Below are 53,443 nucleotides of genomic sequence, written 5' to 3' on the forward strand. Positions count from 1 at the left end.
GAGGACGGCAGTGTAGACCGACTACGCCACCCAGTTTATAGAGATGGGCCTCTAGTTTAAAGTTCTAGTGTTTAGGTTCTTTGTTTGGTGGGAGCAGCACTACAGATTCATCCAGACTTCGTTTCTGATACAAAAATATACAATTTATTACAAGCACTAAAATATAAATACAACACAAGTCCATATGAATCAGGCCGTAGGCCACTGCCGAAGGAACCACAGTCTACAATGTCCAAGAGTCCGCCGTATCCAAAGTCCGCAAGCAAAGTCCGTCAGCATCCACCACCGCACCACAGCTGCTCACGTTGGTCTGTCAATCACGCACACTCGCACGCACACAGAGAGAGAGAAATCGCCAGTATCTCCACAAGTAGCAATACACACTCACAGCAAACAGAAAATAAATAGCCAACACACGAAAAGGTAATAATATCAACCAAAAGTAAATCCACCCAAAGAAAATAGCTACTTGTGATAGTCCGTGAAACTCTACTCTGTATGGTGCTAATACGTAATTCTTCAGTTTAATAGCGGACAAGGCACACTCACCATTGAACCGAGAGCAGACGAATCTCGCTCTCAGTCAATATTTAATCAGGCTTCTCTCAGTCAAACGGACGACTCCGGTCAGCTCTTTCCTGGCAACCCACGAACGCAGACGACGGGGATCTCCCCGGCCTCCACTCCAAAGCAGTAGGGAAACAATCAACTTCGGATCTTGTTTAACAGACGTCCGGTAATCCAGCAACGCCAACAACTACAAAAGCTCTGTCCCAGACTTGGTTCCTCCGTCCTCTCTAGTAATCCTGCTTTACGTCCAGCCTTCACAGACTATTCAGTGTTCATGTTAAAAAGGGGCTCAATCAGACATAATTATCTGCACCTGTACCATGCAATCAGATGTTTGCGAGGCGCACCAGTCAAGGGGGCGTTGCCCAGCAGAGTTCTGAAAGTGAGCGGTCCTAATTAAAAGAAACGGCAACTGCAGAACACAATAAGCAACATCATAACAAACATACAGTCACTCAACATCCACATAATACTCACATATGACACCAATGTCTACTAGTGAGTCATAATAAATAGTTCATATACTGTCAAAATGTATTTGATCGCACAAGACAAAATACAGAGATGCCCGTGGACTGCAATACCACTGGGAACCATGGTGGGGCGACATTTGAACACTACATGTTCAAAAGATGACGATGTCATCATCCTTCTTTCAGAGCTGAGAAACAGACATTACAGGGCTCCAATCTCACAGCTCAGGCTTCATACAGAGGGCGTCATGACCCTCTGGACAAATCTCTTACACATTCTGGGGATGTTTGGACTTACATTGACATTACTGTGTAGAAATCTGTTTTCACTTTGACATTAAAGAGGGCTTTTTGTGATGTTTTTGGTAAAAAAAAACGACTTATATTGACCATGATTTATTTATAAAAGCAATAAAAGGGTCAAACATCCAAGGGGGTGAATACTTATGCAAGGCACTTTACTCTTTCATCACTGCAACAGTTTAATTGCAAATAAAACACACTTTCCCTTGACCTCTATGAAGAAATATTCATTTCCCCACCGTGTCTGAAATTTTCTGCACACAATATTCCATTATATTTTTAGAATTTGCAGCGGGCCAATTAAAAATGCAGTTAGCTGCAGTTGGTTAGTTACTTTGGACAATCCTGTTATAGACACGCACACAGTACTGTATTGGACTTTGACAACATGGAAATGCTTGCATTCTGGGATAGAGAACTTCGCGGCAGTGAAGAAGTTACGCTCATGGTGAAAGCCTCTCTATTGTGTTACGCTTTTCCTCACACCCTCGAACGCAATTGCTGTAAGTTTTTTGGTTGTCTCACACTGTGGTTAATATGTTTATGTGACCTACGTTTAGTTTCAATGAGTTGTGTTAGTTCGTTGATATGCAAAATGAAATTATTAGTAATTTATGTTACGTGCTAATATATGACTGTTAGTGGCTTACATTAGCAGTTATTAGCCAGCTGTGCTGTAAAAATATAGTAACTTGCTGTGTTAGTTAAGAGACCTTCTAAGTCTTTTCTGTATCTGGTTTATTACAGATTCACTCATACGTTTTCACCTGTACATTTAGCGTATATGTTTTATTCAATGAAATGACACGATCATACGGCAGTGAAGGGAAATTAAAGTGTAGGATATGTAAGAATGGAATAGTTGTCCCAACGGCTCCTGCTGTGAGCTATCCAAATGGCATCAAATATGAAGTCCACATTTGTAACATGATGGTCAAATATGAGTTTGTTTGTGGCGTTCCTGAGAAGGCTCAATTTTTACTTCCATAGCCCTTGAGTTGATCTGGGGTGTTTAGGCCTGGGTGGAAGTTTACCACAACAGCCAATGGGCATAATAATAATAATTTTGGAAAATACTGGTATGTAAAACTGGCGATTGCTTTTGGTGTCTACTGCTTGGCCTATTTGCTCACTTTTGTAATTCCCTGACTGTTTCACTTACTTTCTTGCTACCTAACAGCTCTGACCTTTGAACATTTCCTGTTTATCTGATCAAAGTTCTTTCAAAGGTCGACCCATGTCCACATTTGGCAGCAGGCGTTGGCATCTCATCTCTCTCTCTCTTCCTTCCATTAAACACTGCTTTGTGCACAGATCTTTTTGTATTTCGGTCTTTCCTGTCCCCTCAAATACTCAGTCGGTTATTCAGTGTTATCGGAGAAATACCTCAGAGATGTTTATGATACTTTATCAACTTTGCCTCAGTGTGGCAGTGTGACATGTAGCTACACATGTTCACAGATTTAAATGGCCTCGACCCAGACCAAAGGACCCTTTTGGCCTCCATAAATGGTACTGACTGAAACAGAAACTTTTGCAAATGGATTTTAAGTTTCGTCTGGTCTGATAATAAGTAAGGGCTTATTATACAGTTACTTGCCAAAACAATAGAAGACATTCCTCCAAAATACCTCTTTTTAATGACTTAGTTGCCGTTTCGTGATTTCAGCTAAGAAATAAATAGTTCTTCAAGCAAATAGAACTTTTAAGTTTCAGGTGTTGCTTAGCAACCCATTACTCGCTGACTTCAAATTACAATGAGTCTGTTACGTTAAATGACCGGACTACTTGCGGAATGATATGAAAGATGTGAATTAGAAGCAAAAAAAACCGTTGCCAATGACAGTGGTCAATATCTTTTCGCAGCGGTGAATATCAGGAAATATTCACCGGCGAACGTTGGGATGGCCCATTCCCATTCATAGACATGTCATCCGTTGCCAGCACCCAAGATGATGCTCAGAGCGAACGTCAGTTTGCCCAAGAAGTAGCCGTTGAGAGTTACAATTAGTTGCTTAGTGATAGTCGATTACCACTAGTACGGCAACCCGTTGGAATGTTTCGTGGACGCCGTAGCCGTCCCCAACGTCACTGCTTAAAGTCCCTAATAACATCCTACTGTAGTCATGTGACAATCTGTATTACCCAGTGTGTGTGGAACGTTCTTGATTAGGCAGTGTGTGTGGAACATTCTTGATTGGGCATTTTGTCAAGACATGTCTTGGGTCTAGTGGCCTGACATGTCTTAGAAGAACATAGAATACCCTACAAACTACTTACTACAGGTGCGTCTCTACGGCGGCTAAAGTAAAGTGTAGGATATGTAAGAAATAAATTGTTATCTGTGAGTGAGACTTCTGTCTGTCAGCAACAGATTGTAAGAATCAAAATATATTATCAATGTACGTTAAATTTGTTGGCATTTATTAATTTGTATTGTAGATGTTCTAACTCCCGAGGGCTTGACTTAATGACGACCTAGTTCAACAGCAGTTACACTCATGGAGTCATCCTTAAAGAGGGGTAGGTACCCAACCTTACCTTGATTTTCATCTTGACAATAGGCTAATACTGTAGTGATGAGCAGAGTCATGGCTAATATCAGCATTTTCCACACCATTTATTTAAACAAAAGGACAACTGACACATAATGGCAAACAAGCAGGGATCTTAGACACACACCACAGACCGCCGTCAAGTCATCCGACCCGTTTTTTATTTCTGTGGTCACCGCACATCTTATGTTTACGGTGTCCATTGACTTCCATTCACTTTATGTCCATTTTGCTCAACTGCTCTTACTCACGCTTTTGGAATAATGTATGCATCGTTTCACTTTTATAATACACTACCATACCTGAAGGACATATACACATCGAATGGATCAGAACTACAGTAACAATTGTCAGAAATATTAATCTAAAACTACGACCCAGTCTAAAGCCCATTGGATCTGACAAGTTTTGTAGTAAGGGATGTGAGTCTCTAGTGCTGCTGTTTGTTAGGTCTGCTTTCTGTTTGAATCCTTGGCAGGAGAGGACCCAGAAGAGGCTGCAAGTGGCTCCTCTCCTGAAGCTCAGGATGGGAAAATTGTAGCTCAGGGTGGAAGCCATGTCTTAGTTCCAACACTGACGGGCAATACCGTTCAAGGAAACATCAGCATCAACTCAAACATTCATCATCATTATCATGGTAAGAAAAAGACATTGGATTCAACAGTAAATGATCTATTGATGTCCTGGTTTGAGTGTTAATACAGAAGACATGTTTCATCTGCAGTGCTGACACACACTCACAGGGAGTGTGAACATCAGATGTGTATTATAGCGTTAGCTCCAGGTACTGCTAGTCCAGTGACATGTAGGGGTGTGAAGAAGAGAGGTCAAAATTAACCCTGGACACAGTATGACTCCATTCAGTGAAGCTCAGTTGTGTAGAATCATGCAAACTGTTCTAGACAGTAAGCAGCATGCAAACCATGAGTAGGAGTAGGAGAGACCATCCTCTCCAACCCAGTAGTGTCTCTGGTCAAGCCCAGAAATGTCCTTTTGGGAAAACCGTTCCAGTGGATGTCCACCTCATCCTTTTCATCCAAATTCATTTCATCCTCTTTATTCCCTGAAGGTCTTGGGGTTTCTGCTCCGGCAACACCACCACAGGACCCTGGTAAATTCAGATTTGATTAAATTACTATATCATTATATTAAATTAAAACTGAAAAAATAATTAAAAATAATAGTCAATGTTGTGTGTAAAAATGTTCTTTTGTAGATCATACCTCTAAAATAAATGAATACAAGACATCCGTCTGCTCCGAATATAAAAAAGTGAAGGAGTATAACTCTGGACCTGGTGAGAATGTGCTGCTGGCTGATCGCTACACTGAGCTGCTGATCGTTGAGAAACCAAGAAAGCAGAGTGAAAGAGAGGAGGAGATCCGTTGTAGAGGAAAACATCACCAGCAGGTCTTAAAAACCAGGGCCAGTGAAGCGCACAGAAGAATCACTGTTGACCAGTTGTTCAAACCTGATGACGGTGGAGAGGTTCCAAAGGCAGTCATTCTGCAGGGCCACTCTGGACATGGCAAATCCTTCACTTCTCAGAAGATCATGTACGACTGGGCCTCAGGAAAAGTATTCCAAGATCTGGTCCACCTTGTTCTTCACCTTGAATGCAAAAATTTTAATGAAATCTCAGAGGCATGCAGTCTGGTGGATCTCCTGGGATACTGTCCAGGCTTCACAAGTGAGACAGAAGAGGTGCTGAGGGATTCAACAATGAAAGTGCTCTTCCTCATTGATGGCTTTGATGAGCTCAAGTTCTCATTTGAGAAAACTTGCGGAGTGCCACCTAAAGACCCTTTTAGAGAAGCTCCTGTTGAGGCCACTCTGAGTGCTCTGCTAAAGGGGCTTCTCCTGCCTAAGTGCCTCCTGCTAGTCACCACCAGGTCCACAGCTTCAGACAAACTGAGCAGGCTGCTCAGTTCTTCTCAGCGTTTCACTGACATCCTAGGCTTCACTGAGGAGGAGGGGGTGAAGAAGTACTTCCAGAGGTTTTTCAAAGAAGAACTGCTAGCCAAGAAAGCCTTTGACTGTGTGAGGACCAACGAGACTTTGTACACTGCCTGCTCCATCCCCGTTATCTGCTGGATCACCTGCACAGTTTTCAGGGAGCAAGAAATGGACATCATTAAGGAACTAAAAACAACCACCTCTATATTTGTACACTTTGTGACCACTCTGCTGGAGCATCACTGCCAGGGTTTGGGTCAGCCTGAAACACTGCTGAGGAGCCTGGGCCAGCTTGCAGAGAGAGGGTTACAGGAACATCAGGTCCTGTTTGATGAGAAAAGTTTGTCTGAGGCTTTCCCTGATCCATCACAAGCAACCAAATACAATCCTTTCCTCTGCAAACACTTGCAAACCATCAATGTCAAACAGGAAAGAAAGTACAGTTTCATGCATCTGAGCTTCCAGGAGTTCTTCACTGCTTGCCAGTACCTGATGTTGGAGAATGAGGAAGAGGCACTTGACAAACTAAAGGAGTTGTTAGGAAACGTTAAACGTTTTAAACCTGTTGTTCAATTCCTTTTTGGGCTTTCAAACAAAGACATTGACCCACACCTGAAAAAGCAGTCCTGGCCATCCATTCAAGATCATCTGCAGGAGTGGCTTCTAAGCATTTTACAAAATAAGAGCATGGGTGCTGGGGATATGCTGCATCTACTTCATTGTCTCTATGAGCTCCATGAGGATGACTTTGTAAGGAAAGCCATTAGATGCTGGAGAGAGATTTGGTTGATCAACACTGCCCTGACAAGCACAGACTGCTTGGTGCTGCTGTACTGCCTGCAGTGTTGCCCGACCATCAGAAGCCTGAAGCTCACAAGGTGCGACATAACAGCAGATAAGCTGAGGATGCTGCAGCCTGCACTGAGCAGGTGCGAGGAGCTGGGGTGAGTGTCTCTGAAGAGAGAAATGCGTCTTCAGATTGCATAATATACATTCATATCAGGTGACCAAGATTAGCACAATATTATACAGATTGCCTTCCATAATATGTTAGAACTAGAATGGATATTTTCACACAGCACTACAACACCTTGCAATCATTTCACCACAAGTATAACTGTGCAACAATTCAATTAAAGTAAATTGTTTCCTCAGAGTCAAGGGCCAAAAAGACCTTTATGCGACTTTGAATATTTTTGTAATATTCCCCAAAAAATGATTATACATAGTATGAATATGAAATGAATATACAAAAGAGATTTGATACCAGGTGAGGGTATGAGTAAATGTGAAAGGAAGTCTTGGAGTCTTGAGATTTTACACTCTGTATCACCAGTCTACTGTTTTTTCAAACATTCAAGAAATTCACAGTCTCAACATATTCCTTTCATGCTCTGTATCAAAACAGCTCTGCTCTTTTTCTGAGCCTTTGACTTGTTAACTTATCTGTTGCTGTAATAATATGAATACAAGTACTGAAGTACAAAATGTCACACCAGCCAGTGGATTTGAATGTGAGTAGTTCTACTCATGGGGTACTCTGGCCATGTGGAAACATCTGGCCATCAGTGTTTTCATACGTTCTGCTTCATCTGTGTGTCGTGCTTTTGTCTGTTTGTGAGAGAGCTGATCTGTTGTGGTTGAATGGTCTGATGGCTGTCTTCATATTGTTGAAAGGTTAACTGTGTGGAGGCTGTCAGATGCTGATGTTGGTGTCCTGATCTCAGCTCTGGGGGAGGGGACGATCCTGGCTGAACTGAGGTAATCAGTTTACATTTGTGATTTGTGATTATATAGAATTTGTACAACTTCTATCTTTTAAACTGTATATTAGGTAGAGCAAATATAGTGTGTTCCTTGTGTTATATGCTTGTTGTCTTCCCTTTTGTTTGTGCCGTCCAGGACTGAATCCAGTTTCTACCCAGTTTAGCTTTGTAGTGTTGGGGAGTACATTTACATTTACATTTAGTCATTTAGCAGACGCTTTAACAAATCTGCCATCCTGTCTTCCTTAGACATAATTGATCTTAATAACAAACGGGTCAGGGTTAATTAAATTAAAGAGAACATGAACACACATCTATAATGCGTGAGTGCATAATAAATAGACCAGAAGAGATAGATTTAGATTGGTCTGTATGTGCTCATTCACAGCGTGGCAGGGAGCAGCCTCTCACCTGAGAGTGTGGAGCAGGTCTTCAGAGCTCTCTACAGACAAAAGTCTGTGGGTAAAGTCCATCTGTCTGTGACGACCATCACTGTCACCACCCCAGCCCTGTGCTTGGAATTCATTCAGAACACAAAGACGTGCCCTCACCTGTGGTGAGAACAGCAAGATTGCTAAAATAATGAATCATAATTGATTGACTTATTATCATTGATTTACAGTCAAGGTTGATTAACTGCAAGGTTCTCTGTGTGTGTGTGTGTGTGTGCTGAATGGTATATTTCTATCATTTGGTGGTGTACTCTGATAGGCGAGAACCAATTACCTCTGTGTTTGTTCTTTAATTGGTCAGTCTCCATTGACTCTGTGCTCTGATTGGCAGGCTTGAGGTTAATTCAAGTCCACCATCCTCTCTCTCTGTGAAGAAAGACTCCAGAGGCCTCAGGTAAAATCTCCCTTCATGAGAAGCTTCACTGTCTGTGTTAACAGTGTTGTATGTAAACGTTACAGGTTGCACCTGAAGAGTGAGTATTGTTATGTGTAAAATACTAAACTAAGCCCTCATGTGCTTGTGATGTAAAATGTAAAATCACTATTGCCTTCCATAATATATGAGAAATAGAATGGATATTTTCACACAGCACTAAAACACATCGCAATCATTTCATTACAAGTATGACTAATTATAAGGTACAACAATACAAGAGGTGATCAAAGAGGAGAAAAACTGAACCATTTCATAAGTCAAGTGCCAGATAGACATTTTATGCAGCCAGGTTATGCAACCTTGAGTATTGTTGTAACATTCCCAAAAAATAATATACATATGACTCCTATATGAACCACATGCAAACACAAAACACCAAAGGTCCTCTGTGGTTTTGTCAGGTTGTGGGCAGGTGTTAGTAGGAACGCCACCCTTGCTCCTGTCAGTTTTTGACAGCATGCAGTGCCATCATTTCAGTGAGACTGATACCTATTTTATACTCCCAGCACAAAGCATCAAAGTCATGCTGGGTCAGAACAGTAATCATTCCATCCCTTATATCTTATAGCTGTTAGAGCACCACATGTGGGTCTGGAGTAGGAGTGGGCGCTACACCGGTATGAAAGTCACTACCGGTATTGTGCTGCGCCATGATATGGATTTTGCTATACCGTGGATACCGGTATATATTCATAAATTCTAATTTGGCATTCATGTTGTTTTGTTCAAAATTTCAATTGAGTGATAGTAGTTAGTAGCTACATCTATTTTTTACTTTAATCTAACCTCTTACGAAAAAAAGAATGTATGTAAATATGTTGAACTATTTTTATGAGCAGGCGTTGCATGTAATTGTTGCGTGCAAGTAGTGCTAGCAACAAACAAGCATGCAGGCAGCAGCAGTTAGTAGGCAAGCTAAGTACTAATATATATATAGCTTATTATAAGTGCAAAAGTGAACAATCGAGGATGAGCGAAAACACGCAGAAAGTGATGTTGCTCAAGAGCAGGATGATGACGAATTGGTTAAAAGAAAGGAGGCACCTCTCTCGTTTGGTAATGGTTTGGGTTCAAAATCTCCAACCTTGACCAAAAAACAATACTATGCAAGTGGTGTCGGCGTGTTGTTTTAGCCAAAGGTGGAAACACCACAACCAGCAACCCCAATGCGTGAAAAAGTTAGCCCAGGAGCTCGCCCGAAGACAAGCCAGACTCCAGTGAAGTGCGGTAAGGTTCGTGGCTGTTGAGGCACTGGCTATGTCTCAAATCGCGTACTTGCGCACTTCAAACACTGACTTTCAGGGCGTAGGGTGTTCACACTCACAAAACCAGCAGAATTCAGGGCACTGAAAGTACCCGGATTGCGCACTGCAAACGGTCCAAAAATGCAGTGTGAAACGATGGACACTTCTCGCCCTAAACGGTAGGGCTACAACTAACGATTATTTTGGTAATCGATTCATCTATCGACTATTTTTTCGATTAATCGACTATTCTAATGATTATTTCCCATAGCAAATTAGACTATTGACTCAAAATGTTGGAATTTGAACTTCAAATGTATTTGAGTAACAAGTTATACAAATGTTATCATCATAATAAATACATTAAATAGTAATACAAATTAAAGTGCAAATATGCTTTTAAAAGTAACTCAAAATAGCAATCAAGCCTCTGTAAGTGCAAGATAACTCAACATATGAAATATTTTTTTCCCACAAGCTTTTGTTTGAAGAATGCTAAGTGGAGGAGGTTGAATGAAAAGACAGGCTATTCTGATAATTCACTGAGTTACTACATTGCACTTAACTGAAATAGCGTTAGCAAACATCCTCCATGAGACGTTCTGTTTTCCAACATGTAAGTGTAAACCTTACCATAAGTTATAGATACAGTATATGTCTATGATAATTGCTGCTAGATGCTCACTGCTTCCACAGCTCATTTTCCTTAAAATACAGAAAATTAATCTAAACTATCAAAATAGTGCTTCTTTAACTACCAATAATTGACCATCATTGAGAAAAATGACAAAACTGTTTCTGTTAGCTATATCTGACATGCCGCAGCTGGTAAAGCTAGCTTGATTTATTGTTTCCATGGTAACATGAGCCGTATCAGAATATTTCGCTTTTCTGTTGGCCATTTCTGGTATGCAGCACATGCACAAGGTATGAGAACGGAGGGCAAAGAAAACGGTGCATGGTCTAGGTCATGCATATTGCAAATTGTGTATATGTACAACAATTTGTATATTTGAATGTGTATATTTCATTGCTATAGAAATATAGAAAGCGGGTGTTTGATGGTCGTTTACATTTGTCGTCTTTATCAGAATCTACCCCATGCACATCGTTTGACCATTTTTGTTCAACTTACATTACAACAAACCCCATAAAACAAGAGAAGAATCACAGTTTCTAAAGCTACTCTATGGACTTGTAAACTCAAGATGTCCAAGTGCAGCTGTTACTAAACTGCCATTGGCTCGTCTGCGTTCGAGGGGCGGGGCTTAGCGATAGGTCAATTATGTACACTATATGGGTGGTAAACCCATACAGGTTTGTTTTAATTTTATAGTGTTCCGTGAATGAACTCTTTTCACGACAATTAAGCAATCCTAATTTCCCTATAAATATCCCTATAATTCCCAAAGCCTAAATAGACCAATCCAACAGTATAGCAATTGACAATGAAAGAAACAATCTCCTCTTGCTTAGTAAAAACAGAAATGTTTACTTATGTAAAATATTAAACTGAACAACCGTAGGTCACCTTGACCGTTATTCAAAAGCTATGTAGCCTTGAGCTCTACCAGCTCAGGCTACTATGCGGCTAAAATTAGCCTAGTGTTCCAGGATACAAACAAATGGCAAATTAAAATATTCAAAAGGCATGAAACACAAAAATACACAAATAGAAATAGAAACAGTCACATATAACAGTCAAAAAGTAAAAGTACACAGATATTTACAGTCCTACGCTATGCCGGCATAACCTCTATTTCCCCCTAACGTTGCAGACCTGTCCGTAGCTTGTGTGCGGTAGGACCACAAATGAACGCCCGCTTCGCTCGTGAGCAAACAAAAAAGGGATGAACCCTTTACCTCAAGGCGTTGGGAAACCGGAAGGGAAAAACAATGGAGAGTCCGGTATATGTAGAGCCCGGTTTGTGGCAACCTGTTAGCTCTCGTGCCAATCCTCCTGTCTCGGCACCTCAGCAGCTCGTCCACGTCCCGTGTACACTCAGGACGTTGTAGGTGACAGCCTCTGTGCTCAAGCACACAAGCTACAATCGCGCTCAGGCCAGGCTAGTAATGTTAACTGCCATAATCTGAAAATGATGCATTTAATCTTCCATCAGTACGGGTCGTGTTTATCGTTGCAGAAGGCCCTTTTTTAAGGATAGGTTAGCCAAAGGGATGTTGGATGGCCCTATTGCATGTAGCTTCGTTTAAGACGTTGATCTACATTTCAATTTGGCTGCTAGAATGTAGCCCAATTCATTGACAAAATTAAACTGTAGAGAGAAAACACTTGTACAACTTCTATGTTTTCAATTCTACATTAGGTAGAGCAAATATAGTGTGTTCCTTGTGTTAAATGTCTGTTTTATACCCTTCTGTTTGTGCCGTCCAGGACTGAATCAAGTTTCTACCCAGTTTAGCCTTGCAGTGTTGGGGCTTAACATTAACAAATCTGCCATCCTGTCTTACTTCGACATAGTTGATGTTAATAACAAACGGGTCAGGGTTAATTCAAGTAAAGAGAACATGAACACACATGTATAATGCGTGAGTGCATAATAAAGAGACCATAAGAGAAAGATTGAGATTGGTCTGTATGTGCTTATTCGCAGCGTGGAAATCAGCAGCCTCTCACCTGAGATTGTGGAGCAGGTCCTCAGTGCCCTCTCCAGACAAAAGGCTGTGGACAAAGTCTATCTGTCTGTGAAGACCATCGCTGACACCACCGCAGCCCTGTGCTTGGACTTCATTCAGAACACAGAGACATGCCTGAAGTGAGAACAGCAAGATTGCTCAAATTAACTGATTATCATAGCAGTCAAGGTTGATTAACTGCAAGGTGCTGAACTGATTGTGTATGTGTGTGTGTGTGTGCTGAATGGTATATTTCTATCTTTTGGTGGTGTACTCTGATAGGCGAGAACCAATTAACTCTGTGTTTGTTCTTTAATTGGTCAGTCTCCATTGACTCTGTGCTCTGATTGGCAGGCTTGAGGTTAATTCAAGGCCACCATTTTCTCTCTCTGTGGACAAAGACTCTAGAGGCATCAGGTAAAACCTTCCTTCAAGAGAAGCTTCACTGTCTGTGTTAATGGTGTATGTAAACGTTACAGGTTGCACCTGAAGAGTGAGTATTGTTATCTGTTAAATACTAAACTAAGCCCTCATGTGCCTTTGTTTCAGACTGGGTGTGAATTCACTGTTGTCTTCCACAATGTCACCTGTTTTACTTACCCTGTCACAAGCCGAAAGCCCAACCAGCGGCAGCTTTACCGACTTCATCGACAAGTTTTGCGATGCCACAGGTTTAAGAGCAAAGTAAGACTAAATTATTCAAAAATAATTAAAAGAAAACACATTTTACACACTTGAGTGTCTGGTATTATTCAGCCATGTTTTTGTTTGTATGTGTTGAAGTCCACATAGGTCTCCAGATGACTGTATAGGTGTTCTTGAGTCCTTCACTGAATGGGGGACTCTGCCTGGTCTGGAGGAGGTGAAGTTGGAGGTGAGCTGCCTGACTGAGAGCTGGGCCCACTGGATCCTCAACCTCATCCACACGTGCCCCACTCTGAAGGAAGTCAAGTAAGAGATACATCATCTTCTGTTTCTGTATGTAGTCTATGCATGGAGGGGTAGTGTGTATGGACACACTCTGTGCAGGACTGTGTGTGTGTGTGTGCTAGAGAGTGAAATATTTAATAAAAAACAGATATTGTATCTAAAGACATGTATTATGGTGTTTGAAATGTATTTGCTTTGGCACTGCTGCTTTGAAACAGTCCTGCCAATAAAGCTCAACTGAATTGAAGAGAGAGAGAGAGAGAGAGAGAGAGTGTGTGTGTGAGAGAGAGTGAGGGAGTGAGTTTGAATAAAAAAAAAACAGATATTGTCTGTGAGAGTGAGAGAGTGTGTATGTTTTTGTTGGAAGATCCATGACAGACTAAAGAAGTTTATTTTTATTTTAGGTTACAGGCTTCATTGGGTTTTAAGGTTTGCTTACTGGAGGAGGGGATCAGTCTTCTGCAGGAGTCCAATAGGCGTCCGGATTGTACTGTGACCCTCACTGGGTGTGTACTTCTACTGACTGACCTGTCTGTCTGTCTGACTCTTGATCTGTCTATCTGTTGGCCACTGTCTGACTGTTGATAAGAAACCCTCCTCTTACCCTTCCTCCACACACACACACACTGCCAGATAAAAGTACGTGATTGAATGGAAAATGTATGTCTTTTAATGCCTTAAAGACATCTTTGATGTTTTATCAGACAGATTTAGTGAATATGGAGAGAGGTGCTCCTGATGGAGAGCTGTAGGCGAGTGGGAGGTTTGTGTAGAGTTGTGATGTTTTTGTGTGTTTTATCCTTAAAGCTATAGGCGAGTGCGAGGTTTGTGTAGAGTTGTGATGTTTCTGTGTGTTCTATCCTTAAAGCTATAGGCTGGTGTGAGTTTTGTCGGGAGAACTAATGTGTTTCGATGTTTCGATGTCTCTGTTTTTCTCCATGAAGGAGGAGATGCACTAAACCTAGTGGTAAGTGTACTGAGGAAGATAACCCCCAACTGGGCTGCAACAAGAAGGTGAAGATCCAAATGAAGGGGCCAAATGTCACTGAGGAGATTGTGGTCTCTGATACCTGTACTGTAGCCGACATTAAGCGGCACTTAAGGGAAGCTTTCCGACCTTTCATGCAACTTTCACAAAAGGTTCAAATTCTTTCAGAATAGATTTCAAGATTTTATTGATTACTTGGAGGGCTCTTCATGGCCTCTCTCCTAGCTACATCTCTGATCTCTTAGTCTCGCACGTGCCGGAGCATTTGCAGTTAGGACCCCGAGGCTCTGGAACGATCTGCCTGAGGAAGTCAGGTTGGCAGAGTCTGTGACTTCCTTAGTCCCTTCTTAAAACACACTTTTATAGGAAAGTTCCTGGTTTTGCATGAGTTTTAATTTCCTTTGAATTGCCTTTTCCTTAAAAATTTCCTTAAAAACTAATTTTTAAGGAAATAAAAGGCAATTCAAAGGAAATTACATGAATATTTTCAAAGCAATTTGGCTTTGGGTGTGAGAAGTCGATCGAGTTATCTTCTGTCCCGTCGTTTGAAGCATACCTTTTAGCTACGGTATTGGTCTCTCATTATTGATCAATTCACGTTTTGATTGAAAGTCCAGTTATGAGAAATGCTTTAGCTTAGCTATAGAATCTTCCATTTTCGTAGTCAAGGTCAAACATAAGAAGAGTAACGGCAGAACAAGCATACACCCGACCGGTGGGCTCTCGCATGCTCCCTTTATTGAAGCAGGGGTACTGTTTGCCTCCTCTCCGTGCTTTTTCACTGCGGCTTTACGCCAGATCAGCAAAACTAAATAGGTTCTACGCATGCGCTCAACCCAGTTTGTGAAGGATTGCACAATCTGAGATGTATTGGTGGACCACTCTACTATTTTTGTATGGCTTATAATTGTTTTCATCTGTTTCCTTTTCAAACCTGATGATTTCATGTCTGTTTTAACTTGTTGTCCCCGTGGAGCACTTTGTAAATGGTGACTATAAATAAAGATTATTATTATATATTATCAATATTATATTGTATTATTATTGTGAATAGTCGATGTCTTTCCCCACTTCTTGCTTAGGCAACACGGGGTGGATTGAGCAAACTCATAAACGGTGTTCTGAACCCCATAACTCGGAGTAAGGTGCGACAGGTTTGCTCAGCGGTTTAGGGTTTATGCCAGGCTAGGGTACCCACGCTTCCTGGAATACCCCTCAGATGTGTCTGAGGGAAATATAAACACATACAGGAAGTGATATACCTATGAGAGAAATTAAATGATGCATTCAGGCAGTTTGTATTGGACCCCCAGATGGTGTTTCTGTCTCTCTCTATATATATATATACAGTGTATGTGTGTATATATATATATATATATATATATATATATATATATCTAGGGTTACATATCTAGCGTTATCTATACAGTATATATATATATAGATCATACCTTCTCCACTGACTTTTGTTGTCAATGGTATGAGCTTACAGTGTGCAGGGAAATGATGACTCTGTTGAACAGCCAACAAAGGACTTGAGCAGTTTAGAGGTAGGAATGGTGACTGTGAGTACACAGTCGCCATAGCCACAGCATCCTGGTACAGGCTGAAATCAATGGTTTCCCTATTTAATGGCTTTTTATGTGAGGTTGCTGAACGCATATTGAAGCTCATATTTGACAGCAGTCGATATATACAGTATAGTGTGTAGTAATTGCTGGGATTACTGTATCCTACAGTAAAATAGAAAAAGCTTCACTCAGCATTTTGATACTACTGAGGAAAGACTGGTTCAGACTATGGAGGGCAGAAGCTGTCAAGGCTGAGAGGGAGGGTCCTAGAAGGCCTAAAACGAGCTAACTTCCCAACACTCCATCACTTTGCCCTCTGAACACTGATAACAGCTGTTGTATTTCCAGAGGCAGAGAGAGAGAGAGAGAGAGAGACCTTTACTTTTGGCCATCAGTTTACCATAAGCTAATTATTGGTGTAAGAGCTATCTTGCTTGGTTCATGTCAGTAAACGTTTTATTGGCATCAACATAATTTGAAAAAATAACTATGGCCCTGGGGAGAATGGCCCCGAGTTCAATGAGAGATTTCACTCCAACCTAAACGTCACCTCCAGCTCAGTTCCTCTGACCATCCAGACTCTACAAGTGTCTGACTCTGCTGTGTACTACTGTGCTCTGAGGCCCACAGTGACAGCTGCACACTCAGCACTCACACAAAAACATAGGCTTCCCAGACACACAGACAGTATCTATTGATAGAGGTCTTCTTACTGATTAAAGAGTGTGATACTGTATTACTATAACAAGTTGATTTTGAAGTCGATTTGAAGTTTGAGGTAAGAAGTTGATAACAATTCACTTGTCATCTGAGAGAAACACACATCCCTATTAACAGATCAAATTGATGATGATAAACTATTCATCTGAAGTGAATTAACCTTTTCATTAAGGAATTATTCTTAGTTTAAAGCAGTGATTGGGACATGGATATAAATCACAGAAAACAATCAAATAGCCAAGAGATCATTTAAGCCATTGAGGAGAAATACTCTGAATGGCTAAGTGAGGCCACTGAGAGAATTGTCCAAACAAGAGTCATCATGAAACAAAAGTCCAAAAGGTTGGACTATGCTGGATACCAAGATGATAATGCAGTTAAACAGAATATGTGGAATTACTCCATTAGTAGAATTACTACAGTATTATGTGTTACGTGCACGGCTCAAATGCATGAATCATAAAGGGGAGGCCACGCAGAATTTATGATATAATAATAATAAGTTATTTATTAATGGTTACAGGTATATATTTATCTATAAATTATAAGCAAACATGTGGTGAATGTCAGTGTTGTGAATAGAAACCAAAGATGTAATGTAAAGTCAGTTAAATGGTAATCCAAAACAAACGACGACGATAATACAAAATCCTACGACAAAGATCCAAAACCAACGATCCAAAACAAACGAGTATCCAAAACCAATTACTATCCAACGACCAACGATAACCAAATGCCGGGAATCCAAAGCTCTCCCGTCTGCCGGCTGGCCAGGGCTTTTGTAGCCCATCCAATCAATGATACACCTGTCCTCAATCACCTGCTGTAGAGATAGAGAGAACAGGCATGCAAATATCACAGGGCGGGGGCCTAGACCCGCCAGGGTCGTAACATGTGTTACTATCCTGACCAGTAAAGGCACAGTGCAGCTCATGACCAATCCTCTCTACCAGTCAGGGGAGGAGCTGAACAGACAGACAGCATCATGGTGAGATCTGATGAAAGTGTCTGAGTGGAAAGAACTGAATCCACACAGATCTGCATACCAGCCTCACACATGAACGACACTATGTGCTCTACCATGATGATTCCTCTAACAGTGCTACTGTTTTCAACCTTCTTGGGTAGGAGAACTTCTATTTTACCTATATATTATACTGCACTATTAAATAGCTGAAATGATTGAAAAATAATGAATGTATTATTATTATTACATACTGATAATTGTGTAAATCCCTCTAATAAAAGGTAAGAGTGCTGGAAACTCTATTGTCCCTGTATTGTCCCTTGACCGCAACGCCAAATATTCAGGCTCGTTGGTATGGCAGTCAGAGTACATACTCATCTGTAGTGATGGCACATTGTCATAGTCCCCAACACTGCAGTGAAGCATGCAACAGAAGGAGAAAATGTTCAGCTCATCTGCAAGTACAATGGATCTGTTGACAGTCTGCACTGGTATCGCCAGTTCACGGACTCAGTGCCACAGTTTCTCATTCTGGATTATAAAGGCTACATAACCAATGCAACTCCTCCTGTTCCTGGGATATCAATCAAGCATGTCACAACAGCAAAGCAAGTTTCACTGGAGATCTCATCTGCTGAAGTCTCAGACTCTGCTGTCTACTACTGTAAGGTGACCATATTTGTTTGTGAAAAAGAGGACACTTCATCGCGGGGGACGGGGGGTGGTAGTGTATAGCATACACATGACCCGCCCCCTCCCCCCATGACGAAGTTTTGACATATTTTTCACATGCAGAAGACCCGGCCCCCTCCCCCGCGACAACATTTTGACATCTTTTCCACATGCAGAAGTCATGTGCTGTTGTAAACAATGCAACTAGTGGAAGCGGCAAGGTGCTCAGTGTTTCCAGATTGGAAATGGCGAAGTATCGTACCAAAGGCTCAAAATTATCGTCTTTGGAGGATAATTATCGTGCATCTGGCAACATTGAGTGGGCGGTCGACCAATGACAGTTCACTCTACAGTCAGAGCTCGCGCAAGAAGGTGGAACGTAAGGGAGATACCCTTTCCAAAACTTGTAAGGGGCGTAAAAGCTAGTTCATGAAGGACCCAGAGAAACACAAATATCCGACGAGGAAAAATCCTGGACAATTTTGGAATCCCTGCCGGACACATTTTCTCTCAAAAAGAGGACATGTCCGGGTAAAAGAGGACATCTGGTCACCCTATCTACTGTGCCCTGAGGCCCACAGTATCGGGAAACCCAGCTGCACTGAACAAAAACCCTCCCAGCTAAGATGGAGGGAAAAGGTATACAGATATTCCTTAAAAGGCACTGTGAACTGGACATGAATTTCTCAGCGTACTAATTCATTAAAACGTTTTGACTCCCACCCCCTTTCATCAAGCACAAATCAACAGTGAAAACTAAAATGTTCTGGACATCAATCAACACATCTAAAATGATGTCACAATAACACAAGATCCATGATACTCACTGTATGCTCCATAAAGCCATGAAGAAAACAATTGTGATCAGATTAGAGAAAAACATAATAACACAATACAAGAATACCGTGTCAGACTATCTATTCAATATATTGTGAATGATTCTCAGTAAAACAAAGTACCTATCTATGAAACAAATGGTCACTGTTTTTCCTCTTCAAACCTTCACACATAGATGAGACATACACAGTATGTATACTGTATGTGGGGGACACTTTATACTACAGCTGTCACACGTAGGATTTAGACCTTGACCTGTGATCGCTGCCTTTTCATACAACATTGTGATCATGCTCTTTCTACTGTTTCTTCTTTTAACAACCTCAGGTGGATTTCAGGAGCCTACTCTAAAGTTTTGTGGGAAATACTTTTCAGGGGGGAAAAAATTATTATGGTCTCAAAGGTAGGGAATGAAAGAATATAATAAAACAAAAGAATAACAATTCCACCCTTACTTTTGCAGGTGACAGTTAACAAGATGGTGTCGCTCCATCCATCCCACGAAGTCATTGCCTCAGCGGGTGAAACAGCTTCTCTCTCCTGCACATCCAGTGCTGCTGTGGACAATCTGCAGTGGAATCGGCACAATCTAGGATCTAATGTCCATTCATCATTCTCTTGTTGGAATCCACTGACTTCAAGGTGGAATCAACTCATCCTCAACTCTTCCTGAAGTGTAGAAAGACTCTGATCTGAATATCTCATCTGCTGAAGTGTCAGACTCTGACATCTACTACTGTGCCCTGCAGCCATAGACATCCGCAGTGCCTGATTTATATGATTGAACATGTCAACGCTGACAAGACAGATTTTAAGTGTATTTTTTTAAGTAAACAAAAAATTATGATTTGTATAGAAATATTTAGCCAAAAATGCAATGTCAGCTTGTTCATTTCTATCCATATGACTTGAGGAATGATGTAATAAACCCTTTTGTCCATGAAGTGTTATGTCTCTGTTGTGTCTGATGATCTTGTGATGACCAACACAACTGCTCTCTATATAAGCCTCTCTTTTGAATTTCCTCTTTTGGGGTACTTCACACACTTAGAATGGATCCTCTCACTTACCTACTTACTGCACTGAAATTTTATTTCAGGACAAATTAATTGTTTTATCTCTGCAATGTAAACAATTCACCACATGGTGGCAACACAGGTCTAGTCTGTGACTGACTACTTTAGTACATAACGTCTGATCTTACTGCATCACTCAGTTTGAATAATCTTTGGAGTATTTCATGGTTCAGGAATTTCATTCAATTCAAATTTGACTGAATTTATTTTCTTATCTTTTGAGTAGAAGATAAATTGCAAGTTTTTACTGTGCCACTTTGCTTTGAAGCTCATACGTAAATACAAGCCTGATACGGCACTCAATCATCTGGATCTGATATGTGTCCATGTAGGATGGGCGGAGTTGAACATGTAACTGACTGTGAGAGAAAAGATTAAGGAAAGCATGGTTGCAGATATCTCCTCAGTTTTGTACTGGCAATCTACTGGATAGCACAAAGGCTTAGAAAAAAACATGATGTTTTGGGTTCAAAAGTTTTTTATACCTGTCTTCTGCATACTTGGTACGGTAGTGCTTATATTGTTTTTCTCTATTTAGATATATTTAAATGTTTTCAGTGCATGATTACAAACTCTTAGTGGTGTTCTGAGCCAGAGGTGTTTCTTTTAGGATGCAGAGGGCAGGACGCTGTGGAACAGCCAGAAGGGGAGATGGTTCACATTGAGGGAGGAATGGTGACTCTCAACTGTGGATACAAAACAACTAGATCAACACAAGACCAAAGGACTTCCCCAAATTTATACTAAGAAGAGATAATTATGGAAATGGGGAAAATGGCACTGAGTTCAATGAGAGATTTCACTGTAAACTAAACGTCACCTCCAGCTCAGTTCCTCTGACCATCCCGAATCTACAAGTGACTGACTCTGCTGTGTACTACTGTGCTCTGAGGCCCACAGTGACAGCTGCACACTCAGTGTTCATACAAAAAGAGTGTCTGACCTCAATCTTTTCTCACAGTGTGCATGTTAAGAAATCAGATGCTATGCACTATAATACTAAGATCATTCACAAAACCAGCCAAAATGGATTTTTGGAATTCAAGCAACTCATTGGCTGATTATTATGCATAGATTCCATTTCTGATATCAGTTCTCATAGATTACACATGTGCCTGTATTTGGAAGCAACAGCCCCAGTTTCCAGTTTCATTAACATGGATCTAAAATGGCCGAACAATTATATTTATTTATCTTAGGTTACTGCTGTCATCACCATACTTTGTCAAAAGTACGTAGTTGTAACTGAGCCTGTATGTGATGATCAGTATGTGATAGACTGAGCTGAGAGTAGCCTTCCTTTATCTGCTTCCCATGTTATACTTAAGTCTTTCGTGTCATACACTCACACGTTATACAGAATAGTTCCTAAGAAGGTGCTCACCAAGAAGGTGACTTGATTAAAACAAAATGTTCATACGACTCCAGCAGCAGTGACATTTGGCCTCAAATGAAGCGACACAATAATTACTGAAGAAAGGGGCTCGATCAAAGACAAATTAACAGAAATCTGACCCACGGTTTGATAGTACTACCTTCCACTCATCAACTGAGCTCATCATTACTGACCTGACTTTGGCAGACACAGCGTTCTACTACTGTGCTCTAAGGGTTCTCAATTGTTAATAATGTCTTTAATGCCAAGACAGATCAAAGCCATTTTCTCCATGTTTTGATATCAGTCACGCTCCATCAGAGTTTTGGAGTTGAACACTGACACATCTTGACATTGCTGTGGTGTATAGTTCAAGTTAATAGTGTTTTCCTAGCGTGGTTCTAGTTAAATAACTTTATGGCAGACTGCTGTTTTGATACAGTGAAAACACACTTTCATATAAAATATAGTGGTAAGGTCTATTATGCATTCGAGCAAGGACACCAGATTTTTATGTTTTTCACTTGTGATAAAGCTGAGATTTCGAAAGGCACAGCACTTACACAGCAGACAAGAATAAGAAATGCTGCAGTGAACCAGTCTGTTGGTTTGATTGATTCTGATTGATTACACGTCAATTGGTCTGATTGATTAACACTGTGAACAGCAAGCAATATCACTTAAAGCAACATTATCTAACAATTTTACCTTAAAATAACAGCTTCAAAATCATTTTGGGGGTACACTGACTTGTAAAACGGAGAATGGCGTCTGTGCCATTGCCACAGCATGCCTGGTATTGCACTACGTAACTTTGGTGGACAGGGCACGATGCCTCTCGTGAGAACTAAAGGTGATGTTGTGGGAATGTTCGACTTCATATGTTTCCAAGTCACCAATGGAAAGCATCAAGCTCAGGACACTCAGCTCTTTGTACGTTTCTGACTGAATCCTCCAGAAATCAGGCCAAAAGGACTCTGTGTTCCATGAGGAGAACCTGCTATTCTGTGTGGCCAACCTGTTTGCAGCTGGCACTGACACCACGGGGACTACACTGCGCTGGGGACTGTTGCTGATGGCCAAGTACCCCGACATACAGGGTAAGAGAGACTACTGACCACTGCAGCAGATTTAGTATGGTCACTGAATGAACAGCTGACAAAGGATTTGATTAGGCTGAGAGGAATTAAGACAGAAGGAAACATTCTTCCATCAGGAAAATACGGTATACTCTGTGGCCAACCTGTTTGCAGCCAGCACAAACACCACAGGGACTACACTATCAATCAATCAATTCAATCTTATATAGCGCTTCTCTATATACCCGAAGTCGCTTTACAGAGTCCAGAGTCCAGTAGTCATACCAGTGGTGGTAAGCTATGGGGCGCCGTTTGTAAAATGTTGCACGTTCGAAAATCCTGCTCAGTTTTGCTACATTTAGCATTTTCATATGGAACAAAAAGCACGACAATATTCGAATGTCACTTTTTCAAGCATTTAGAGAGAAATTCATGTAAATTCATGCGATAACTTTTCCAAGGATATTTTTTGGCAGTAACACAAAGTTGTTAAATAATATAAATATTTCATCTAAATGTTAATGTTAAATGTTAAATGTAAATGTTAAATATAAATGTAAATGTTAAATGTAAATGTAAATGTTAAATATAAACGTAAATGTTCGATGTTATATATAAATGTTAAATACAAGTGTTAAATGTAAATGTTAAATGTAAATACAAATATCAAATGCTAAATGTAAATGTTAAATGTAAATGTAAATGTTAAATGTAAATGTAAATGTAAATGTTAAATGTAAATGTAAATGTTCAGTCTACATGTCAGACTTGACGACAGAACATTAGAATATTTACGGTAATTCATAGCTTTCAGTAACACTACCAGGGATACCTTGTGGGCAAAATGTGTCGACCAACAGTGGACATCGTCGAGCAGTGCAACCTACTCAATTACGATCGCCATCAAACACAGATCATACCACAATAGCCAGACAGAGATATCTAGAAAAAAATTACATTTTGGGAACCTGTGATCCCTTTACTGCACCCGCTGATATTTGTATTTCTGTAACGTCGTAGAAGTCCCTGCCTGAGCTCCAGTTTGGAGATATCAGAATCAGAATCAGAATCAGGTTTTATTGGCCAAGTAAGTTTGCACAAACAAGGAATTTGACTTGGTAAAGTGACTCTCAGTGTGCTTACACAAAATATACAACACAATACAATACAATACAATACAATACAAACAAACAAACAGTGCAACAGTGCAATGGACTAAGGAGTTTAAGAAAGTATGTACAAGGCGGAATGGCTATATACAGTAGCTGTGAAATGTTGCGCAACAGTAGTGCAAAGAAGAAGTGGAGAGTGCGAGAAGTGCAGGGATAAATATATAAATATAAATATATATGCTACAGTGGGTTAGTTGTTCAGTATTGAGACGGCGAGGGGGAAGAAACTGTTTTTGTGTCTGGAGGTTTTGGCGAACAGTGATCTGTAGCGTCTACCAGAGGGGAGGAGTTTGAATAATTTGTGTCCGGGGTGTGAGGGGTCTGCAGTGATTTTTCCTGCCCGTTTCCTGACTCTGGAGGTGTACAGGTCCTGGATGGTGGGCAGGTTGGCACCAATGATCTTTTCTGCAGACCTGACTGACCGTTGGAGTCTGTTCTTGTCCAGTTTGGTGGCCGATCCAAACCAGACAGTGATTGAAGTGCACAGAACAGACTCTATGACTGCGGTGTAGAACATGCTCAGCAGATCCTGAGGCAGGTTGTACTTCCTAAGCTGGCGCAGGAAGTACATCCTCTGCTGGGCCTTCTTGATGATGGTGTTGATGTTGGGTTCCCACTTCAGATTCCGGGAGATTGTGGATCCCAGAAACCTGAAGGATTCCACAGCCAACACAGTACTGTTGTGTATGATGAGGGGGGGCAGTGCTGGGGGGCTCCTCCTGAAGTCCACTGTCATCTCCACGGTTTTAAGCGTGTTCAGCTCTAGGTTGTTGCGACCGCACCACAGGACCAGCTGTTCAACTTCCCGCCTATATGCAGACTCATCATCATCACGGATGAGGCCGATGACTGATGTGTCGTCTGCAAATTTTAGGAGTTTAACAGATGGGTCTCCTGAGGTGCAGTCGTTTGTGTAGAGGGAGAAGAGCAGTGGGGAGAGCACGCATCCCTGAGGTGCACCAGTGCTGACTGACCGGGTGCTGGATGTTGTTTCACCCAGCCTCACCTGCTGCTTCCTGTCAATCAGGAAGTTTGTGATCCACTGACAGGTGGAGGCAGGCACAGTGAGCTGGGTGAGTTTGGTGAGGAGGACTTCTGGAATGATGGTGTTGAACGCCGAGCTGAAGTCCACGAACAGCATCCTTGCATAGGTCCCTGGGGAGTCGAGGTGTTGCAGGATGTAGTGCAGCCCCATGTTGACTGCATCATCCACTGACCTGTTTGCTCTGTAGGCAAACTGCAGAGGGTCCAGCAGGGGGCCTGTGATGCCCTTCAGATGGGTCAATACCAGTCTCTCAAAGGATTTCATGACCACAGACGTCAGGGCGACGGGCCTGTAGTCATTCAGCCAAGTGATTGAGGATTTCTTGGGAACCTAATAGAATATATCTAATAGAAAATCCGTCCCCCTACACACCTCAAAAACTGAAAGCCTACCAAAAGCACAGATAGTAATTTAATTTTCAGAAGGGGATGGGTTAATAACGATGTCGTCTGGAAGGTGAAAACTAATAAACATCTTCATTATCAGAGCAAAGATGATTGCCATTTAATAGCTAGCTACCAGCTAGCGAGCTACATGCTGTTAGCTAGCAACCTTTAGCCTACCCAACACTGTTCTTTATCATTTTACACAATTTCCTGGTTAACACAAGTACAACCACCTGGTCTGGCGAATGACAACTGAAATTATCTTCCCAAGTATTTTCTACTGGCATTGTAGTATTACCAGTTGGATGACAAAATACAGTAGCCTAGCCTAGTTGCTTAGGTACTTGTCGCAATCTCAGAGCAGAAACCGGGTAATCCAATTTTAATCGTGTTGATGCTTTGTTTCTTGACTTTATTTCTTGATCTATTCCCGTTTTAGGTAGTTATTCTGATGAATGAGGCGACCAAAACAGGGTTAATGCTTTTATTGCAAGCTCCAAAAAGAAGGCTAGTTTACTGCCCGCCTGAGAAAAGTTGACCCAGAAGACGTCTACAATCAGCTGGAAACAGCCGGGCTTGTCTCCTCGCCGATTTGAACAGCCAACCGAGCAACAACTGTCTGGCATTTTACTACCTATGTCAGACAATTTTAAAGCGGATATATTAAATAATCTTGAATGAAAGATGGTCAGTTCCAGTATAAATTCCAGTGGTAGACAGCTGTGGAGTGTATTTTCTTGCCCGCAAGCTGGTAATTCTGACGTGACGTGAAAACTATGAAAGCCAATTACCGTAAATATTGTAAGGTTCAGTCTTCAAATCTGACATGTAGACTGAACATTTAACATTTATGTTTATATTTAACATTTACATTTACATTTAACATTTACATTTATATTTAACATTTACATTTAGATGAAACATTTATATTATTCAACAACTTTGTGTTACTGCCAAAAAATATCCTTGGAAAAGTTATCGCATGAATTTACATGAATTTCTCTCTAAATGCTTGAAAAAGTGACATTCGAATATTGTCGTGCTTTTTGTTCCATATGAAAATGCTAAATGTAGCAAAACTGAGCAGGATTTTCGAACGTGCAACATTTTACAAACGGCGCCCCATAGTAAGCTACCTCAGTAGCCACAGCTGCCCTGGGGCAGACTGTCAGAAGCGTGGCTGCCAATCAGCGCCAACGACCACCACCAACATTCATTCATATTCATACGATGCAATGCATGTCTTTATGATGGTGGGGGAAACCGGAGTACATGGAGTAAATCCACGCAGGCACGGGGAGAACATGCAAACTCCACACAGAAAGGACCTGGAACGACCGGGAATGACCGGGATTCGAACCCAGGGCCTTCTTGCTGTGAGGCGACAGTGCTAACCACTGAGCCACCGTGCTGCCCATACACTACAGGGTATGAGGAGAATTCAGCCCAAAGCTGACTATCCATGCCATTGCATTCTATTGCATTAGATTGTTATAGATGAGAGATATGGGTTTCACCTTAGTTTAGACATTACATTTTTAAATACACCCTTTAGATGTTTGAGAGTTTGATAGGCCCATAAACAGGTAAATAGTTTTGGCTTCAAATGGCTTCTGCAAGGACTTTGAGAAGTGCCTGATAAGGGCTTGTGGCATTCTTTAAGGTGTAGTCCTTGATTTATAATCCATAACACTCCATCAAATTCAGCTAAACTCTGCTCTCGTTTCTCTTGGCGTCTGTCCAGTGTCTGTGCTCAAAAACTCTAGTGCTCAAATATCAAACAACCATTTGCTAGAATCAAGTACTGTACCTTAACATCTCACTCCTTTGATTTGTGCACTCATCAAATGTAGACCGAGTGCAGGAGGAGATTGACAGGGTGATCGGAGACCGACAGCCTGTGGTGGAGGACAGGAAGAGCCTGCCCTACACTGACGCCGTGATCCACGAGATCCAGAGAGTAGCCAACATTGTGCCTTTAAATCTTCCCCACACCACAAGCTGTGATGTGCATTTCCAGGGTTTCTTCATCCAAAAGGTACAGCTGTGGCTTGTTGATGTTACATGTTGATGTTTGTGGGTGAAGATGTATACCATGTTTTCACGACTATTAACCACACTGTATATTAACCGCTTTAAAGTATTTATGTAATTTTATAAAACAAACCTGTGTATTGACAGCACCCGGGTTATTAACCACAGTTTATTCAACGTAACCTCATTGTGTCACGTTAAAGTAAATGCCATGTGGTTGTGAATATGTATAGCGATTGGAATAGAACACCCTATAAGCAATATTAGCTCTTCTAAACTCCCCACCCATCCTCTTCCACAAATTACCATCCAAAAGAGTATCTTTGAAGGACTACAAGGAATCATCATTTGAATGCATTCTTATAAAGCTGGTGTTTTTGTTAACTATATGAATATAGACCAATATGTAACGGTTCAAAGGTTTGAAATCCCTAGTCAAAAATATTCACCAGATAACCCTAAAAGATTCAAAGATGCCAGTGCAACTAAGACTTTGTACAGATTTTTGTCTTGTCATCTACAAGTTGTACTAATTCTCTGATTTGTTCTGTCAGATGAAAGGGAGTAAATATTGAACTGCCACACTTTCTTTGGATGGTCTCCTATAGACTGTCTAAAGAAGATTATAAACAAACTATCTGTTCAAACTTCGGTAACTACAATTTAAGGTTAGGGTTTGGTTATCGTGATGTTCATTGAACAATGACAAAGACTGAACTTGAATTTCCACAAATCATCTGTAAAGTCTCTGTAGGTGGACTATCCAAATAAAGTGTTACCTATTCAGCAATTCTACATCTCTCTATTCATGCCTCATAATTCCCTCGTCTTCCTCTCTCCACCCCCTGTTCCCCCAGGGCACCGCTGTGATTCCTCTGCTCACCTCAGTACTGAGAGATGAATCTGAATGGGAGCAGCCTTACATGTTCCACCCAGAACACTTCCTGGATGACCAGGGCCAGTTTGTCAAGAGAGACGCTTTTCTTGCATTCTCTGCAGGTATCCATTTTCACAGCTGTTCACATTTACTGTTTGTTTGTTATGAGCACAGAGTTAGAGAAGCCAGAGGAGTGGAGTGTTGGAGCACACAGTGTCAGTGTTCCGCCACACTGCACTAGCATCCAGTGTTCTATTTAGAAATAACAGCACAAGATGGATGACTAGAATGTTATGCAACAATACAAATCTCTGATTAACTTGGTTTGGCTAATCCTGCTCACTGTTGATGTTCACTACAGTATACACAGTTGCCAGAAAACCGCATAGAATGTTCTCCCACACCATCACCATTACCGTCATGCGTTGATTTGTGAACTGGCATATCTGACCGTATCTGTGCAGGCAGGGAGTGTGTTTGGGCATGCGAAGAGTGTGCTAGTTCTCACCCTCTTGATAGACTGTCATACAAGTCAGAAGGTTGGATGTACTGTATGTTACCGTTTGAAAACTTCACTTAAGGAACAAATATCGTTCATATTGGGAATCATAACATCTGCGCACGTTTAGCCAGCACCTAGAAATAGGCACTGTGGAGCGGTTTGCTGAGCTTCACAATAATAAGCAGAATTAAAGTAATTAGAGCAATTTCTGATTTAGGCTTTGAATATAATTATGCACAGGTATGTAAGGTGCAGGAGCCACTACGACACAAGTTTGTGTGTGTGTGCAAGTACGACACAAGTTTGTGTAAGTGTGCAAGTACGACACAAGTTTGTGTGTGTTTGTGCAAGTACGACACAAGTTTGTGTGTGTGTGCAAGTACGACACAAGTGTGTGTGTGTGTGTGTGTGCTAAATGGACATGTTCTCCTTGCTCTCAGGACGCAGGGTGTGTCTGGGAGAGAGTCTGGCCAGGATGGAACTCTTCCTCTTCTTCACCGCGCTGCTCCAACGCTTCCGTTTCACTCCTCCTCCTGGTGTCTCTGAGGATGAGCTGGACCTCACATCGATCTTAGGAATTACCCTTAACCCCTCCCCCCATAAGCTGTGTGCTTTGAGCCGCTCCTGACTTCCTTGATGTCAAGTCAAAGTCAAGTCAAAGAGTTTATTGTCGCATACACCAAATTGCTTCAGTGCAGCGAAATTCTTAAGACTTGGCCAGCAACATCTACGCAGTAGACAGTAGACAGTAGATACAGATAACAAAGTAACATAGTAACATAGTAACATATAGCATATAACATATAACACTATAACACTATAACATTAACAAGTAACAACAACACAAGAAGAGCTAGCAGCAGTTTAAAGTGTGAAGAAGTGAGGAATATTAAATTAAGTTAAAAATTAAAAATTGTGCAAATATATGTAGGAAGTGTGGTTAAATGCCATCCGTGTGAACAACATCTGCAGCTCATCCGTGTGAACAACATCTGCAGCTCATCTGTGTGAACAACATCTGCAGCTCATCTGTGTGGACAACATCTGCAGCTCATCTGTGTGGACAACATCTGCAGCTCATCTGTGCGGACAACATCCGTATTTTGAGCAGCCACATGATGGTGCTATAGTATTGGAGTTCTGTTAGGATTTAGGATTAGTAATGCCTAGCTATGTGATTGCTCATGCCTGTTGTTACTTTGATTCACGTTCAGTAAACGTAGCCGCTGGCTTTCATGCCGACCGTCTCACAAGCTTCTTATTGTTAATTATGCACAAACATAACAGCTGTAGTTTGAATTGTGTTATCCATTGTTAAAAAAATGAGAAAGCATACATTTTCAGTTGAGCACAAATTGTAGGTTTTGATGGAAATGTTTGGTTTTGATGGGTGTGTGATTGAGAAGGTGGTGTCATTCTGCAAACATCATATAGTGTTTTGGTCATTTCATCTTCTGTTAAAGCAGCAATAAGTAGTTTTTGGCTTGTAGCTCCCCCTAGCGGCGAAACCTGTTGAAATTTGCTTTCCTCGTTTATGACAAACTAGCGAGTCAACAACTTTGCTAACACAGTCAAGAAAAGATAGCTAGCTCTGAATCGAACTTGTATCCAAATGTGTCTTTCAGCTCTCGCCAACGAGTAAAAGCTGTTCCGATAGTGACTGTCACTACCCGATCCTAGTCGCACATGCTCAGACACAAAGGACCGGGCGGCTCCAGAAATCTTACATACCGCAGTATTTTCCCTACAGACCCCCGATGGCAATGGCGGAGAGGCCATTCTCCATATTAAAAGTAATTGTAGCGGCACACTTTTTTTCAAGCTGTTATTTTAACAGTGAATGGAAAATGTGCCAAAGCAATTGAGAAAAACTGTAATACGATACTATTTAGCAGCTCTGAGATGCTTGAGTGTTAATAAATGCTGTTGCATGAGGCCCATTGTCTATTTTCAACTTCTAGTCAAGTGAAGGTAAAGGTTAACCAGGATTTCCTAACGGAACAGGGCGAGAAACTAAAGAGGTGAATTAATGTCCTAAACGATCTAGCAGACGAGGTTGTTTTCGTTATGTGGTGGCAAAAAAATCATGATGTCATTCTCATGGTCGACTCTTGTATAGGCTGATTTTAAACTTTCACCCCTAACAACTATTTAGTCAGCCATCACCTTATTCTTCACCGCAACCGCTAAGACGCATTGGATATCTTTGGGGTAACTTACATTTCAGTTGGTGAAGTGCACACAGAATGACACATATTTCCAATGTGAAGAAGCAAAGGAAATATTTGCTGTGAGTGGAGCGAACTGTTTATTGGAAACTCAGAACTCGTTATCTTCGTCAAACACTAGGTGATCTGAGGTAAGCAGCGCTCCTGATGTCACAGAAGAGAGATAAACACATTACACTTACACGATTTCCGCTAAAGCTGGCCATGTAAAAACAGTAAACTGTTGGTTTTCTGTGGAAACAATTCAGGAGGCAAACGACTACTAATTTCTGATGCAAACTCCACATCAATTCGGAGACACCAAACATCAAAATAATCAATTATTGCTAATATATACGACTTTGTGTTAGGGCCATCCGACACAAAAGTTCCCAGCTCCATAATTTGTTTCATCTATATAGCGCCCTAATACGCTGTCGGAAATTAAACCATTGCAAACGTGCAGATGAATTAAATAAAAAGTCTTTGTTTCATTCATATATGTTCTACCTCATCAGTAGCTTACCCAGCTCCCACATACAGCTGTTATTTATACACGCACACTGTCGCACTTGAAATTGTATTATTCAAACTTAGAAACTGAATCCCATTGTTAACCCATTGGTGCGCGCATTAATGTAGGCTACTCTCCCCACAGATTTCAATTAGCAATTGTCCAGTTTATTGATGGTGCTCTAATACCGCTGATTGTTCAGTTAACAATCATTCAACAAAATTGTTTGGCTTTCTGTTGATTATTCTGGATCACTGAGAGGCAAGGCAAGTTTATTTATTTAACACATTTCATACACAGAGGCAATTCAATGTGCTTTATACATATAAAAGCAAAATGAAAAAATAAAGACAAAGAAAAGATAATAATATAATTATATTGTTAAAAGAAGTAAATAACATAAAAAAGCAGTGTATTATAACAGTTAAAACAGTTAACTAATTTGTTCTTCATTCTATCAAATATGATGAAGTGTGGTCCGCCAGTGGCCCGTAATGGTCCGCGACGGCCAAAAGTAAATTTACATTTAGTCATTTAGCAGACGCTTTTATCCAAAGCGACTTACAAGGATGTATACACATTTTACATTTACACTGATGGCACACTGCACATCAGGAGCAATTAGGGGTTCAGTGTCTTGCTCAAAGACACTTCGACAGGGAATCGATCTAGCAACCTTCTGATTACTAAACGACTTCTCTACCCCCTCTACCCCCTGTACCACTGTCGCCCCCAAATTATTGCGACATTTCTAACATACAACTCAGAACGAAGAGAACACAGCCAGTAGTAGCCTAATCTAATAAAGAGTTGCCTAATCTATTAACAAGGTCATGGATTGGTGGCTTAAGACAGGAACTATGAAAAGAAAATTAAATGAGAAAGCCTCTGACACAGACAAGGAATGCCACGGCGAGATGGTTCAGCCTCATTGGGCATTATCTCGCCGCGGAGTTGCATTCAAAACAGCGTGTTTTTCTCCCGCTGAGACAGCAAGATGATAACTATATTCTGTGTTGTGTGACGTTGGATAATGACAGCTCTTAATTATGAAAAGTTGACTACTAGGATGGCTGTATTAATGCCAGTGGGCTAGCCTTCTGTTGGTAGTGAAATACTGCGGTCGGTATGCGCATCGTTGTGTTTTGTGATACATTGGCCTGTCTGAGTGTGTGATGGGAGTATGAGGCTGTGAGCGAACTACAGTTTGTAACATAACCAAGTCACGCATGGAGCAGGGTTCCAGATGCTTTGCCTTGCGCATTGTCATATCTATAACTAGCCTACTGGTACGTATCATTTCAACCTACCTTTTCCGATCAAAAAGTCAGATGCGCTGTGTCTAAGAAATTCGTTAACACTGATTGAAACTCCTCACTTCAGCCGAAGGAAATAGAGGGGGGAGGGGTGTGTGTGTGCTCTAACCTGTAAGGCAGCCAATCAGAGCATATATGCAAATAAGACAGCTCAGGCATAACTACAACAGCATGTAAATGTATATGGTTGTAAACCTTGCTCGCAGAGTTTAAGGGCGTAGCTGTTGTCTCCAACCACTGAATCTTCCTGTATGATCATTTTTCTTCTGTATGAGAAAGTTTTCAACATCTTTGCTCTGACACCTTTAAAACCGTGCCTGTTTCAAAGAAGGCCAGATTTCCACGCTGTAGTTGTACTTCAACATCATACGGTAAACGAGGAATAGGAAATTCTCGTGGCCATGGATGTGCTCTTAATGCTTCAGATTAAGGATTCAGTTCTTGGTAGGATTACAGTGTCGTCTGATGCTCCTCCAGGAGAGAATGAGGTGGGTCCAATGCAAGGAGAACATGGGCCTTCCACTGAGGATCCTCCTAACTCTGAAGTTGAAGAATTCAGACAACTTGGCAACTTGACACTAACTTGATAGTGCTTCTGTCTTTAACATCAAGTACACTAACTTGATAGTGCTTCTGTCTTTAACATCATTTATAGATGTCAAATTCACAAAGTCCTTAAAGTCTACGTCTGATGAAGGTCCTCAACATCCTCTGGCATCCTTAAGAGATCCAGTTTCCTGAAGTCATTTTCAGCTATCATGATTCAGAGTTTAACATGAGCCATTCTTCAATCTAAATGGTTAAGAGAATGTATAAATTAGACTACAAACTGTAAAAGGGCAAATACTACTTGACCTACTGACCTACTGATGGAAAAGCATAGCCTGGATACCAGACCGAACTTAGCCCCGCCCACACATTTTTTGGTTGGGAAGTTCGGTCTGGCATTACTCCATTGAGGAGAAATTATCTGCGGTACAGACATTGCCGTACCAATCAAATTGTCAAGGCGGGCTTTATACGATGATGGACAGATGATCAACCGTAACGTAATCAACCACGTCACCAAAGAGCTTTTGGGGTGAATTTGTTTTCAACAAACATGGCTGCCGTTGGAGAGCTGAAATGTGGTGATTCGAGTCTGTTTTAGAAGACATTGACAGCACATTCATTTTGAAAGAGGAACAGAGAAACGCGATCAAGGCATTTGTCGATCGAAAAGATGTTTTTGCCGTCCTTCCTACGGGATCCAGTAAAAGTTTAATGTATCAGCTGGCCCCATGGGCTACGTTATGGTCATACTACGTTGCTCTGATTGGTTCTGGATGTATCCAATTGAGCGAAGAGGCATTTTTTTTCCTGGTTCGGTTGAAACACGCCCCATAATCACAGCCCATTGGAGCGGTATCAGACTCATATTCTGACTAGAATTATGAGTATGACATCATCAGGCTAGGAAAAGCATACTGTTATCAACAAAAATAAGGTCAGCAAGGGGAAACCCATGAATTACAATATTTAATAGGCCTATCAGTTTTAGGGAAGTGGTTGTTATTTGAGAATTTAAGCCTACCCACATTCTAATCTTTCAGACTACCTAAACACACACAGTGCTGTAAATATATCAGAAAACACTATAATCTAACCACTTTTATAAATTAATCTTTACGTGTTTGTAACCCCCCACACACACACACATTTTTCCTTCTGTGAGGCGCATTGTGTCACCATTCTTCTGCCACTTATGTTGTAATCTGCTATGTCTATAAGGGTATCCAGCTGTATGCCTTTGTTGTTGTTTTGATGGTTAAAATATATATATATATATATATATATATAAAATCAACCATTGAAACAACAACACCTTTTCTAAGGAAAACAGGGACCTATATTCTTAAGTGAAAAAAGGACACATAATAGAGTCCAGGTTAACTGTGCTTGACACTAAGCAAGACAGTCAATGCATGACATTATAAGAATTATGAGAATATGACACAAAGAATAATATAGTTCCTTAAGAAATGGCTTTATTCCAAAATTGTTTAAAGCGGAGCAAAATACATGTACCATGGCAAATTTGATTTAAACACTCTAAAACCAAACATTTATATATATATATATATATATATATATATATACACTGTATATGTGTGTGTTTATGTTACGGTTGATCTACAAAAAGTACATGAAACAACAGAGAACTAAAAACTCAGAACTTACACTAGGAGCTACAAATAAGCAAAGTAAAACTCACAGGAACTTAACAGACACATGTTGCTCACAATACCTTTCTGATATGTTATGATGTCTCCTAAATAATACTACACTGTTTGACAGTTATCTGGTATGTACTGTCTGTTTTCTGTCATTGATGAGCATCTATAAGGAGCAAGCCTTATCAGTGACACTTTGGGTACATGTGGCTGATGTGTGTGTGTGTTTGTGGAAGAAAAATAGGCACACATTTCACACCCCCAGTCTAAAAGGGTCAGGAGTGCTAACCAGAGCAAGAGCTGTGAGAGAGCTTTCATACAACTACATGCAACCACAAGCAACTGTAGAATAAGCATACAGTCTCACTGGGTGCTTTTATGACTGCATACATGTGTGTGTGTATGTCTGTGTGTGTTTGTTTGTGTGTGTTTAAGTATGTGTGTTTGCGTGTCTGTGTGTGTTTGTGTACGTGTATGCGTATTCATACGACTGTTAATTCTGTATCTTGTTATTCTTCTGAACAGTAGCATACATAGTATTGGGGTCCGCTGGTCTGCCAGCAGGTCTGCTGCTGTTCTGGTCTTGACCACCAGATAACTGCATGAGGGTGCTGTAGGTCACGGTGTCCTCAGACTGCTTCTGGAAACAAACAAACAAACAAACAAACAAACAAAGGTATCATCCCACACTGAGGAGCATAAACAAGAAGATGACCAAACATGATGACCAGTGACTCACTGCAGAAGGCCCAGCTTGGGTTGGGTTGAGGTGCTGAAAGGCTGCATAGTGCAGGTCAGCTCCTTCCTCCATCTGTATAGAAGAGAGACTTGTTTTTATTAGTTTGGAGTAAAGGTGGGAAATAGTGAAGAATAGTAAACCTCAGTATTGTGTTCAGACTATTCCTCTGTTCTACTACCATGATTACGACTGAAAGTTATCCAGATGTTACTCCTACATCAGTTATTGGCCTCAGATGGACGTATATCATGAGAATATATCCTTATCTTACATTAGCTGAGGAGTTTGGTGGCTGAACAGACTGCGTGACTATGGCACTGCTCCTGCTTTGAGTCTGTGAAAAACAATGTGTCAGATTATCTTCTATGTGATTTCATATAGAGTTTACTTCTCTCTACAATATGATATAATTTGATATAATTATGTGATATGTAAAACCAGTGTCGTATATAAATGTGAAATATATAAAACCCTGTAGAACGACAGCTTCTGTGAAAATACATTTGTACTTACTGATTTGTCTCTTGGCTCTCCTCCAGCATCTGAAATATGAACAAGATTAAATGATGAATTTGGAACTATAGTATTGTCACCATAAAGTTATTGTCACCATAAAGGTGCTAGTTCATAGTGTTGCATGTTACACACTCACTTGTCCTTTTCTTGCATATCATCACAATTATCATCAATGCAGCAGCCAACAGACTGACAGAGACAACAACTACAGCAACCAGAGGAACATCTGAGGGAAGGAAAGGATAGAACACAGGGAGGGATAGAGATTCAGAGAGAGAGAGAGAGAGAGAGAGAGAGAGATGGGGAGAAGAAGGGAGGGAGAGAGAGAAAGTGATCTGGAGAAGGAGGGAGGGAGAGAGAGTGATGGGGAGAAGGAGGGAGGGAGAGAGATAAAGTGATGGGGAGGAGGGAGGGAGAGAGAGTGATAGGGAGAAGGAGGAGGGAGAGTGAGTGATGGGGAGAAGGAGGGAGGGAAGGAGAAAGAGCTTTAGTTCTGTTCATACTTTGAATGTTTGAGACCAAAAATACATTCAATCCCTAAAGGGGACTTTCACATTGAAATTGCATGAAGCAGCTCAACAAGAGGTGCTACACTTGTCCGGAGCTCAGATTCCTGATTTACTGCTACATGGCATAACATGTAAATAACTGAAGACAATTCCAAAAGTGTTTACAGTAAATCACTTTGGATTGAAGTGTGTGTTGAATGAATGTGCAGGTGAATACTGTGAACAGAGAAGTGTGTAGCACAGTAAACAATAAACACAAAGGTTTGATGAACAGTAGCATCATTATTTAAACTGAGGATATCATGGTCTTCCTGCTCTACCTGTCGGTGGAGGAGAGGACTTTGTTGCTGGATAAAAAAAAGATATCACCTGTATTAAACAATTTACTTAAACCATCTGTCATAAGACTGTGATAAATATGTCAGCACAGAGACCTATTCTGTCAAGAGACGCCATGCCAGTTAGTGTCCACTAAGCTTATGACTCTTCTTGTGTTAGTGTTAGCTCTAAGGTATTTTGGATCAAACACAGCTCAAAAAAATAATTACTTTTACAACTGAGTAGCACATTGCATAATTTGAAGCAGTAGCAATTGTAGCATCATTTTTAGAGACTGAGGGGATCATGGTCTTCATGCTGTACCTGATGGGCCTGAGTTTGAGGAAGCAGTGGTGAAAGTATTCATTCTGAGAAAGGATTTCAATACAAAGGTAGAGGAAGTTGTGGGTTGAACACCTGTTTGAGTAAACAATGTACACATGTAACTCATCACAATAATTAGATTCACTCCTATTGATGAAACAGTGTGAATCTGAATAACCGTTGTAGGGTGTACTACACAACTCAATGCAAAATGCAAAGCAGTGGCATTCAATGCAAGACAGTCAAAAAACTACAAGACAATTTCACATGGAAGAAGATCATGCATTCCTTTAAAACAGTTTCACATTCAGGACATGAATGTCACCAGGGAGAGTGGGCTTTAAACACCGGGTGTCTTTAGGATGATGAGCATAAGTAGCCTGGTATAAACAGACACAAATTCACTTCATGAAAACTGAGCAGTAGTTATGCAGAGAACATCGGCTACTTAAAGCAGCAATAAGGAGTTCTGTTCTAAAACTAGCAGGCTAACTACCTAAAAGGCATGCAAAAACCTTGCAAAAACCACCAACAGCCCAGCTGACACTGATGGAAGATTGCCATGGTAGTATAGCTGCCAATGTCATGCTGTGAAAGCTTTTCTTCATTTTTGCAAGGTGTTCCAGCCAGGAAACACAAAACTACATAGTGCATATCCTGGATGGCTAGTGGGAAAGACACAGGTGTTGATCAGTCCTTCACATGACCATATGCTATCAAAATGAATTTGAGGATGGTACCAAAACTAGTTGCCTAAAAAACCATACCTCAAAAAGTGTCAAATTGTTGCATAGTGTTACTTTAAGACAACTTAAAAAACCAGGTTCAGTTTATCATGCAAACAGCAGTAATTTAATATCAAACTCATCGTATCATTTCTAACCTTTCACTGTGATGGTGTGGGAGACAGAAGTCTGAACCTGCCCTCCTGCAGTCAGCTAGCATGTCCAAGTATGAACAGGGTTTGGACCTCTGAGCTCCTCAGTCAGTGTGATGGAGCAGGGAGGTGTGGTTCTGATCTGGAGATTGTTATTGTTCTGCAGGTCTTTCCCTCCCTCATCCACCCAGCTCAGACTAACTCCTTTATCTACCACTGATCTGCTACAGTTGTCGGGTGTGTGCAGGAGGCTGTGGAGCGTCACATGACTGTTTGCCTCCATTTCAGTCTCACTGGGGGAGGCAGAGACTACAGGAGGAAATGACATCACACTACATCAGATTTAACATACAGTTTAAACCGACATTCAAACCCAGTAATGTGAGTTTAAGTGTTAAGTTAAAGAGGAGCTTTATTTTTTGTGTAGTATTAAGGGAATTATTTTTAAATGTTTTCATTATTTAGGAAATATTTACAATTATCAGACACTTTTATCCAAAATACCTTGCAGTGTCGTGCAGATATATAATTTTCCCCTGACAGGATGTGTACTCCCTGGGTATCAAACACATGGTGTTGGTGCACTTAGCTACCACCTACTTTTATGGAGATTTGTCTATAACTGGTGAGCTAATCCACTGAAAACCAGCCTTGCTTTGCTAACAACAGCAATAGCAGAGTTGGCACTAAGAAAAGCAAACTAGCTTGCATACTGACTGATTTCAGTGAGTTCATGTCTCCTTCACATGACCATATAAGATGAAAATGAATTTGAGTATGTCATTAAGAATAGGTTATATATAAAACCTTAAACAAAACAGTTAAAACCTAAAGGTTACCTTATAATACAGACGTAATATATCCAACAAATCCTTTTTATTTCAGTTGCTGAGCCACTGAGTGCCTGAAAACAACAAGGAATAAAACAACAACAATAACACCTACCCTTAAGAACACCACCCTTGCCTCCATCGCCTCCTGCTCGTCCACCAGTCTGCCGCACAGGGTGACCCTCTACCGGCGGCGGAAGGCAGAGGAGAGGGACAGGGAGACCCTCCATCTTGAGCAGGCTGAAGGAGGCAGCCTGAACAGGCCTGGGGGAGCCTGCTTCATCTGCGGCAGAGCCCGAACCGGACGGTTCAGCAGTGGCTGTTGGACCAGCAAGGACCAGAGGTTCCGCCGCCGCCAAAGGTTCCACAACAGGAATACAATAACACCAGCAGAGTATTTATACCAAGCTTACCGTGTTAAATTAATTCCCTGTATTACAAACATCCAACTCCTAACGTGCCCTTTGAAAAGACTACAATTTGTTGTCAACTTACCATTTCCCCTTTGGTTTTGTTGCCAGGCCAACACAGGCGAAGTGAAACCATTCTATTGGACACTGTCAGGACATATTGATACAGCATTAGTCAACTCAATGGCCACGCATGAGCAATGTTGCAGCTGTTAGTTAGATATGACAGTTGGAATTTGAAACTTACGTCAAGATTGTCACAGCCAATCATCTCCCCATATGACACTTGACTGCACAGGCAGTAGGTTGGTTCATTTGGGTCCACTGGCATGTCGAGCACATCGGATGGGTGCATAGCCAAGTCAGTGTTGTTGGGGCTGAGGACAGAGGGGGGAAATATCCTTTACAACACAGGAATAATTTACAGTTAGATTTTAAAAGCTCAGCAAGTCCCTACATTAACAATATTGTCAAACGGTATCAGCATGTATATGCATGTGTGGTGTGAGTCTATGGGAGTGCAAAGTGTAATGTATATCTAACACGACTTGGGTATCATTGCAAGATACATCACTATACTTATTATCAATGGAAAATGCAAGTATGACAACATACCTGTTTTTCACCTTTTTCCTCCCAGGAGAGTCTGGGTCAGAATCTTTCTGGGTCCTGGACACTTTCTTGTCCCTGACACTTTTGTCCTCTGTGGTAAAGTAAGATTTATGAAGACTGTTACTCTACAAAGCACTGAGAAATGAAAACATCCTCTGAAAACAAATAGTCGTTAATAGAATGGTGGAACCACAGAGTAAAGTAAGCAATTTAAAGAACTTACTCTTCAATCTTTTCTCATCTGAGCTCTCCTGACTGCTTGAGTCAAGTTTATCCTTCAGATCGTTCTCAAAACGAGCCAGGTCAGCATCCAATCGACGAATGTGTTTGTCTACCTGAAAAGGGTATCAGTCTTGACTAAGACATGGCATTCCAAATTAAATGAATGATGTTTGGGCAATGTGTACTGACCAGTTCGTATATCTGCATAGCAAGCTGCACTTTGTCATCGCTGTACTCTTTGCATTTCGTGTAAGCATTTTCAATCTTCTGTAGATGCTGGACACGTTGTTCAGAGGCCAGATTCTTTACATTTGCAACATAGTCTTCTGCAAGTTTATCAATCTCAGCCTTCTGCTCTGTAAAACAAAGTAGTCAAGTGACTAAGCTAGTTTTAAAACATTCAATGGCAAATTCAATTATCAATTGGTTAGATAGCCTCACAAATCAAGTCAGTTACATCACACATCAGCTGTGTCATATGTCAAGTCTTACCTTCCGTTCTATTATCTAACTCGCTCATCAAAGTGAAGTTCCTCTGAAGTTCGTAAGGCAAGCCCTCGATACCTGAGGGAGAAAAAACGATATATTTTGAACATTTAATTGTTAGCTGGATTATTCTGCTAATTTACCTGTCGAAACATATGATAACTAGCTCTGCCGCTGGTTGCATTAACTAGATCATTGCATTCACCAGTAAACGTGTAATCCCCTGAAGAAAACAACTACTGACAAAGTCACTACATAACCAGTGAGCTAACGTTAGCTGTGTAGTAGCTCGATGAATTTCAGAGTTTGGGTAACCTAGCGAGCTAGCTAAAGCCATCTTTCTACCCTACAAACCCACTTCTGTCAGAACCTTCTTTCAAAGTACGGACTTTCTTCTTTAAATGCTTAAACAAATCTTGTTAGTCATACACTACTACAGTTGTTCGTAGCCAACTTACTATCAAGATAATGTTCCAAGTACACAGCTTTAGCCATACTGATGTCAATATGACTTTCATCTATCCCGCGCTAGTAAATCACAATATTCTTCTTCAGGTTAGAGAAAAAAGCGTTTGACATCTAAAAGAAAGTGAATGCGCCCTCTGGTGTACGGGCGCAATTTTACACTTTTTTCCGTTTGCTAAGACACATTTTCTGAACCATTTTCTCAAAACTACACACATTTTCTCAAAATGAAACTCCAATTTGTACAACCATCTAACTTTCAGGTATGTGACTGTCGCCTACACATTTATTGTACTTCTACCAAAAGGTATTTATTTCCCTGAAATGTTTTTTTCATGCCAGTCCCTACATTATTTTGAACTTTGTAATGTTATAGTACCTCAACAAATTACCCTTACAGGATCACACTGTCAAGAGACATTAAAAATAATACTATACTACAGTTTTCTAAAATACCTATACTTCAGAGAAACCCCGCCAGTGAGTGAATGGAAATTCTGTTGATGGACACCGCTGCAAGAAACATGTCAGTCCCAAACATTCTATTGAATCCGCATTTAAATCTGACATAAACGGTATAAACATTGTTTCCCCAAACACTGAAATAAGGCTAAAAGAAATGCTGCAGACAGCAGTGACGTAGAGATAATCTGCTTCTTATTTCTTATTCATCATCTGCTCCAACTGAATCACATGACTTTGGCCATCAAGTGTATGAGGCAGGCACCGATGGAGGTGATATGGATATGTTAGACAATGTCAGTGATCTTTTTCTTAGAGATATCATTTTATTCTACTTGTAATTGCAGGGACAGTTTCGACTACCTGCTTTGACTACACAGAACATTGTTGAAAAGATGAAAACATACATGATTTGGGTCAGACATACTTTGAGTAAGCTTACCGGTACTTCACTGCTAAAAAATGACACATCATTATAGATGAGGACATGGTAAGTAAACTGACCCTGCTTACAGTTGCTAGAATTTAGCGTCACAAAAAAACCAAACAAATAAACACAGAAAAGGGTTCGGCCACTGATGTTTTCCTGCTCATAGATATAGAACAAATTGGCTGACAACCATGATAAGTTAGACAATAAAAAAAAAGATTTTCTGTTCATTACCACCGAGAATGTGGTCGAGGCTTTGGAGGGTGGTGCTCAGCCTGAAGTTTCATGGACGATGAAAGCTGATTGGATAAAGGAACCCTTTCTGGAAAAACATGCATTCTCAGGCCCTGAAAACACCATTGAAGTGTGGATGCCAGGCCATAAAACTTCTCCGTTTTCACAAAAACTCTGTTTTCACCATTGCCGTGTGGATGGGCCACTATTCAGAACACATGGCTGCCAGTGAGTGAGACACCAGCAAGGCAACAGGAGAAGAAAGACACAGTGAACAGGCTAACTTCAGCCTTGTGGAATGCATCTACTACTCCCAATGTGTGGCCTATTTTGTTCCAGGAGATTGGCATGACAGTCCACTTCCAAGAGCTCACTGAGGTATCACTCAAAGAGACGTCTCTTACCACTGTAGAAAAAAAAGAGAAAACAGCTTGTGGACTTCATGAGAACCATGATGTGTCTCAAAAAGTTACTACATGAGGGCAGCCATTTTGGATGAAGTATTCAAAGGCCCACTGCTGCCTACGGTACACGGATGATCCACCAGGGGGCAGAAGACATCTGGCAGATTGCATACAACAGGTTTGTCAGGAAAGTATTGATCATGATGACATAGATGTCATGGAGCAAATATGATACAACAGGCATTATAGGGTAAAGTAAAACAAACATGCCATTGGTAAAACCAATATGATGAGACTGGAACCAATATGGACTGCTGAGGGTCAAACGTGGCCATGATATTGGCAAAACACACTAGACCAAGGACTTGAAAAATACTCTGACCTTAAGATTTAATGGTTAAGCCATATTTCATTGTTCTGTGAAGACACAGAGATTAGTAGTAATGTGAAGGTACTTACCTTTCCCTCATGTTGACTCCCGTATCTCTTACACCCTACCAATTTTTGAATCAATAAACCAAGGGTATTTATTGAAATAGTTATTTGAACTTAAACAGCATTGTTTTGCAATTATAATACGCACAAGTGCTTTCAGTACATATTGTTATATTATTTGAAATCACATAGTTAGGTGTACAATGATATCTTGAGGGGACAACCTTCAGGAAACCCCCACCCCTCTGGTCCCCCCTTGATGAAGTACATAAGTTGAGATTTAAAGCCCATTTCAGCACAGCCTCCAAATAAATTCCCCTGACAATCCAGAAGCTGCAAGTGTCTACCTCTGACTCTGACTTGGAGTACAACTGCTTTGAGGTCCACAGTGACATCCACTATTTTAAACACTCAAACAAAAACACAAGGCACCAGTTCCTACAGCAAGTTAAGATCTGCTCCTATTCTTGCAGCTATGTTCCCTGGAGGTAGTTCAACACAAGCTTGGCTCCCTCGGTGTATGGGTGAGTATGGTCACGATACCCCTGAGCCACTTAATCCAAAAGCTCAGCCCTCCTCTTAACCTGGGCAAATGGCAACTAAACAAAGGAGTAAACATAATTGTAGGCACATCCACATTTTGATGATCCCTTGTGCTACAGTGAGGAGGAGGAGGAGCTTGAGAGAAAAGAGACTTCCTCAAATGATTCTTGTTTGAAGGGTCATTGCTATCGGTGCGCTATACTCCCACCAGTGAAATGTTGCACGCCATCATTTTGTTCACAGCCATTGCAAGTAAGAAGTGAGATTTGTGGAACTTAAGTACAAATTGTCACGGCTTTTAATGAATGTGTCCTGCTATGCTCCATATATCTAATGTAAGTTATATTTTATTAAGTAATTTAACAACTATTTTCAATTTGTACCGTGTTACCTCTGCAGGAGGTAGTGATGCCGATGTCATCACCCCAAGCAGAACTGAAGTCTCTGTTGAAGGGGGATCGACTGTTAACCTCTCCTGCAGCTATTCTTCAGCATACAATCTACAGTGGTATCGCCAGTATCCCAGATCAGCTCCTCAGTTTCTGATGCTCACTGCCAACACTGCAGGAGATGATCTGAGATCAGATGCAGATCACCGAATGTCTGTGAGGGTGAATGAGGGGAATGTCTGTGAGGGTGAATGAGGGGAATGTCTGTGAGGGTGAATGAGGGGAATGTCTGTGAGGGTGAATGAGGGGAAAAATCAAGTCTCTCTGCAGATCTACTCTGTCTCACTCACTGACGCTGCACTGTATTACTGTGCCTTGGAGCCCACAGTGGCAGAAACCACACCGCCTGCAGCACAAAAACATCACAGTACCATAGAGGGAGTTCAGTAAAACTGGACTCAGATGCTGAACTGTACATACTCCTCCAAATCAGTAAATAATAAGATGAAACAAAAAATATTATACTAATGACAATAAAAAAAGTGCTAAAAAGGTATAGGTTTTATGTATTTTAAATTTCAGTGGAAAATGTAAACAGAAAGTTTGGATTGCCACCCAGTGGATATGATCTGTTACTACATATTGTTACCACATACTCATGAGTGGAAATTGATTCAAAGCCTCGAGCCCCAAACATGCGTACAAATGGAATTACCCTCGCCATGCACCTGAACTTAAGGGCGGTATGTTTCTTGCTTTGAAAATAGATTTGGGTGCAACTTATTAAAAAAAACATGCCTAGCAAATACAGGATTTAAACCTTTATTCCAGACAGTTGTAAAAGCTTAGCGGTTCTATACTGTTGATGCAACCACTGCTGGTCTGTCATCCACCCATTTCACTCTCTCGCTGGATATATCACTTACAAAGAATGATAACCATGAACATACAATTAACTAATACATTTGCTTAGTGTGCGCTCGCTATGTGTGTGTTTTATGATTTTGAATACCAGCATGAAAATATTGGTTAGACTTTTTTATGATGGATAAAAACTCAGACAAACTTTATCATCATCCAGTTTTCCCAAGCATGTATCCAACTTTCTCTGGGTTCTCTTTCTATTTTAGTCGACCAAGACCTTCGCTGAGGGAGTCTTTGTTGTCATGACTACGTTTACTCTGATGATCTCTCAAGACACACACACACACACACACACAAAGCAACAGCTCAGAAGGCTATGAGCAAAAACACTGAGGAGATCTGCTGTATTCTTATTGTCATTCTGGTAACAGGTAGGCATATTTAACACATACATGTGCCCCTCCACTTGTTCTATACTTTACAGAGAGAAATGCTTCTGAAATAACATACCATGCTCACTGGCGTTACAAGTGCATCTGCACAAAATGAAATCACTCCAAAAGAAGATGTCTAGGTAAATGAAGAGACAGTGTTTCGCAGTGTGTTCTATCCCAGATTACAAAGTGCACAACAACGTTCATAGCCTGGGGGGTTAGTAGGAACAACACGTGTGTTTATCTGTCATTCGCTTGACCATATACCATCAAAGTGAAGATGCTACCAAAACTAGTTCAAAAACATACCTCAAAAGTGCCAAATTCCTCATAATGTTTCTTTAAGACAATATGGTTGCAACCAACCTATTGAGAACAATCATTGTACTGGACAAATACTTTGATGGAATGTGTCTAATTTCAACCAGACAATTTTACATTTATTTTACAACAATAACGACACTGCTGCAACTGGTCCTCCAGTGAGACCATGCTGAGGTTATATTACACAGTTAATTACATGTATACACTGATCACTGAATTTTGTTGACAGATGTATAACTGACTGCAGGGGGAGCCCACACAACATGCACTGAGGATCCATCATAACTATAAAGAGACAGATGCGGATTGTCAGAGCCCAGTGTCTTACACCTATGTGATCAGTTTCTTTCAGATGTTTGTACATTTAAGTAATGATTCTCTGTCTCAAAAACATGTTAATTCTTCTCGTATGCTTCCATGGTAAGAGGGTGCAGTAGTTATGATCTTACTCATGTAATAGCATGTATGTCATACAGCATAATACAGCATAAAACAGTTGCACTCACTTCAACCATCATGAAGTGCTTCGAGAGGCTGGTCCTGGCTCATCTTAAAACTTGTCTACCACCCACACTGGACCCCCTCCAATTCGCCTACCGCCAGAACAGGAGCACGGAGGATGCCATCACCACGGCACTACACTCCGCCCTTTCCCACCTGGACAACAGTAACACCTACGCGAGACTGTTGTTCATAGACTTCAGCTCTGCATTTAACACCATAATCCCCTCCAAACTGATCACAAAACTCAGTGATCTAGGCATCAACACCTCCCTCAGAAACTTGATTCTGGACTTCCTAACCAACAGACCCCAGTCTGTCAGGTTAGACAACAACACCTCCTCAACCCTCATCCTGAACACTGGTGTCCCACAGGGCTGCGTGCTGAGCCCTCTCCTCTACTCCCTCTTCACCCACGACTGCACAGGTGTACATGGTTCTAATACCATTGTAAAGTTTGCAGACGACACAACGGTGATTGGCCTCATCAGCAACAACGACGAGTCGGCCTACAGGGAAGAGGTTCAGCACCTGGCAGAGTGGTGTGCCAATAACAACCTGGCTCTCTACACCAAGAAGACCAAGGAGCTCATTGTGGACTTCAGGAGGACCAAAGGTGGCGCACACACCCCGATCTGTATCAACGGGACGGAGGTGGAGCGTGTCGCCAGCTTTAAATTCCTGGGTGTCCACATCTCCGAGGACCTCTCTTGGACCCTCAACACCTCAACCATAGTCAAGAAGGCTCACTAGCGTCTCTTCTTCCTGAGGAGATTGAAGAAGGCCCATCTGTCTCCTCAGATTCTGGTGAATTTCTACCGCTGCACCATTGAGAGCATCCTCACCAACTGCATCTCAGTCTGGTATGGCAGCTGCTCTGTTGCGGACCGCAAAACACTCCAGAGGGTAGTGAAAACTGCCCAACGCATCACTGGTTCCCCACTCCCCACCATCGATGCTGTCCAGCGCAAGAGATGTCTGCGAAAGGCGCGCAGCATCGAGAAGGACAGCTCCCATCCCAACCACAGACTGTTTGCCCTCCTCCCCTCAGGGAGGCGCTACAGTGCCCTCCGTTCCCGGACCAGCAGGCTCAGGAACAGCTTCTTCCCTGCGGCTGTCACCCTGTTGAACTCTGCACCACGGTGATAGTTCCCCCTGGCTACCCCCTCACACTCCTTCCTACAGTGACTGTATTCCCCTCTCTACCCTGGCCTGACTGCCACACACCTACCTCCAGCCACTGAACATTTGCACTAAATTGTTCATTGCATATATCTATTTATGTTAAATTGTTGTCATATCCATACTCATCGTACTTATATCTTATCATGTCTCCTACCTCATTTATAACTTTATTTTTAACTTCTACTGCCACCTTCACCTGTACTTCACCTGCACTTTACATATATCTATTTCACATCTGCACTAATCACCTTTATTGCTGCTTGTGAGAAGGTAAATTCCCTCCCTTCTCACTGGAGCAAGAAAAGGGCTTTTGGCCCTTTAAGACACTGACTCCCCCACTGTAATGGTTGGTTCCGTGCTCCCCACGTTAATGGTGGGGTCCAATTTAGCCTAAGTGGCTGCCCTATTTTAACTAGGGTTGGGTACCGAGAACCGGTACCAATATGGAACCGGTTCCAATACAACCGGTACCTACCCGGACCGAAATGCAACGCAGATTTCGGTGCTTCATTTCGGTGCCTGAGCCAATTGAACACGGTCGCTAGGCAGATTCCGTGGGGCACATGTAAAACTGCCCCAGCTCCCAATGTAAACTTTGTCCTGTGTCGCTCACGCATTAATGTTTTCATAGTAACAGTATTATGACAGTGAAGAGCAGGCAAGCACAAACAGAACTAGCCATCAACCTTTTAACAGAGAAAATACCGAAAGGTAAACGGTCAAAAGTGTGGTTGTATTTCGCACAAAAAAGATTCAAACATCGCGACGTGCAGCAAATGCAACAAAATAATTGCGTGAAAAGAGGGGAGAGAAGGCAAGAGTCAACGGCAGATCAGCAACCGAAGACTGAAAAATAAACGGAGATGACAGCTTAACTACCAACGGTAGTCTCTTACTCATGTCGTACTCATGTGTTCAAGTAACAAGATTAACTATAAACAAGATAGAAAAGATAGGTATAAACAAATCATAAAATGGTGAAATTTCATGAAATAAATGCAAACAAAATAAAACATTTTTGACTCCAAAGGAAAATATTCTCATATTTTTGCAAAAGAAGTTTGAAGCTGTTTTTTGTATTTATTTATATTTATTTAAGTATACTATAAACAGTTGTTTACAGTTAATATAATGTTAAGGAAGCCAACAGCCTGTAGTTGGAAGCCAAGTGTTTTGTATGTATTTATATTTATAATATACTTTAAACAGTTAATATATTGTTCAATTTGAAGAAAATAAATTACCTTGGGAATAAAAAAAGCCTTTCTTTAATGTCGTCAATCGTCGCTTTGTGCTTAAAAAAAAAAAAAGTATCGGTTCAGGCACCGTTTAGGCACCGGTATCGTTTTAAAAGTATCGGTTAAGCACTGGTATCGGAAAAAACCCAAACGATACCCATCCCTAATTTTAACAGGTGCCTCATTGGCATGAAGGGAGGACTGGCTGAGAGAGACATTTCAGAGAGGCAGTAAAGAGCACCAAAAAGGACTTGAGGCACTAAGGTAAAACACTCTCCTGATGTGAGGAGAAGTGTTTTGGGTCTAGATGTGTGGACACCGTTTGCCTTGTTCTGTGTGCCTGGTTCTGTGTGCCTTGTCTTTGTGCCTTGTCTGTATGCCTTGTCTTTGTGCCTTGTGTTGTACCTTGTGTGTGTGTATGTATTTGCTAGGTGGCCAGTATATGTACTTAGCTTAGGGTTAGTCTCTGTGCCTAGGTTTGGGGCCTGGCTTGGGCCTAAGTAGGACAAGCAGGTATCCAGGGTGCAGAGTACTGAAGTGCCTGTGGGTACGGCCGGTATGTTTGGTTTGTTTGTTTTATTTCATTTCATGGGCACATGTGTTGGGGTGCTATAGAGCCCTTGTTAATAAATATATATATTTTTGTACGGAAACACCACCATCTCCTGCACTCTTCTTCCTCACTACATCACCAAGTCCAGTCGCCACATCCCAAATAACATGGGGGACCGGTCGGTCCTTCACACTGCTCATGTTCTTACTGCTCATACCACTTATATCCTATGTCATACTGTATATACCCTATTTATCTATATTTATATTACCATTTGCACATACTCTGCACTCTTCTACTTTGCACTTCTGGTTAGATGCTAACTGCATTTCGTTGCCTCAGTACTTGTACTCTGTGCAATGACAATAAAGTTGAATCTAATCTAATCTAATCTAATCTAAAATACCATTGCGTATGTTAATTGTCTGTGTTTTCCCACAGAATGTAGAGGACAGGAGACTGTTGATCAGCCAGAGGTGCATGTGGTCAGTTATGAAGGAGCGATGGTCACACTAAGCTGTGGATACAGTGAAGGTGGCTCGTCACCAGATCTCTTCTGGTACATACAGAGACCAAATGATTTCCCCACATTAATACTGAGAAGAGACAGATATAGCCCTGGACATGATGGCACTGAGTTCAATAAGAGATTTAACTCCACACTAAACTTCACCTCCAACTCAGTTCCTCTGATCATCCAGAAGCTGAAAGTGTCTGACTCTGCTGTGTACTACTGTGCTCTGAGGCCCACAGTGACAGCTGCTCACTGAACCCCCATGGTGTAAGGGCTATCTAGCTGCACACTCACAACTCATACAAAAATATATGACCGACAAAATGAGAGCAATCCATACAGAAACATGCACATCAAAATACAGAACATACTCTGAGAATTGCTACAGGTAGTTTGAGTCAACAAAACAATTGTCAATGTCCTCATTTCCAATGTATCTGGCTGAAGAGCATGTTATGAGTTCACAGTGAAATCATGGTCCTCACTTGGTCTGTAGGTCACCAGAGGTCTGATCGACAAGAACCACTGCAGGCCAAACAGAATGGGGAAATGTGACCAAAGATTTCTTGAGAATTTGATTTGGCTAAGCAGGGATCTTTTACTTTATTCTCCAGTCATGTGAGTATATTCTGGTGCCTCCAGAATGTATTAAGTGGAGTTTGGAATTCACTTAAAACTGAATTTGTAAATGTTAAGAAGCAGTTAGATTAAGTTAAGATTAGTGACTGTTTCAGTGACTGTACTCCATGAATTTTCTGGCATAATGAGTTAGAAGGAGTTGACAGGTTTGGTAATCAATTTCATTTTTAAAAGCTTCAAACCCTTCTTCAGCCACAAGGTGGCAACATCACACTTCCCTCCTCAGACAGACCAGTACATATATGCATCTGTTATGTCATTAAGCCTGTAGAAACACTTTGGATCCACAAGGAGACATAACTGTTAGAAACTAGTACAAATAATCTGTTGAGAAACCTCTCTTGAAAGGAACTGTTCAACCATGGAAGTAAGCCTGGGGAAATTATTTCTCATTACTTTATTATATTTTGGTAGGTGTCCTAACCATTTTCAACTTTCCATTGAAGTTACATAATGTACTGCTGGATTTTGTAGAACTACACTATGTGCTCTACCATGATGATTCCTATAACAGTCAGGGGCGGAGATCCCATTTCATTGTAGGGGGGGGACAATACATGGTCAAATTTCAGAGTGTAATTCCGGGGGGGGGGACATGAAAAAATTGCTTTCACGAGAGCTAGCATAAACTGCTAAATACCGAATTCTCTTATCACATTTACAAACAGAAATTCAAAGTCATTTTAGAATTATCTAAACAGCATTAAATGTACTAACACGAAATATCTATTCACAGACAAATAATGTCCAAAGTTCAAGAGAACTTGATGCTCAAAATAAGGCATAAAACAGCTCAACAGGGAATCTAACTAGCAACCTTTTGTTTACAATACGGCTTCTCTACCTCTTACGCCACTGTCACTCCATATGACAATACCAGCATAGTTCATGGACTGCAGAAAAAGATGACATTAATTTAACTTCAGATAATTTAACAAATCTGGAGAGGCACTGAGATGTAGACCTACGTTTATTAACTAGCATGAACCTGCCCTGACAGGACAGTGACCTAGACTGTCTAGCTAGCTATCTTAACTGTGTTAATTACCGGCATGCGTGTGTTATCGGCAAACGTTCACGTTGTCATGCCAATCCATTAATAAGCTTATGTATAGTTGTGCATATCGATTGGAACTTCGTAAATGGAGTTTAGAAAAAAACTTCTTCTTTACATGTTCTTACTGCGTTCGAGAATGAGGTAAATCTCTTTACATATCGTGTATCATAGCGGCAGCGACAGGCGACAGAGGAGGAAACAGTCTGACAATCTGACCGTGTAGGCTACTGGGCTGATTAACTGAAACACGGAGCTGCCGGTAGCCCAAATGATTGTTGGGGGGGACAACATTATGGTAGGGGGGTATTCAAAAATAATGAATGTATTATTATTACTGATATTTGTGTAAAACCCTCTACTAAAAGGTAAGAGTGCTGGAAACTCTATAGTCCCCAACACTGCAGTGAAGCATGCAACAGAAGGAGAAATGGTTCAGCTCAGCTGCAAGTACAATGGATCTGTTGACAGTCTACATTTACATTTTACATTTACATTTATTCATTTAGCAGACGCTTTTATCCAAAGCGACTTACATATGTGCGACTTACAATGTATACACATTTTACATTTACACTGATGGCACACTGCACATCAGGAGCAATTAGGGGTTCAGTGTCTTGCTCAAGGACGCTTCGACAGGGAATCGAACTAGCAACCTTCTGATTACTAAACAACTTCTTTACCTTCTGTACCACTGTCGCCCCTAAAATCTTTGATGGCTAACAACTTCCTGCTCCTCAACTCATAAAAAACTGAGGTTATGCTTGTAGGCCCTAAACAATTGAGAATGACACTATCTAGCCATCTACCCACACTCGATGGCGTCTCATTAACATCTATCACTAGCATCAACAACCTTAGTGTAATTATCAACCAAGACCTCCTACTTGACTCGCACATAAAACAGATCTCAAAGACATTATTTTTTCATCTACGCAATATTGCCAAAATTAGAAAAGACCTATCTCTCCAAGATGCAGAAAAACGAATCCACGCTTGTATCACGTCACGACTAGATTACTGCAATTCTCTCCTCTCTGGATGTAGCAACAACTCAATACAGAGCCTCCAGCTTATACAGAACGCTGCTGCTTGCACACTCACTACAACTAAAAAATATGAACATATCTCACCTGTACTTCTCTGCATTGGCTCGCTGTCAAACGTACAATTGATTTCAAAGTGCTCATTTTAACATCAAAGGCCTAAACGGCTTAGCTCCAAATTACCTAAAGGAAGTAGTTGTCCCATATTGCCCACCAAGACCACTTCTTTCCCAGAGTGTAGGTCTCCTTGCAATTCCAAGAATATCAAAGCTATGGAGCCCCCCTCCTCTGGAATAATCTGAGATGCAAACACCCTTTCCATATTCAAATCGAGACTAAAGACATTCCTCTTAAGTGCATCCCATAGTCATGAATAATTGAGCCCAAAACTTGTCACAAAAAATTGTCACAACATCCTTTACCTCTTCTTGCTGGCCATGTTGTAGTGTTTAGTAGGCCTGGGCTACAGACAGCGCATGTTGTACTGTGAAGGAGGGCCTTCACGGATCCTGGGTACAACATACCAGCCAACCAGTTGGGCACTGATGTGTACCCAGCCACCCTTGCTATCCTAACTCAAATTAAACCATAACTAAACATAACTCATCAAAACTAAACAAATGCAATGTTCAAACACATGGCCAGACAGCCTGTCTCTCTCCTTCTATATCCTATTAATGCTTATTTAAGCACTTCGTTTTACTGTAATGACAATACTGTAAAGCAGAAGCAATTCTTTGTCCAGGAAAATAAAACAGAATAAACATTTTTGTGCTTTTAAGAGGAGGTTCAAACTTGAATCTAATTAGAAGCAGCTATGTGCCCCATGGTTAAAGAATAAGTTATGTATGTGTTTTAAAATATCAGCGTTGTGTTCTCACATGAACATAAAGTGTGAAGTGAGCCTTTGCAGTCATGAGGAGTGAACTGGAAATGGCAATGCAGGATGAGATTGTGCTACGTAGCGTAGAAGGGAGGTGGTGCTACTCGTGTACATTGTTGGAACTCTG

At 41.1% G+C, this 53,443-nt stretch overlaps 3 protein-coding genes across 4 annotated transcripts; 2 read left to right on the forward strand and 1 right to left on the reverse strand.

Moving 5' to 3' along the window:
• The first annotated feature begins 1,764 nt into the window (after positions 1–1,764).
• On the forward strand, positions 1,765–14,538 carry LOC105906123 (NACHT, LRR and PYD domains-containing protein 1 homolog). The gene is made up of 14 exons (XM_031559457.1): positions 1,765–1,849; positions 3,789–3,869; positions 4,380–4,538; positions 4,971–5,012; positions 5,118–6,801; positions 7,535–7,618; positions 8,012–8,179; positions 8,407–8,469; positions 12,371–12,532; positions 12,747–12,809; positions 12,942–13,076; positions 13,176–13,343; positions 13,727–13,828; positions 14,267–14,538. The coding sequence occupies exons 2-14, from the start codon at positions 3,848–3,850 to the stop codon at positions 14,481–14,483; spliced, it is 3,069 nt and encodes a 1,022-aa protein (XP_031415317.1). The 5' UTR covers positions 1,765–1,849; positions 3,789–3,847; the 3' UTR covers positions 14,484–14,538.
• A 7,939-nt stretch (positions 14,539–22,477) lies between these two features.
• On the forward strand, positions 22,478–29,278 carry LOC105906122 (cytochrome P450 2K1-like; the record flags this gene model as incomplete). Its single annotated transcript, XM_042702975.1, has 4 exons — positions 22,478–22,628; positions 27,064–27,248; positions 28,102–28,243; positions 29,064–29,278. Coding segments are annotated over 4 exons (666 nt in total), but the record flags the coding sequence as incomplete, so codon positions are not given.
• A 10,120-nt stretch (positions 29,279–39,398) lies between these two features.
• LOC116218348 (inhibitor of growth protein 5-like) lies at positions 39,399–41,285 on the reverse strand. Of its 2 annotated transcripts, none has more exons than XM_031559465.2 (7): positions 41,175–41,285; positions 40,723–40,794; positions 40,420–40,586; positions 40,232–40,343; positions 40,012–40,099; positions 39,644–39,773; positions 39,399–39,543 (listed from the first exon to the last, which is right to left on the reverse strand). In XM_031559465.2, the coding sequence occupies exons 1-7, from the start codon at positions 41,209–41,211 to the stop codon at positions 39,478–39,480; spliced, it is 672 nt and encodes a 223-aa protein (XP_031415325.1). In that variant the 5' UTR covers positions 41,212–41,285; the 3' UTR covers positions 39,399–39,477. The 2 variants fall into 2 exon arrangements, with proteins under 2 accessions (XP_031415325.1, XP_031415323.1); XM_031559463.2 differs by having other exon boundaries at positions 39,644–39,797.
• Positions 41,286–53,443: the final 12,158 nt, after the last annotated feature.

Source organism: Clupea harengus, chromosome 22 (assembly GCF_900700415.2).
Source record: "Clupea harengus chromosome 22, Ch_v2.0.2, whole genome shotgun sequence".
Classification (NCBI taxonomy): domain Eukaryota; kingdom Metazoa; phylum Chordata; class Actinopteri; order Clupeiformes; family Clupeidae; genus Clupea; species Clupea harengus.

What these genes read in the sequence shown, in the direction of transcription:
- LOC105906123 (XM_031559457.1), top strand. Translation starts at nt 3,848, where the DNA reads ATGGAGTCATCCTTAAAGAGGG. An exon ending in AACACAGAGACATGCCTGAA is followed by an intron (nt 12,533 to 12,746) that starts GTGAGAACAGCA and finishes TCTGATTGGCAG; the next exon opens with GCTTGAGGTTAATTCAAGGC. An exon ending in AAAGACTCTAGAGGCATCAG is followed by an intron (nt 12,810 to 12,941) that starts GTAAAACCTTCC and finishes CCTTTGTTTCAG; the next exon opens with ACTGGGTGTGAATTCACTGT.
- LOC116218348 (XM_031559463.2), bottom strand. Translation starts at nt 41,211, where the DNA reads ATGGCTAAAGCTGTGTACTTGGAACATTATCTTGATA. An exon ending in GTTAGATAATAGAACGGAAG is followed by an intron (nt 40,587 to 40,722) that starts GTAAGACTTGAC and finishes TTTGTTTTACAG; the next exon opens with AGCAGAAGGCTGAGATTGAT. An exon ending in CTATGCAGATATACGAACTG is followed by an intron (nt 40,344 to 40,419) that starts GTCAGTACACAT and finishes TACCCTTTTCAG; the next exon opens with GTAGACAAACACATTCGTCG.